This window comes from Euphorbia lathyris, chromosome 2, assembly GCF_963576675.1.
Source record: "Euphorbia lathyris chromosome 2, ddEupLath1.1, whole genome shotgun sequence".
In the NCBI taxonomy this organism is placed as follows: Eukaryota; Viridiplantae; Streptophyta; class Magnoliopsida; order Malpighiales; family Euphorbiaceae; genus Euphorbia; species Euphorbia lathyris.
The window spans coordinates 97996659-98068747 of record NC_088911.1 but is presented as its reverse complement, the minus strand read 5'-3'; the positions used below and the strand labels follow the sequence as shown (position 1 = coordinate 98068747).

The window sequence follows — 72089 nt, the reverse complement described above, 5'->3', positions numbered from 1 at the left end:
TGATTCTGGCAATGCTGCTGCTACTGCAGCCCGTGCATGGATGTCCATAGGTTCTGGGGGGTTTAAACCATCAACCGAAAACTCTGCTGCACCCAAAAATCAGATCTCTGCTGAGTCACTATACAACCCAACTAGGCAACTGCATCCACAATATCCTCGAATTCAGGGGCAGTTTAATCTTCCACCAGGGATGCAATTTCAGGCTGAGAAGAATGGCCAGTTTAATCTTCCACCAGGGATGCAATTTCAGGCTGAGAAGAATGGCCAGTTTAATCTTCCACCAGGGATGCAATTTCAGGCTGAGAAGAATGGACAATTTAATCTTCCACCAGGGATGCAATTTCAGGCTGAGAAGAATGGACAATTTAATCTTCTACCGGGGATGCAATTTCAGGCTGAGAAGAATGGTTTCCCGTTCCAAGCATTTGTGCGACCGCCTATCCACGCAGGAAATGATGGACATTTCCAAAACAGAGCTATGATGTTTCCTCAATTTGTACCTGCTGATTTGGCTAGGCTGCAGATGCAATCCCAATGGCGGGGGCTGACTCCGCATTCTCAATCAAAGCAAAAACAGGAGATGCTTCCTCCTGACTTGAATATTGGTTTCCAATCCCCAGGTTCTCCAGTGAAACAATCTTCAGGTGTCATGGTAGACTCGCAGCAGCCAGACCTAGCATTGCAACTCTGAGCATGGACGAGCTATTTCAGAAGAACTGGAGATACAACTAAGCGTATGGAGGTAATCCTGGTTTTGGTCTCGGGAATTTAAGTATTTTTTTTCCTTTATGTGCCAGGTAGATGTGATAATTCTGTAAGATAGAGGTCTGGCCTTGATAATTTTGTGGGAAAATTCTATAACAAGAATGAATCAGGAATTGGGAAGATGGAGATCGTGGATATAATTCCATTGCTGGGTGTTTGTGTATAAAGAAGGGATTTTTGCAGTGGCAATAGATGAAATGACTCCTGGAGATTTGCGGGAAAATGTTTAAATAGAGCTACATGTTGTCTTTTGTTAATGAAGGCTACTGACTTAGAAGGTATTTAGTTTGTTTCTGTTTAGAAGGTTTATGGAGAGAATTAATCTGGGAGATGATTAATTTCTAGGAGTATCATCTATTGATGACAATGATTAAAATGACACATAAAGGTTCTTCCAACTATATGCCTTGTACATTAGATAGTAGGGGCCGGGGGACGAGATATTACTTGCTTAGATTGTAGTCATCTCTTATTTTCTTTAATGTGAATGCATTCATATCTTACTTTTCTTTGCATATATGTCAGTGTCATGTACATTTGAATGGCTATTGAGATTATCCCCATATTTACATAGCTTATCAGAGTATTGAATGGCTATTGAGATTATCCCCAGATTTCAACAGTTCCACTTATTCTAGTTGTTATTAGGCTAGTAGGATTAACCAAATCAACTCGAACCTGGGGAAAGAACATTCTAACCATGGTTATTTTCTTTTTGAAGAATGATTTTTTCTTTCTTTATATTTTTTAATAATTAGAGAAAAGTTTCGAGTCTGCTAGTTCTCATTTGGTTTCTTTGTTATTATTATTGTTGTTGTAATAATTAAGTTATATTCAATTGGTTACTGATGAAGGATCCCTATTTAGCGCAACTGATTAAACTTATTGCTTCTTATCATTAGCTTATAGAGTCTCTCATTAGCCTTCTGAACTTATTTAAACTTACCTATCGGCTACCTAAGTCTGTTTAAAGTGACCTATTGGCCTTCCGAACTTGTTTACAATGATGTATTGGCCCCCGAAGTGATATAATTTCAATTTGTTCCAATCCTCTCTTGTTTTGCAATGTGGACTTAGGGGTTAATCTTGTCACTTTAAGCAAATTCACGAGGTTAAACACTTTGTAAGTTGAGGGACCAATCAGTTTTTTAGATCAAGTTCTGGGACTTATAATGTATTAGACTTATAAAAAAAATCCAATATAAATATTATTGTCATGATCTGTGATACAAATGTAATTTGATATCATATTATGAAATTGTTTAAATGATTTGAGGAAGTTTTGTCCAAATGCCATGGTATTCTTAAAAATTATTTTAACATCTACCCGTTCTTTATTTTCTTCTTTCATGTTATTCTTTTTTCTCATTCCTTTTTTTTTTTTTTGGACATTTTTTCCTTGAAAATTTGCGGGTTTTCATCTGGGCTCTCTGATATTGTTTTGACACGTTTGTTACTTTGCAGTTTTGTATCTATTTGAATTTTATTTTACATGTTAGTATTAATTATAAATACAAAGTATTTATTTATAAAGTTCCAATTTTTTTTTTTTTAAAAGTAAAAGCAGGAATACAAACTAGTATCAGAAAATAACGAACAGACAACTGGGTAGAGAAAAATTATCCCACCCGAAAGCACTCAGAGCAGCGCCAAATTTAGCAAGACTATCACCAACTGCATTTCTTTCTCTATAAATGTGAGTGATACGAACAACATTAAAGTTCAAAATCTGTAAACAAAACAGCCAATAGGCTTCCAAAGTAAAGTGACACAATGTTAGGCAGAGGTTTAGGCTTACTAGTTGATATCATACTAATCTCCACAAATACATACGGCCCAATGGAATACTTTCATCTCAAATGTAATTGTTAGAGCCACTTGACCTAGTCAAATGGGGTCTTACAGGTCACAAACATTCTAACCCACGTTTCATGCCATGATTAGTGGAATTATACGTACAATTATTGCAACCGTTGTTGACCTCCTCACTAAATCACATGGCCTTCTACTTACATTTATGGTAGGTAATCTAGATCTCCTATAGATACAAGGTACATAGTACTCAAAAAGTTTTCATTCATTCCTATTTTGCTCACGTAAGTGTACATACTACTCAGTATGCATTTCTATACTAAGGCATCAAAGCAGGATTGTCGGTTCTCGACTCCTCTTTGACAACTTTCCTGTCTTATCTTAGGCATTCAGTGGACAAACTTGTTTTAGATTTTCTCATATCAAATTGGTTCGGTGAGCATGGATTTGAACATATTTATGGCATGATTCAGCTAAACAGCTTCATAATCCTAGTAGCTTCTGACATTCCTTCTACATCAATTTAGGCAACTAGGAATCGAGGTCTAGTGAGTGAAAGTGATAATACTATAGAGCCTTTCATGATTACCCCAATGCCAAATCAGCAAATAGAGGTCCGTTTGGGCTCATTGGATCATGAACAATGAAGGTTCATGGATGGAATAACAAAGAAACTAATCTATAACATATGTTTAGTCCAAGAGTCAATATACATCCTCCGTGCCGAACATGCGACACAAATGGAGGTTGTCAGACTAGAGTTAAAAGAAGCAAAAGAAACGAACAAGCATAAGGACAAACATGACTCCATTGTCTCTTCTACTGGATATCACATTGTATGCACCTACTCATTAAAGAGAGAGATATCCATAGATTCCCACCATGATGCAACTCGATGGAAGCCGAAGGACCACGAATCTAGCTCTTATCACCGAAGGTATCTTCACTCCAAAACACCACCTCCTAGCCATCGTCATCATTCTGACGCGTTTAGATCTCCCAAACGAAAGAAGACCATCCGAATTTTTTTTGCCGAATCTTATTTAAGGAACCTTGAGGAAAATGGAATTATATCTTCTAAGACAAGATTTAACGATCGACAGATCCCCACACCTAACGAAAGAGTGAAAGATGGTGAAACCCCTCTTATGAAGGAAGAGATGTTTAACCTCATCCGAAGAGAGCTTCAAAATGCCATGTTGAGAACATGAATCAATTCTAGAATTCTCGAGGTAATGGATGTCAACACGCCACTCTGCGGACATACTATGGAGAAACCTATGCCCAGAAGTTTTAAATATCCCACATTACCCTCCACCTCATCAAGCACCATTCCAAGCACCCCCATTGAAGATGCTTTTACGGGTGCTCTCATATGTCCACCACCAGGCCTTGTACTTGTACTTTTACCATCTGCACCAATTCTAGTCACTAACAACCCTTCTCTATCCTCTACTAAACGCATTGTATCCTACCACAATGACACCGTTTTGCTTCCTACTTTCTCCCACTGCTCTTAATATTCCTTTATGGTTATCAAGGTTACAATCAATAAGCACGAAATCATCTTCCGAATAATGAGTTGGAAGAAGATTTTGAGGTTCACCAATAACAAATTCAAGGTGACAAGCATCAAAGCCAAGCACTTGTTTTGAGAATTCTAGTTCTTAGTGTTCCACGAGAATGTATATCATATGACCGCCTGTTTGATGAGTTCCTGCTAATGTTGGTATGAACTCGTTTGTGTCTGGTTCTTTTACATTTTGGCCATGTAAATATCATGTTTATGAGCAATATTGAGAATTTGATTGAGATTAATTAATCAAAATAAAAATTGAGATTTAGGTATATATATTGGGGATAAATTACAAAACTAGATCTTAGGAGAAATCCATTTATATTTGTAGACTCATTTAGACATATGCTACTAAACTAGACACTTCCATATATTTTTTTTCCAAAAACACCCTTATAAACTCCTCAGCTTCTTCCACCCATCTTCTTCATTCTCATCTTCTTTTTCAACATATCTTCTGAATGTTTAGAGTAAACTTCTAAAACCTAAAAACAACGAAGAAAATAGAAACTAAGAACAATAAACAACAAATATTATTTCAACCCAAGAACAATGAGAAAACAGAAACAGAAACTAAGCACAATGAAGAACAAATAGAAGTAAATTTTGAATGTTTAGAGTAAATTTCTAGAACCTCATCTCCTTCTTCAACCCATCTTCTACGTAATTTTAAATGTTTAAAGTAAATTTAATGGTTAGAATTTTATGCGATGGAGTTCACATTTCATAAAGTGCTAACCTATAAGATGAGGTTCTCATCTCATAAAATGCTAACCCCATGGGTTAGCATTTTATGAAATGTGAACCCTAATCATAAAATAAGAACCCCAAATGGGTTCTCATTTCATAAAATGCAAACCCATGTAATGAAATGCGAGCATAAAATATTGAAAAAAAGGATTCGGATCATCAACCAAAACTTTTTTTTTATTAAGAATGAGAACCCATAGGAAGTTGTAATGTTCACAATCAAAATTTACTTCTACTTGTTCTTCATTGTTCTTAGATTGAAACATGGTCTTTCAGAGTGTTGTTTTATATTCTTTAGTTTAAATTGCCTACTAGATTGGGAAGAAGATGGTTGAAGAAGAAGATGGTGTTGAAGAAGATGTGTTGAATAAGATAAGGTTGAAGAAGATGAAAGGTTTGTAAGGGTATTTTCAGAAAAATGTATTGGAAGAGTCTAGTTTGGTAGCATATGTCTAAATGAGTCTACAAATGTAAATGAATTTCTCCTAAGGTCTACCATTCTTAAGGTTATGAGGTATGCGTTAGTAACAAAAAATTTCAACTAATTCAAGAGGAAAATCTTATTGAAGTGATAATAATAGATTTGGTTAATTATGTAATTTAGTTAAATTCCAAATCATGCCTTGAGCTATAGAGAGAAAAAGGGAGAATTAGAGAGAGGGGAGATAGAGAGAGAAATGATGCTTGAAACAAAATGGAGGAGAGAGAAAATAAGGATGGAGATAGAAGGTTGAAGAAGATGGATGAGTCACACTTTTATTAAAAGATTGGTTAAAAATTAGTGATGTGACAAGTTGACTAGGATTAACATGTCATTTTTATTTGTTGTACAGTTCAGTGAGATGTGCCATAGGGTTGTGGACTTTTGTATGCAAAAATGAAAGTTGTATACCAAAGTGTGAAACAAAGTAAAGTTTGTATACCACATATGTAATTTACCCAAAAAAATATTTATATAATTAATTATGATTTAAAAATGGATTAAGGACTAAACTGAAAGCTTATTTAGGGACCAAATTGAAAGAAATGAGAGAAATTTAAATTAAGGATCAAAACAAATAAAAATTGTTCCACCCATATTTTAATTTGAGCCAATTCCATAATTAATTTTTCGGTCCAAATTATGTAAGTTGATGGGATTCGGGCCGATTGGGTGATTTTACCAATTATTCTCGCTTGGATTTATAATTATTTTATTAATTACTCTTTTCATTAAAATTTGTGTAACATTTGAAGTTTTGGACCGATTTGGTAATTTACTAAAAATTATGGCTGAAATATATAATTATCCAATTAAATCAAAGATGAAGCTTCAGCAAATTCGTGGAAGTTGGCATAAAAGATAATGAGGAGATAGTAGAGCTGAAACATGAGTTAGTGGAGGAGAGTAGTTAGGAGCAACCTTGCTTTACAATTACACAACTTCCTTGTTGAAATGTGGAACTTTCTTGATGGACAGTTTCTAACATATTTTTTACAACAAAAAAATATAATTCAGAAAAAAAAAATAATTAGTGGAAGAAAGCAGTTACAAAACTTATTGGAACTTCCTTTCTGAAAACATGGAACTTTCTTGCTGGATAGTTACCTACTGATTTTTTATAGCATAAATATAGATTTTAGCAGAAGAAAAAATCGCCTAACAATCTTCAACAAAAGTGAACAATCTCAGAAAAAAATCTCTACAACAATTAGACTCAATTTTGTCAATTTCTTTCAATTTTCAATTCTTAGTTCTACACTTTCTTTCAATTTTCAATTCCAAGTTCTTTCAATTCAATTCCTATATCTGTAATCCTTTCAATTTCAGAATCTCAATTTCGATTATTCAAACATTTTTATTCTCAATTTCAACATCGTTTCGTTCAATTAATCTCAATCCCGTAGATTTAGTTGCGAATCTTAAGCTTTTTAGTCCTTTAAGCTTTTACACAATTTTTTGATTTAGAAATCAGATTTTCTATTTTTGTAAGTTTTCTACAAACTTTTTGGCATGCTTACACAATTCCAGAAAAAGGCGAAACAAATTTTGGCACGCCCAGTGGGGACTAGAAACGATGCCAACACTCAATCATGAATTTAATGAAAAAAGAAAGTTTCTGTTGTGTCTAAGGATGCAGAAAAGGTGCCTATTAACACAGGACAAGTTGCTCCAGTTAAGGCCATGGCGCACAACGCCATGAATATGACCCAATAGAAACATGAGGAAGATGAGTTTAGAAGCAAGATATCAGATTGCATAAAACATTTGGATGATGTTGATGACATTAGCATATGCTTAAAACAATTCCAAATTGTTTTAGAAGAAAATGCACATCTGCTGGTGCTTAATCAACCTCAACAAAGGAAATGGGCTATTGAAATTCATACCAGTTCCTCATTGGAACGCTATCCCACTCCTTTGTCAAAGAAAGAGCTAGCCAATGCAAACACAAGCCGCGGAGCAGGCTTGCAATGTCGGTTCAAGTGCAAAAAAAGTGAACAAACATTTCCAACAAAAAATCTCCCAAGAAAAAAAAAGAAGGATCCCACTAAGAAGAAGTCTAAGTATTTAATTGACTCGGGGGGCATTTTTAAAAGTGAGGTACCATTTGACCAGAGGTGCATTTCTTTGGTTCTAAGGTATTGCATTTATGTTTTTTCTTATGATTCTGTATCCGTTTGGACTAGGCAAAGATCAATGGATATTTTATTGTTTGAGGAGATTACTTAGAAGCATGTTGGGGAAGAGAAAAATAAAGGGCTAATAGTAGCCCGCTGTTAGTTCTATATTTTTATTTCTACGTTTTTATTTCCCTAAACTTAAAAAAAGAAAATATAGAAAAAGAGAGGGAGAAATTAGAATGAACTTGCTAGAAATATAAACGAAGATGAAGATGAGGATTAATGAGATTTAATGGAGATTGCTTTGAGTGGAATAGAAGCAGAAGGTAAGAAAGAGAGAAGAGTGGCGTATGATTTTTTTGTGTGTTGAGACATTTATAAAAAATGCTAATCGGTCCCTTGAGTTTTTGATTTTTTAATTGATCATCATGTGTTTATTTATTTCATAAACTAAACATATAGGGGGCAATTGTTTCACCCATATTTTAATTTGGGCCAATTTCATAATTAATTTCTTAATTTGGCCCAAATTATGTAAGTTGATGAGATTCGGGCCGATTGAGTGATTTTACTAATTATTCTGGATTGTAATTATTGTACTAATTACTCTTTTCATCAAAATTTGTGTAACCTTTGAAGTTTTGGACCGATTTGATAATTTACCAAAACTTCTGTCTAAAATATATAATTGTCCAATTAAATCAAAGATGGAACTGCAGCAAATTCGTGGAAGTTGGCATAAGGGATAATGGGGGAGATAGTGGAGCTGAAACATGGGTTAGTGAGGGAGAGCAGTTAGGAGCAACATTGCTTTTACAGTTACAGAACTTCCTTGGTGAAACGTGGATCTTCCTTGCTGAAACGTGGAACTTTCTTACTGGGCAGTTTCCAACATATTTTTTCCAGCAGAAAAACACAATTCAGCAATAAAAATAGTTAGTGGAAGAGGGTAGTTACAGAACTTATTGGAACTTCCTTGCTGAAACGTGAAACTTTCTTGCTGGGTAGGTACCTACTTATTTTTTACAGCATAAATACAGATTTTGGCAGTAGAAAAAATCCCCCAACAATCTTTAACAAATCTGAATAATCGCAGAAAAAATCTCTACAACAATTATACTCAATTTTGTCAATTTGTTTCAATTTTCAATTCTTAGTTCTACACTTTCTTTCAATTTTCAATTCCAAGTGCTTTCAATTCAATTCCTATATCTGTAATCCTTTCGAATTCAGAATCTCAATTTCGATTATTCAAACATTTTTATTCTCAATTTCAGCATCTTTTCCTTCAATTAATCTCAATCCCGTAGATTTAGTTGTGAATCTTAAGTTTTTTAGTCCTTTAAGCTTTTATACAATCTTTTGATTTAGAAGTCAGATTTTTTTTTGTAAGTTTTCTACAAACTTTCTGACATGCTCACACAATTCCAAAAAAGGCGAAACAAAAATAAAGTTCCATTTATGGACTAAAATGACAGAAGGTTAATAAATTAGAGATTAAAATAGATAAAATAGAAAATTCTTAAATTGGAGATTAAAATAAATAAAATAGAAAGTTAATAAAAAGGATCAAAATGAATGAAAATAAAGTTATTAAATTAGGGACTAAAATGAATAAAATAGAAAGTAGTTAATTAGGGATTAAAATAAAAAAAAGAAGCTCTTAAATTAAGGATTAAAATGAATAATTTTTTTTTTATTAAATTAGAGATTAAAATGAATGAAAAAAAGTTATTAAAAAAAGTATAAATAAATACAAATAAAAAGAAAACTTATTGATATATGGAATACAAATAAAAATAAGAATAAAATCGAGACTCAATCGAATATCATCGTGTCAATTGTTGAGTAAAAATACATGATGGGTTCATACATGACCCTAATAAATATACCGTGTTTCATTAAAAAGGGGTTAATTTGGCTAATTAAATATATAAAATGAGGATTAAAAGGCTTTTTGTGCAGATCTTTAAATGACAAGACGAAACAGCTGTCATGCAGCCTGTTTTACAAGAGAAAAGTAGAAAAAGACCCGTCGGACTGATGGGTAAAGGCGAGAAGTGCCGAGGACGGCAGAACAGGGAGGCGGTAGCAGGGATGGACTAAGTAACATGATGAAAATTTCAGGATCTTGAGTGTTCAAGTGTCCAAAGTCAACACCAATTTATGAAGAACAATTTCACTTTTTCTGAACAATCTATTTTTGTAATAATCTTTTTCTATTTTGTGCCTTTCCTCCTTATTAATAGCGGACAAGTAGGAGGAGGAAGGGAGAGTACCTTTTTGGATAATTTTGGAGAGCCAAAGCTTCGTCTCTCGAAGGAGAACTCTCTGATATTTTAACCTAACTCCATTGATGAGGAGTTATTGCATATTTAGTGGCTGTTCACTCTGTACTATGAGTGAGTAGTCGATTGAATGAGCTAAGCCAGCCAAGGGCTGGAGCTGTAAGTTTTCTTAGCTTATTTATGAATGAATGTGGTTTATACCTTGGGTGTTTAATGATGCTTTTCATGTATGTTTCATTAACTGCTATCTAAGTGTTTATGAATGATGAGAGACTGCTTTCATACTCACGTATCTATCATTGGACATGTAAAATCAGAAATAGAAATATAATGGTTTTATATCAAGGGTCTTCTGAAAATGAAATGCTACTTATTGTTTAATGCAAGAAAGAACCACTTTTGGGGACGCTTGAATGTGTAGTAAATCTTAGAATCTCAAGAACACACGAAAGTTGACTTGAGTGAACCTAAAGCAGAGACATCGACCACATCATATTACATTCATGAATAAATAGGCAAAAGTTATACTGCAAGCTCCCTATTCATGCTAGGCTTAGCTTGTTCCACCTTTTCATTGTGATAAATCATTGTTTTCTGAACGAACTTTCTAAAGATATGTTACTTTTAGGTTATTCTAATCAAATCATATGAAACTCATTTCCGACTAAAAGAAATAAGTTACTGTTACTTCGAACACCCTGTTCTATAAGGTTTTTCTGTTAAAATTATTCATCAATCCCTGAGGAGAACGATACTCTACTTATCGAGATATTACTTGTACCTAGTGCACTTGTTAGAGTCTACTTTTAGGACAAACACTAATTAATTAAATTGAAAACAAATAAAAAGAGATTAAATGGAATGAAATTAAAGATTTCGATAACTATCGACACCCAAATGATTGTGAAATGAATTTTATCCCAAATTGGTTCGTTTATTCCAAATTGTTGTAATGAATTAACTAAATCGATTAAGTTAATAATATTAATTTGTAACCAAAAAATGGGTTAATTAATATAAATTAAAATAAACTAAAAAAATGATTTATCTAGTATATCATTGCTTTTAGGTTAATTTAAATCAATTTAGAGGAATTAAATATATTTGACAACATCTCTGATCAAAATTAAAAATAAAATAGGAGAAAAGATGAACTATATATATATATTATACGGTACAAACAATTAAATAGAAAAATGGATTATAGACATGATATGTTCTCTCAGAAATCATTACCTAGGCTATAGGATTCTTGGAAAATCATGAATAATTGATCGCATAATTTAGTTTTAGAAATTTGGATTTTACTCGGACCGTTTAGACAGAGTTTTGACAGTATTCAGTGTAATTTTCTTCCTCCCTCTAAGATGATAAAAGCTGATATTTATTGGCGAAATTAGGGTTTCAAGGTTAGATTTGAAAAAAGAAAGAAAAAAGTCAGGAACAAAAGAGATATTTTTACCTTTTTAATTCAAAGAGGTACCGTGAAAAGAGAGGAGATATAACTGCTGACACGCCTTCTATGTGTCAGGCGCATGGCCAACATGAACCATTCATGCGCAGACATGTATCCCCCCTCTTCAATTCACTCAGGTACATTTTAGCCCTCAAAAAAAGAAAGAGAGCTTTAAGGAAGGAGAGGTGGAGAAAGAACAAGTCAATTAATGCCTATTTTTCGGCATCATGTTCTTCTTAGAGGTCTGGGTTTTTACAGAGAACATTGAAAGACTCTGATTAGCTAAGTTTTAATCCTGATTCCATGGTTCATTACGAGTTCATGGACTATTCATGGAGCCAAACAGAACAGTATTGAGGGAGATATGAACATTTTTTTAGTAACTGTGCATAAAGTTGCAAAAAAAAGTGTCTGATTGAAAAATAAATTTTTAACAATCCAAATCGATTCCAATCCACGTTATATGGTGGAATCTCGCTCCCCAAGGGAAGGACATTCCATAGAAATTTCAGTTCTGAAGTAGTGGAAGACCAAGATTCCAACATATTTGTATCAACAGTAACTATAAAAAGCTTGAGTTTTCACAACACATTAACTTAAAATAAAAAAACCCATTTCAAGCCTTTCTCTTATTCCTCTACTATGTTCCTAGGTATGTAAACAGAAGGTTGGGGTGGGGAAGTCCCCGTCATCGTTAGGATCATGAAATCCTCGATTAGCATCCTAGAGGGCAGAGATGTGGAATGTTTTATCCCCCAGAAGGGGAGACGGAGCGAGACGAGAATAAGTACCCCCACCCCATGGGGATCCTGTACCCATCCCCGATATTGCCCCTACGAGGACCTCCACAGATTCCCCGATTAATTCCTGGTATATCATTTGTTTTTTTTTATTTTTGATTCTTTTTAGAGTTATTAGGTTGGATCAATTTTATTATTTCTTTTCAGCACTCAACTCAAATTTAATCTTATTATTCGTCATTATGCTATGCCAAATGTCAAGAATATGGAGAAAAAATAGAATAAAAGTTATATATATATATATATATTAAAAAAATAGAATGAAACAGTGATTATAGATTCTCGTTGGAATATGGATAAAATTATCCCCGTTTAGGTTTCGGGGACGAGGATTGAGAGCATGGGTGGATAATGTAATCCTCGCCGTATCTGCATCTCTATGTGTTCCATCATCTCGAATCCTCTTTTTTAGGGTCGTCTTAAACTTTTTTGGGGCCTGTGCTAGATGAAAAAATTGGACCATATTCATTAAAAAAAATTAATGCTTTTATATAATAATAATAATAAATATTTCTATAAAATAAAACACCAAAATACTTTAACTTGACTTTTAATATAATAAAAATAATTTAATTAGATATAGTATAATAATAATAAAATTTTGGTCCCTTAAGAATATTAGACCATTACACTTTAGATATTAACTCTAACATTCACTTAATTTTTAATTTTTGACATAATAAATAAAAAAAATTTAGTTAGATATCATATAATAAAAAAAAATTTGACCCCTTAAATTTAGAGACAAGGTGCGGGAGAGTTTTTTTTGTACTTCCTCCTTTTACACCTCTACTCTCTTTTTGCCTGTTTCTCAAGCTTTCTCACATTCCTGGCCAAAATTTCAGGTTTCTACTTAAATTTCAATCCAAGATTCCAAGAAATTTTATAAGAGTTTTTAAGTTTTTTTCATTGTTTCTTCAAGTTTTAAATTTGTTATTAATTCTCTATGAAATTGTTAATTTTTTTTTATAACTGTTAATTTTCTATTATTTTGATTATTGTAATCAAAACTTTTCAAAATAAAAAAAATAAAAAAAAAATTCAATTCCTTAATTGAATTCATCTTGTAGCTATGGTAAAACTAGTGAAACCTTATAAAATAAACTAAAAACCTTAAAATATTTATCAATCCTTGAACCTCTTTATAATCTGTTGGTTAGAAGTCAATAATTTATCTTAAAACCTGCTTCGCAAATCCATAAAAGCTAAAGTTAGTATTAACAGATATTTAAAAAAAAAAATTGTCACCAACAATAACAAAATTAAAATTAATATTTTAATTTACCTTGAGCTGGAGCTAGAATCTAAATATCGGGAACTAGACTGTGTAAAAAAAATTAAATACTATTTAAAGGATTAAATATGGGGTTTCCGACAGATCGAAGGGTCGGTCTACCCTCTCCATCCTCTCAGGCTCCGTCCTTGGCTTGTACTTTAGATGCTTTTTATAGGCAAGAAAAGTATCTTAAAGAAAAAAGACATTTCCTTTTCATTTTGAATTCATCTGTAAAATTTCATTAAAAAACACAAAAGTCTTACAAAAGAAAAGTTTCATACGTAAAATTCAAAGTAAAAGCCAATTTCTCAATATATATTGCAGTTTTATTTGACCAAATCTTTATTTTTCTTCCAGTCATATTTAATTAAATACATTAAAATTACAATTTAAATGATATTTTTTTTCGTTTTATATTACATGTCTTTTTAAAATTTATTTTGTTTCATAATATATATCATTTTAATATGATCAATACACATTAAATCATCGGGAGTAAGTTTTTTTTAATGTAATACATGGTGATAATAATATAATATGGATGTAAATTTCATCACATTACATAGAAATAACAACAGTAATTGATCATCATCTGGCAATTAATAAAATAAAAACATTGAAATTTAATTATCTCCTTGATATAAAACCCGGTTCTTACATGAAAAGAAATTAATTCTGGAAAAATAATAGAAATGAAAAATATATAAGAATCTAAAGAGAAAAAAAAGAAATCCGAGTTCTTCGATTTTTTCGGTTACCTTTATCAATTTTACAGAAAGATGTTGTTGTATCATCGGCGGCGGCGGAGGAGGTTTTGTCGGGAGGTTTCCCATCGGTTCTCATGTAACAAACATCTCCTTCGCATACGTAATTCTTTTCTGGAGACGTTGGAGAAGCTGAGGAAGAAGAAGGTTCTGCAAAGCAGCTCCAAAATTTTTGGAGATTTGCCATTGAAACCTAAACTGTCTTATGTTTGGCAAATGCTTATATTTATTATAATTTGCTATATTAATTTTATTACAACGGCTGTTTATTTATAGCATCAGTTTTTGTTTTTCAAGCAGGTCAAGATTGTTATGCTCTGACTTTTATTTTATTATTTGAATTCTTTTGTAATATATATATTTTGAGTCTAGTCTCATTATTTTCTTTAAAGTTGAATATGGTTAAAAACCTCATTTAAATTAGATTTTAAGTTTGAATTTGTATATGCAGAAAATTTTAATTAGGAAAAAATCCCTCTAAAAAATGCATCAGACAAACTGAAAAACAAAAACAAAATTTGTAGTCAATGTTACTGCCTTATTATTACTAGTGACGAATACAGGATTATTTGGTTGGAGGGGACGATTTCACACGTGCGTTTGGGAAATTTTTTTTTTTTGCTAAATCGAATTTGCTTAATTTTTTTTATATATATGAGTGTTATAATTTGAATTGTCAAGAACCACTTTTAAATATTAATGTACAATTTTTCAAAATTAAGCTAGATTTCGTTTATAGTCCTAATATGTAAAAAAAAATTAGAAATTTGGATTTAGAGATGCCTAAGAGGCCTAAAAAAATTAGAAATCTGGATTTAGAGAGTACCTAATAGGTCCAAAATATTAAAATTTTGAAGTTTGGATAAGTCTAACACGTAATGAGATATATTTTATTTTCTTTATTAGTTCAATACTAGTTTCTAAAAAAATTATAACATTTTTACATTTTTTTATGTTTAGTTTTAAAATTTTAAAATTTAATTTAGAAATTAAGTTGTTTGAGTCTCAAAAATAAGAAATTAATTTTTTTAATGGAAAAAACATAATAAAAATGAGTTCAAAAGTGTTATGAAAATAAACAAAGTAATTAATAATAGTAACATAGTTTTATAATTATTGAAAAATAAAATTTAAATAAACAAACATTTCCTAAAATAAATTGAGGTTGTGGGGAATTGAACCTATGACCTTTTAAAAAGAAAAAAGTGTTTTAACCATCTCATTTATCTTTAAACAATGACATATTACTATATAGTTTCTATATAGACTAATATTAGGGGGGCCGAAACTACTCGTGCCTATGGTATTTCCGGCGGCTGGAGGGGCCCGGCCCCCTGTATACGCCACTGATTATTACCAATGGAAATATCTATAAGTACACAATATTAATAATATATTATATGTTTAGTTTCAATTATATAAATAAAAATTAGAAAAGATTAAAAAAAATAGATCTCATGGACACATGTTTTTATATGGTGGAGAACATAGGATATAATATAGCATGGAGGTAAAAACATAGCATGGAGGTAATGGAATTTATAATAGCGTAGTCAGTTAATAATGATCTTGGTTATAGTTTTAAATGTAACTTCCAAAATATAGAGATATAACAGTACATATTAATAGTAAAATTACTCTGACAGCTGGAGAAGTTTAATTAAGGTATGTATTTCTTCTCCTGTGTTTCAAGTTATGGTCAAATGGGGATATGTCGGAGGAATTTTCCCCGGGCAGAGGAATCCGTCAGGGGGATCCTATGAGCCCTTTCCTTTTTGTTATTGCTATGGAGAGGCTCTCTCACCTGATTCAGGATGCGATTGATAATGGGAGTTTCCACCCTGTGGCGATCAACAGCTTCTGTCCCCAGGTGACTCACTTATTCTTTGCAGATGATGTCCTTATCTTTCTTGAGGGTAATGAGGAGCAGTTGAGAGTCATTATGGATATTCTGGATTGTTTTTGTTCGGCCTCTGGGCAGAAGCTTAATATCCAGAAATCTAGGATGATGTCCTCTAAGAATATGAATCAGAGAGTCTGTAAGAGATTAAGTGATCTCTCAGGTATTCCTCTTACTGATTCTCTTGGGAAGTATCTGGGCGTTCCCCTCCACAGTGAGCGTGTGTCTAAAGGCTCATTCAAAGAGACTTTGGATAAAGCTAATTCGAAGTGTGCCACTTGGAAAGCCAAGACTCTGTCTCTCGCTGGCCGCCTCACGTTAATTCAATCTGTTAATTGTGCTGCTCCCAATCACATCATACAGGCTTGTAAGCTTTCGGATCCTGTGCTTAATGATCTTGACAAGATTAACCATAGGTTCCTGTAGGGGGAAGCTGCGGAGGGCAGGAAGATCCATCTTGTGCCTTGGAGTGAGGTTTGCCAGCCTAAAGATTCTGGGGGTCTGGGTGTTAGGAAAGCAAAGGACAATAATAAAGTTTTATTAATGAAACTCCTTTGGCGTATGTGGCAAAACCCCTCCTCTCTTTGGGTTCGCCTCCTTTGTGGTAAGTATCGGAAAGACAAAATCTTCGGGGCCCGAAAGAGAGAGTTGCTAATTGTTCATTCCTCTGGAAAGGACTTAGTATTGTGTTTGATGAGTTCTGCTCGGGAGTTGGCCTGGAGGTGGGGAATGGTAAGTCCATTAGTTTCTGGTTTGATAACTGGATTGGGGATAAACCGTTAATTGAGGTGTGTTCTTCCCCCCCGCCTAGTGATATACGCAACTGGAGGATTGCCGATGTGGTTGACTCGGAAGGGGACTGGATCTGGTCAAAGTTTGATACTTTCTTTAGCCTTGAGACTCTCCTTAGAATGCGGGGAGTGAAGGTGAGTAATCAAGAGGAAGACTTGGATAGGCACTGCTGGGCGCTGACTAACAATGGAGTTTATTCTTGCAAATCGGCCTTTGAAGCTTTCTCTCTCTTTAGATCTGATCCTCCCTCGGATGTGTGGAATTTGGACCCTTAAAGTTTCTTTCCGTATTAGGAGTTTCCTGTGGCTGGGCGTTAAGGACAGGCTTCTTACTAATTCGGATAGGCACAGAAGGCACTTGGCTGATTCTGGAGCTTGCAGTAGATGCAGAGGCCATGTTGAGACTTTGTGCCATGCTCTTAGAGATTGCTCTAATAGTAAAGAGGTTTGGAGGAAAATTCTCCCACACCATATTTTCTCTTCCTTCATGGCACATTCTGAGGTCGACTGGTTCTCTGATGGTGTTAGAGGAAAGTTGCTTCCATACATGGAGCATGGTGACATTTTCTTTGCTATTATCTGTCACCAAGTTTGGAAATGGAGAAACGAGGAGATTTTTGGAGATAAAACTGTTTTTATGACAAACTTAGCTGATTTCTTCTCGAAAAAACTTTTCTCTATTATCGATAGTTTCAAAGGAGAGTCCCTTGCCAGAGCCTCTCAGTGTTGTGATGTCCATCTCGTGGGATGGAGCAGGCCAAGAGAGGGGATTGTGAAGCTGAATACTGATGGTTCCTGCCTCAGTAACGGTAAGATTGCGGCTGGAGGTGTGCTTAGAGATGCAGGGGGCGCCTGGCTTTCTAGGTTCTCCCAGAATTTAGGGTTGGGTTCTTCCTTTTCTGCGGAGCTCTGGGCTATTCTTACTGGAATCAATCTTGCTAAAAGGCTGGGTGTTAAGAGGCTCTCTGTGGAGTCTGATAATTTGGAAGCAATCAAAATGATTTCTGAGAATCATTCTATGGGTCTTAACAGTCGCAACCTCATCAAAGCTATTAAAAGGCTTTGCTCCTCCTTTGAGTTCGTAGAGTTCAGACACATTTTTAGAGAGCAGAATCGTGTTGCTGGTCGCTTGGCGGCGGCGGGCCATGAAGGGACGTTAGGCGTTACTACCCTTCCTGTTTCCCCTAGTTTCATCTCTCCTATTCTCTTAGAAGATAGAATTGGGGTTAGCTTCCCTAGGCTAATTCCTGGGTAGTTTGTTGTTGTTCGTTTTTCTTTTCCTTTTCTACCAAAAAAAAAAATAGTAAAATTACTCTAACATTAGGTGTATTTTTGTAATTTAACTCTATGATATTTTTTTAATATTAATTAATTAAATTTCAATTCATTTAAAAAATGTGTGATATTTTTTGATATTTATTGGATATTTTATTATATTAAATTGTTGATGGAAGGAATCTATACTTCTATACTAAGCAGAGAGAAATGAGAAGAAGTGTTTTAGAAGTCTTTTTTATGAGTTGTCAACGTAGTAAAAAATCAGATTAAAAATATTTAATTAATTAAAAATAACAAATTTATATCTATAATATATTAAATAATTACTAGCCTATTAATTAAAAATAACAAATTTATATTTATAATATATTAAATAATTACTAGCCTATTAATTAAAATAATAAAAGAAAGCAAGAGTTACAGGAAGATGAAAAAACACAAAGCAAAGGAAATCCAAAAGTCACAAATAAACTTCTATATAAAGCATGATAGATAGTATTCCACCATTATATTCATTGGTCACGATAGATAGTATTATATTTCTGAAGGTAAATATTCAATTCTTTTTCTTCATATGTTGTAGTTATTTTGTTCTCAATTATGTTGTTGTTTTATTTTTATTGAACAATAGTTGTTATAGTTTCATCTTTCAGATTCATTTCTGTTGTTACCCAGATTCTATACCTCTCGCTATCTTATCCATGTTTTCTTTTTTATTTATCTTTTTTTTTCCAAACTGATAGCTTCAATTGAAGAAATCCGACAGAAATAGAAGATGCATGAAAAACTAAAACCGGAAAACACAAAAGTGTCAAAAATTACAAGAAATTCTTATGTTTCTCAAGGTAATTATTCGATTTTTTTTCATATGTTGTAGTTATTTTTGTTCTCAATTGTGTTGTTGTTTTCTTTTTATTAAACAATAGTTGTTATAGTTTCATTTTTCAGAGATGAAATTCAATTTCTGTCGTTACCCAGGTTCCATACCTCTCGCTACCTTATCCACGTTTTCTTTTTTGTTTGTCTTTTTTTTCAAAATGACTAAAATAAAGATTTTGTAAATTTGTATTATTTTTTTAATATATGTTGCTAGGTGTTATCGTTTCGATTGCTAACTCTTAACTAAAATTTAGATTTTCGGCTTTATATGAACTCAATTTTTGGCTTTCTCAATTGTGCTGTTGTTTTATTTTTATTAAACAATTGTTGTTATAGTTTCATCTTTCAGAGATGAAATTCCATTTCTGTCGTTATCCAAATTCCATACATCTCTCTAGCTTATCTATGTTTTCTTATTTATTTATTTATTTTTCAAAATGACTAAAATAAAGATTTTATATATTTGCATTCCTTTTTAGTATATGTTCCCAGGTGTTATCGTTTTGATTGTTAACTCTAACTAAAATTTAGATTTTCGGCTTTTTATGAACTCAATTTTTAGTTTTAATTGAAGTTAGATTAATTTTTCTAATTCGGAACATGTTGAAATCCACTCATTTTTTTAGTTTGAGTTTAGCTAATTGATATGGATTGTATTTTTTATTTTTATGTATTTTGGTACAAATAGATATAAAGTTTCACACGATAGTTGTTCATTGAAGTTTGAGACATATTAAATAAAATATTAAAGAGATATTAGAATATTATACTTACAATGAAGTTTATTTCAATATAAATTATGTTATATTATTATCAAGAAGTTATTTTTTCCCAATTTTCTAGACAATGAGATTGTAAGCGTCTAATACGCTTGATAAGATGTTTATTCTTGAAGAATGTGGATTATGCTAGATACGAATTCAAAATCAACGTAAATAAAAATAAATTTTGATGCTCAAAATCCTAAAAATGTACATTAATTATGGATATTGAGATAATTGCTTTTGCAACATTGGCTTATATAATTTTTAACTATTATATTATGGTTCGTACAAAATTGTTAGTTTTTCAAGAGTTTTTAACAGATGAAAATGAAATATGATCATAGGACAAATTATTGAAAAATATTAATTAAGAAAATATTATTATTTGAATCTCTTCAAATTCTCAAATGTTGAGCATAATGATTCTAATTAATATAATTAATTTCATATATTAATTAAAAACTTTTTTTTGTACTGAGTGGTTACAATTGCGATTTAATTCTATTTAACTAAAATTAATTTATGGACTTAGTACTTCATTAAGAAAATTCCTACCAAAAAAAAAAAATACTTCATTAAGAAAAAATAAAATGTTTAATTAATGGGCAAAAAATATTTTCACTCTCCTCTTTATACGCTTATGTCTCGACATTCTCTTTTATTTAAAAAAAAAAACCCCCGAGAGGAAGATGGTTCTCTCCTAATTATCTTTTTCGTCCCTTCATTTTTTTTTCAATTCTTTTGTTTGTTTTTCTTACTTACAAAATTCAAGAATATATAATTATTAGAAAATATTAATGAAGTCAAATAAGTGATATCTGCGAGTATGGCTGATATTCTATATAGTGAAAGAATGAAGAACAAATTTATCGAATGTCTTGATGAGATATTACGAGATGAAAATAGGAGAAATCATAATCTTAAACTGATTCAATTAGATATATTGGGTTATTGTAGCAGAATGAATAATTGAATTCGAATACTTGGTGATCATGAAATTCCATCAACCAAAATAATTATCATCAAGATGAATTTGTAACTAATTCTTATAAATTTTATTTTTTTATATGCAACATATTGAATTGATAAAGTTTCTTCATATGCAACATTAGAAAAGTATTGATTGTAATAGTTTATAGAATAATATATTGATGTTGCTTCCATTTTAACATAGATTTGCTTCCATTTTAATATAGATTGTAATTCTTTTGTATCGTAGATATAATATTTAATTTTAATTGTAGTTTAATTCAATTTTTGTTTAACCTATATTGTAATTCTTTTGTATCGTAAATATAATATTTAATTTTAATTATAGTTTAATTCAATTTTTGGTTTTTTATTATATTCTAATATATTTCTTAATTAATCTGCTATTTTATTATTATTGTTTCACAGAATATTTTGAATATGAAAATGTATTAAAATTCCTAAAAGGTACAAATCATTGAATTTTGTAAAAATAAATAAATCATTCATCTTTAGTTAAAATTCTATAAAAAAAGTAGTCAATTATTTTTAAAATTAATTTAATTTGAATTATCATTAAAAAAATATATATTAATTTCAAATATACATAATATAAATTTTTTTCATAGCATGATATAAAATTATTTAAAAGTAAATATGTCAATTTATTTATTTATCTAAATTATATAAAAGTTTCATACCCCGTGCATCGCACGGGTTTTCGACTAGTAATATTTTAAGTTTAGATGCCTTTTCTTCCATCACATTAACAACGTGGTGAATCTCCGTACCATACCACACAACACATTACATAAAAGATTTGTTTTCTTTGAAAAGATTATATAAAAAGAATTAATATATAATATAATATTGATTTCTTTTATTTATGTAATGTGTGGAACAGAGAATATCCACCAATAAATAAATAAATAAATATATATGGTGTAGGCTATTCTCAGTGTTTGATAAACAAAGTATACTCAAGTTGTAGGCTATTCCCAAAATAAACAGATGAAAGCTTAATAAACCAAAAATTGAAATATCATGGATCTAACTATATTTTTTTACCTTTTATCAATTTCGTATTTACTTTATGTTAGCAAGACTGTTGGCTACCATAGCTGAACCCTAATAGTATGGGTTTAAATTTTAAATTTTCTCCATTTCGGTTCTCATTTTTTTTTCATATTCTTCAAATGTGTTTTTCTTGTTTTGTACAATCTATGCATTTTCCATCATTTCAAATGAATTTCATAAATTGGGTGTCACACCCGACCCTAAACGACCTCAATCGGCATCGGGCGTGAAATAGAAAAATCACAATCAATACTTAATAGTCTCCAAATATCATAAATACCACTTTTCTAGGTATTCCTCTTAAATGTATATTCTAAACAAATCCATATTCCTATTACATTAAAACCTCAACATATTCACCGACTTCATCATATTACAATTAAATACTAAAGTTCTAATAATAATTCTAACAATAAGCAATAACTTCCGATCCTCGCCTAATCGGTCGGTAACCTTCTCTCTATCATGTACTTTCTCACCTAAAAACATTAAAACATTTAAAAAGGTGAGACAAAAATCTCAGTAAGTAATTATCAACTACATAAATTAATTGTACTCAAAATAACTATATATATATATATATATATATATATATATATATATATATATATATATATTAATTTCCAAAATGCATCATATAAAATTCATATTCTTCAAAATGAACTTTTTATGGATTAAACCATAATAAAATATCCAAAATAGTACCTTTAACCAAATATGCAATTTAAAATATCAAGCTTGCTATCATTTCTCAAAATACCACACATAGTCAAAACGTAAATCACTATATTAAAACACTTAATATAAAACTCATATCCAAAATAGCTATATATATTTTATTTGTTTAAAATCTCAACTATACAAAATAAATAGGTTTGCAATTAACCATTTACTCAAATCAACTGTAACTCAATAAATACTTCATAAACCATATATCAATAAATACCTCATAAATCGTATATCATTAAATACTTTATAAACCGTATCCATCCGAAAGATAATCCCGTATGTATCAATCCCCACAATATAATATAATCGAGATATCTCATAATTTGCCTATCCCTCATGGTCTTACTCAACACTTCTTTGCCATACCCGATAGGTCTTTCAACTGTGTACACAGGCCGTATTTCTCACTAAATACGGACTTTAATAAAAACCACCTATCCGGATTACTCTTGATGGATACTAAAAATATTATATCATAAAATTATAACATGCTCAAATCTGTTTTCACAATCAAATTTCATAATTATTTCACAATCATAAACTGTAAACCATAAACCATTTGGCTTCCGCAAAAGAACCACAATTATTCAAATATTCATTAAAAATTGCTCAAAATACAAAATCATTTAAAATCAAATACTCCTTTAATATGACTAAAATCAGAAATATATATATATATATATATATATATATATATATATATATATATATATTTATATATATGTAAAAGGGATAATTACTAATCTAGCCCAATGAAGAACCCCACTTTACATATCTAACCCACCTTCCTTTCATTTTACCAAATTAGACAAATAAACCCATTTTGGACAAAACTACCCTTATTTTAGTTTGAAGGTTCATCTCCTACCTCCCGCTCCTTCCACTTCCACTTCCTCACCTGACCTTTCCCATTCAACTTCATTGTGGTTCATCTTCTTCATTTTCAGTTCGTTTCAACTGCATTTTACGTTTTGAACTCATCACTATATATAATCCGGGTTGTTCTTCTCTACATTTTCATTTTCATTTTCTCCTACCTCGACATTTTCATCTCCGGTTTCTTTCTTCCCTGCGAAGCGCGACTGTGATGGCAAGAAAACAGAAGGCGACGGCGGCGGCGGCAAGCGAAGAGGAAGGACGGACAAAGCATAAGGTAAGCATGCATCATCTTCTTCCCTGTTACCGCCATTAATGGATTAAATGTGCTCGAATGCGCTCGAATGCGCTCGTATGTTAACTGTATGTAGATATGGTCGCATTTGTTACCTAAATGCGCTCAAATGCGACAAGGTATAATAGGCAAACATAGTGTCGCATTTGTTACCTAAATGCGACACATGCGACGAGCCATTCCATTAAACTGTCGCATTTATTACCTAAATGCGCTCAAATGCGACATTATACACCATGAAATATTGTCGCATTTGAGCGCATTCACAGACGAATGCGACATGATTGTAAGCCTTATACATAGAATATGTCAGTTTTGTTAGAGAATTTAATGTGTGTATGTTTAAAATTGTTACAGCATGATCCCGGTGAATCTAAAAAGAGAAAACATAGTTCCATTTTCAAATATCCCAAGGCGGTTAATTCGGATGCTCAAGTAATAGCCAGGTTTAATATGGATTCTGGGGTCATGATAAAGAAGTATTTGAGTGAAAAGCAGCTAGAAATGTATAGGAAAACATGTTTTGGTCAATATTTGGATATGAAAGTTGCTAGTTTCTCTGCTGGAATAGTGCATCATGTCCTATCACGGGAGATTAAACATAAAGAAAGTAAACACAGGGAGATGTGGTTCAGGGTGAGGGGAGTTGATATGCGGTTTGGAGATTGGGAGTTTGGCCTGATAAGTGGTTTAAGGTTTGGGGTAAACATTGGGGAATTCATGGAAAGAATGTATGAATTAGAGATGCCGCATAGGTTGCGAAATAAGTACTTCAAGAAATACGAGACAATAACGACAATTCACTTCTTTGAAGTTTTGAAAAGTGTACAATGGAAGAAGAAGGATGCGACCGACCGATTTAACCAAGATGCTGTGATGATTGCCATGTTGTACTTTGTGCATGGCAATGTATTGGATAATGCTAACGAGAGGCATGCAAAGGATTGGGTTTTGGATCTTGCAGATTATCCAAGCCTGTTTAATGAGTTTCCATGGGGGACGTTGGCTTGGGAGGAGACGTATAGGTTCTTGGACTGGGCCATTAGCAAAAGACTGAAGCAATTAGAGGCAAATACAGCGGGAAATAGGAAACGTGTGCCATATCAACTTATTGGATTTGCACACGTATTCCAGGTATGATTTGTGTATAATTTGTGTATGATTTGTCTATATATGTTTAGTGTTTGAATGCGCCCAATTTCCATCTGTGTCGCATTTATAATGGAATGCGCTCAAATGCGACATGATTGAGTTATAACCGTGTCGCAGTCGAGCGCATTGAAAATGGAATGCGACATGATTAGGTTATAAACCGTGTCACATTCGAGCGCATTGAAATTGGAATGCGACATGATTAGGTTATAACCATGTCGCATTCGCGCATTCAAATGGAATGCGACAATGTTATAATTCTTATCAATGGATACCTCTTATTTGCAGACTTGGATTATTGAGTTGTGGAATGTGACTCATGCATATTACACAATGAGAAGTGGCAGCCCACTTCCACGCTTGTTTAGATGGTCCCAGAGAATAGTCCCCTCAAACAAAGCAATCAAAGAAACGTTTTCTGTAAGTGGAATGAGATTCGTGTGTTTCTCTTTACTTTGTATTTGTTTACCAATACATTGCTTTTTTTTTTCAATGTAAGGTTGCTGATCCTCCAGACGCGTGTCTTGTGGTTGAGGATAGAGAGAAAGAGTTCGATTGGTACACGTATTTGGTGGACCATGTTGAAGGACGGGAAGTTGATATAAATGCTATATTTGCCCCAATAATGAAAGGTAAGGAGAAGGTTGAAGCTGAGGAAGAGGAAGGTGATGGGGAGGAGGAAAGTGATGAGGAGGAAGGTGATGAGGAGGAAGGTGATGAAGAGGAGGGTGATGATGGAGGTGATGGAGGTGATGATGAAGAGGGTGGTGAGGAAGGGGATGAAGTTGATAGATATATCATTGCATCACGGTCACAAACGACCGAGATAAAACAACTTCAAAAAGTTCTAACGGATGTGCTTGAGAGGCATCATACGTGGTGCAAGGGACAATTTAGTAAGGTCGATAGTAGGTTAGACAACCTAGATGAACGGGTATCATTGATTGAGGGAGATATAAAAGAATTAAAGGCGATGGGTCGACCCAATGCTAATGTGGAGAATGAGGAGGCTGAGGCCAGTAAAATTCGGGAGGAGCCAGTGGTCGAAGAGGGGCGGATGAAAGATGGAAAGGAACAAGAGGCAGGTATGGTTCAAGAGGAGCCGATGAAAGATGGAAAGGAACAAGAGGCAGATATGGTTCAAGATGAGGAGGTTCAGAATGTTATTGTGGTACCAGACGATTCTGTGCAGGAGGAAGTTGCGCAATTAGATGAGATTGTCCATCTTGATGATTCTGTGCCTGAGGAAGTGACACCAAAGTTGCAGCAAGAGGTATAAGTTGGTTGAATTTATACATATCGTATCTCTGTGTCGCATTCTGTAGTGGAATGCGCTTGAATGCGACAAGATTTTGCACTATGGCTTGTCGTATTAGAGCGCATTCATCTCCAATGCGATAAGATGTTGCACTATGGCTTGTCGCATTAGAGCGCATTCATCTCCAATGCGACAAGATGTTGCACTATGGCTTGTCGCATTAGAGCGCATTCATCTCCAATGCGACAAGATGTTGCACTATGGCTTGTCGCATTAGAGCGCATTCATCTCCAATGCGACAAGATGTTGAATTACAGCTTTCACGTATGAATTATTCATTACCATGTTTTTGTAGGTGGTTGATCCAAAAGAAGATAAAGGTCGAGGGACCGAAAAAGATGAAGTTAAGGAAAATACTCGAGGAGGTATAGTTCCAACCCGAGGTGGAGGCACAGTTAGAGGTAAAGGAGAAGGACGTGGAAAAGGAGCAGGACGTGGAACAAAAGTAGTACGTGGAAAAGGTAAATGGGTTGCTAAGGTTAGCAAGTATTTGAATTCGCTGTGGACCGATCCATTAAAGTACACCGATCCAGTAGCATTATATGGTGGCCATATCAAGTCCGGATTTGAGGAAAGACCAGTCATTTGTAATGTTGATGATCAGCGCCGCCGAATAGATGCATGTTTGATAGAAGAGCTGGAATCGTGGATCAACGGGCCTGAATCAACTCAGGGAATACGTTTGAAAGGTTTAGAAATATACAGTTTGGATGCAAAATTTTTCAATACACTTCGGGATGTGGGGACGTATATCTGGAATGAGGTAACCTTAATCTTATATCATATTCATTTGTAAGTATGTGACTTTTACTGTATTAAATGTTTGCATAATCTTATTGTAGCATATCAATGGTTGGCTGTATTTACTTAGACGACAGTCAGTACAAACTGATGTGGCTGCAGAATGGACCACTGTTGATACTGACTTTGTTGGATGTATGTGCCAAGCCATGTTTGTGAAGGGGTTCAATGAACCGGGGTGGGATAGTGAAGACTATTTCGTACGAAGAGTAAAAGGTGATGCAGATAATTTTGTACGCCCTTGGCACACAGTGAAAAGAGTGTTTATTCCGATAAATTACAAGCAAGAGCACTGGATCCTAGGAGTGTTCGAGTTGGGGAATATGCACTTATATATATATGACAGTCTTGTATCAAACATGTCGGAGAAACCTTTGGATGCGGTTCTCCAAACACCCTTGCAAGTCATTGTTAGAGTAATGGAATTGAGTGGCTATTTCGTAGATGGACGGGAAAATGTGCGACGGATGATCACTTGGAGCAGAGTTACAGGGGTGCCACAACAAATGTCCGGCTCAAATGACTGTGGCGTTTGGACTTGCATAAACGCACAATTCTTAAGTGGATTACATGATCTCCCGCATGACGACTCTTATGTATATCTATACAATTCTACGGATGGCGCTTTCTTTCGTTTACGACTTACGGTTGAGTTGTTTCATGGACGTTTGTTAGACTTCAAATGATATTGTACTCTGATTCATGATGTTGTTATATATGTAATATTTATGCACAATTTGTTATAAACCCTGTCGCATTTGAAAGGAATGCGCTCAAATGCGACGTCAAGTATTCACAATGAATTTCATGAGTCGCATTTGAGCGCATTCAACGCACAAATGCGACTAGGATTCTTCTAAACCCTGTCGCATTTGAATGGAATGCGCTCAAATGCGACGTGAAGTATTCACAATGAATTTCCTGAGTCGCATTTGAGCGCATTCAACGCACAAATGCGACTAGGATTCTTATAAACCCTGTCGCATTTGAGTGGAATGCGCTCAAATGCGACGTGAAGTATTCACAATTTGTACAAGATAACAAGATAAAGTATTATACAATATAAATTTGTTTGTCCCCAATAGAATCATACAAGCACATGATAAAGACAAATGATCATAAATGCTTCGAGGTAGTAGTGTTAGAACAACTTGCTGAACTTGAGATTACACTAGGAAGCCGACTAGTGTTTGGAAGCATGGATGGACAATTCAAACGATTATGACCGATGCTTCCGCATCTGCTACACCTTGTGCGAATTACATCTTCACCCACAGATGGCCTTCTTTTTTGACCTTTTGGTCGACCAGCAGACCGTCCCTCCTTCTTAGGAGGAAGCACTTTCATAGGATTCTCGTTCACTTTCCATTCTGATTGATGACCAAGTGGATATATCGACTCACCCCATGCCAACTTAACTGACTCGTTGGTGTAGTAGCGATGTACCCACCTATAGGCGTTATCCATCCTATGTTTGGAAGCAATTTTGCATACGTGTTTACATGGAAATTATGCTAGTTGCCATTTCCTGCACGTACATGTTCCTGCATTTAAATCAACAAGTCCCCCCTTAACCCGATCACCGATTTGAAAGGTGTGATTATCCACAGGGAAATATGAACAACGTATCGCTGTCTCTACACGCTTTATCATCCTTTCTTCCGGCTTCCTTGCCAAATAGCCCACACGTTCTTCTGCAGAAACATATTAATCTCGTAAATAATTACGTAGGTCTAAATAAAATAAAATAAAATAGAATACACGTTTATAACCTGCTTCTGTACGTCTCTCGTAAAACCATTTTTGTAGTGTCATGCGTATGAACTCAACCAACATTGTGATTGGTTGACGTCTAGCCTCCACCATTAACGCGTTGAATGATTCTGCCACATTCGTCGTGATAATGTTATATCGACGACCACAGAAGAATGCACGGGACCATTTCTCTTTTCCAGCTTGCAGTAAATATTCGGCAGCACCGGAATGTAGTGAACGAAGTGTTGCAAAGGATTCCTCAAAATCAGATACCCGATAGGATTTTGCACATTTCCAAAATGCCTCATCTATCTTACGAATTCCACGAAATTTGGCCTTAACATTTTGTTGCAGATTACGTGCGCACGCCCCGTGAACAGCATTAGGAAAAACCAAACTAACTGCATGTATAATGCTTTGGTTCCGATCTGATATAATGGCTAGATCTTCAACATCATTCAGACACTCTTTCAATTTGTTGAAAAACCAGAGCCATGATTCATTACTTTCTTTCGGTCCAACTCCAAATGCAACAGGAAAGATCATTTTGTTCGCATCAACACCAACTGCAATGTATAATATGCCGGGATATTTACCTTTTAGAAACGTTCCATCAACGGCAATGACAGGTCGAATATGTAGTTTAAAACCTCTCAATGATGCACCCATAGCCATAAAGAAAAATCTAAATTGATCATCATCATCTGTCTCGATATGTGTCACGGTACCCGGATTTGTACTTTTCAACATCTCACAGTAGTCCGGCAACAACATGAACGATTCCTCCGGGGAACCACTTTGTGCTTCCAATGCCCAGTGTCTTGCTCTCCAAGCTTGCATATAAGAAAGATTGACGGAAAAATCTCGTTCAAAATAAAAAACAATATCCTTTGGTCGATGCACCCGATTTTCCAAATCAAACCTGCTTCGGAGTAGTATCCCTGCAACATGTTTCCCCGCTTGCCTATAGTGCGGACATATCTGATCTCTCCCACAAGCATGCATGTCCATACCATCTATTCTTGAAAGCCTGAACAAATTGGAACTTGGAATGACGATCCCTCTAGCCCTCCAATTGCATTTGCCCACATCCTTACATTTCACCTCAAACAAAGACTTGTTTGATTTGTAAACCTTCCATTCAAACTTATTTTCAATTGCATATTTTCCAAGTGAATCTTGCAATTCAACTTTGTTTGAAAATATATCATTGACCCTCAAAGCAGTACCTCTGTTTGATTGTTTAGGTGCAATCATATTCACGGGCGCATCGCATGGCTTTGGACACCATCGAAATAGATCAGTCATCCTTTTCATTCTATCTTCATCGCCATCCTCATATGGGATACGTTGGACGCATTTAGATTGCTTAACTGTTTCGTGAACACTTTTAACAGGAATTTCATTCTGAGTGGTATCTTCATTCTCCACATTATCACCATTATCGTAACAATAATCATTATCATAATGCTCATCATAATGATCGTGATTATCATTATTCATATAATCATCGATGCCATTTCCACACTCGTTGTCATCCTTACCATGTATAGGAGCATCCAGTTCGATGGTGGGATCATTACTTACTACTTCCGTTGGTTTGCTTTGACTAACATGTCCATCCTTGTTAGGTCGCAATGTTGAAGCTTGTATTGTTCGCATGTTTAGAGTAGCATACAATGGAATCAAATCGGTCGGATTCATTCGGCAGTACTCTATGAATCCCATGACATCTCCATCGTCATCAATATCTGCTATCCCACCACGCAGTTTATTTGGACCATATGTCACCTGCATTGACATTTGGAGATCATACGAGGTTGAGTCAACGCGGAGTGCACCATAAACTTTCTCTTTCAACTTTTACAAGTCAATATCTATTGGCAAAACCAACAACTTCGCTTTACCACCCACGTATGTCATCACTTTTCCTTCTGTAGTCCACTGTCCGTTCCAAGATAAAAAACATGTACACCTCTCTTTGGTTGACATACTTCTACATTTAGTAAAATGGACACGTGATCAAAACATAATAAAGCCAATTCATATGTAAATGAAGCTCAAATGCAACATGATACACCAAAATGCGACTCAAATGCGACAAGCTATACCAAAATGCGACTGCCGAATGCGACATGGTACATCAAATGCGACCGCCAATGCGACATGGATATGAATGCGACAAGCTATATATTAGTCTTTGTCGTATTTTATTATCTGTGTCGCATTTGACCACCGAATGCGACAGATCGGGAGACAATGACGGAATCGGAAAATGTCAAGATTCAAACAAATGTATTCGAAAACCAACTGTGTATTTCTAGTAATATGTATGAAAAATGAGGGAATGATACTTACATGAACTTGAATGGGGTATGGATATCTTTAGATCTTGGGTTGAGTTGATAAATTTTTCTGTGAGAATGTGAAAGTAAATGAAAGGGAAAGAGGAGATGGTTGTTATATGAGAATAAGGGTAGTTTTGTCCAAAATGGGTTTATTTGTCTAATTTGGTAAAATGAAAGGAAGGTGGGTTAGATATGTAAAGTGGGGTTCTTCATTGGGCTAGATTAGTAATTATCCCTATGTAAAAATACATATATAACTCATAATCAACATCATAGAGTTTTCCAAATCATTTTCTTCAAATCAATTCTTTAAAATATCAATTCGTACACAACTATTAATCAAATATACTAAGTTCATCAAAACCAAACTCAAACCATGTATACATAAATATATATTATAGGTGGAAATTGACATGCAAATACATATATAATTACTTGAACTTAACTTTAAACTCATGTTCAAAACTAAATCATAAAAACTCAAATTAATCAAATGCATGGCAAAAATCCCAACAAAAATTTGATTTTCTGGAAAATATAGAGTTGTATATACATATATATACATAAAAACTTGAAAGGGTAGTTGATAGTTACTTACTTTAGCACTGATTGAGAGAAAAACACATTAAAACCTCAAATCTTCCCCTCTAATCTGCTTAGGACGAATCCATGATAAACATCTCCAAATCAAAATCACACCTTCCACAATGTGTATTAGGATGTCTAGAAGATACTGTAAAAAAATGAGCTCGATCCGACGGTGCAAACTCCAGATATCACGAAATGATCAAAACTAGGTAAAATTGGGTGCATAAAGGAGAAGAAGATTTGAGATCAATTTTGTAAATATGGAGATTAATATTAATATGTACGAAATTCAGGTCTTGATTTGTGGAATTTAGCTTCCCAACAATGGCTAATATCCATTTTGGTCCTCCTAAGATATATCTTTTTTTAAAACTTATCATAAACTTTTAATTTTACACTTAAAGCATGAAATTAGCCTTCAACTATATCCATAATATCCAATTAATTCTCCAATCAATAATTAACTATAATATAACCTAATATTAGAGTATAATAATTAAAATTAGGGACACGGATGTGACATTGGGTATTTTTCTTGCTATTTTTGAAATGAAAGTAGGAATAATTTTGGATTGGGATTTTTTAAGAGGAGATACATGAACTTCTTTTGAATTTTGTTGAAGTTGGAGCTAATGTTTTGAGACTTAAAGGAGTCTCACCTGAGTCAGTCGTCCGGAAAAGATGTGCATCGTATCACGAGCGAGACACACATGATTAACAATGCTTGGTAAAACGTGACATGGACCAGTTTATAACTGAATTGTACATAGTCGCCATCCAATCCATCAGACTAGGAAAATTCGGTATACTAGATAGAGCGCTCGACTACTATACCCTTCAGAGATAGTGAAACACCTCTTTTAAGAAACCATAAATATATAGATAATAATAAATTTTTATTTTGTGTATCCTCAAATTGATGCACACAACCCGAATAATATCATTTATGAAATAAAAGCAAACACTTAAAGACTGACGACTCCACATACTGGCTGATCCATACGAGCATCGCTAAACAATTCATGACATTAACCTGACAAGAAAACTGATGGAGAGTGGGGTGAGCTTTGGAGGCCCAGTAAGATAGCCAATTAAATACATAGCACAGCCACACACGCATACACTTCAATTTACATGCATTTAATAATTATTAGTTATCAAGCAAAACATCCAATAAATAAATATTGTTATTAATTTATTCAAAGGGCCCTGCTTACTCTAGTTTAGTAATACCCAATGGTTGCTTGGCCAATAAAATCATATCTTGGGATACCATGTCGTAACAAGTACCCGGTATCCCATCTCATATCTCTAGGTACCCTGTCGTAACAAATAGCCGGTACCTTAACACCCTGTCGTAACAAATACCCGGTGTTTATATTTCACGTGATCACAATATTCTTTTTATTTATTTCAGTTGCAACCATTGAATATACTATCCTAGATAAACTCTTATTCTTATAATTTTTCAGTCTTTCAGATTATCCAAAGTTTATCAACTCTATCATAATCGATTTCCATTCTATCCTTAATAAGTCTCGGTCTAAAAATCCAATCATGTCCTCGCAACCATTAATATCAAAATTCAATTCATTCACGTCACTGTAGTCATAATAAATATATCCAGTATACATGTAAGCATATAAATCAATCAATACCAAATCAAATATAGCACCCAAACAAACAAGAACACATACTATATATTTAATTAACCACTTACTTGGAACTCGAGTAATCAAAACGAATCGCTAAAGTCTTCATTGCTAAATGTTTAAACTGCCTATCAAACAGTGCTTCGGAAGAGGAAGATAAACATTCAGCAATATATGGTTTTGATGTTATTCTGTTTTTCATATCTCCTTTTTTTCTTCTTTCGATTTTCTTTTTATATATATTTTTATTATTATTTTTATGTGTGCTTATATATAGATAACCATAAGAAGTAGAGTTTTAGTAAAATTGAAGAATTTATCATAGTTATCTTTCATTCATTATATATAAAATTGTTTTTTTTCGTTCCACTATCCTATTATTTATTATTTTTATAAACTTCCATTTAGTTATTTTCAAATACCAAAATTCTAAAAAAAAATAACATCAAATGGATTATTATTATTATTATCAAAGTAATTATTATTATTATTATCTTTAAAAATACATCAAAGTAATTATATTTATAAATATAATCAATATCTATATAATGTATTTTGGAGCGTTATAGTTCTCTCCCTAAAAAGAATTTCGTCCCAGAAATTTAAAAGTGATGGTTCTTAAAATTACAATGACTATAAATAAATAAAATACATTCTACCCAATAATAAAGTAACAGTTCTTAAAATCATACTGACTATATAATATTAATATTCGCTTTTATTAAAATTAATAAACCTTAATAATTAATTATTTTAAAAATCCTAATTTTTTAGGTATGAGTATAAATTTTTTTTTTACGGGCGTTACAGATAGGTTCGGGATACTCACAAATCTCTAATGTTAAATTAGTTTAAACTTTAGTACTTGATTTATTCCGAATATTACTACGATTGATTTTAATTAATGTGTATGTCCATACAAGGAAAAACGATAAATAAATAAATGAATTCATTATTAGCAATGTTCATCACATGGATTAATTATCAGTAATGTTCACATGGACCTTAATGACCATGTAGTATTTGGTCATTCACTGTTAGATCTAGGTTTATTAGATTCTTAAAGTGAATATTCAAAGCATGCTAAGACTTATATTTAATAAGTCTAGATCTAACGGTGAATGACTAAATTAATTTGACCATTAAGATCCATGTGAATATTGCCGATAATAAATCCATTTAGTTATTTATCGTTTTTCCTTACAGGGACATACATATTAATTAAAATCAATCGTAGTAATATTTAGAATAAATCAAATACTAAAGTTTAAACTAATTTAACATTAGAGATGAGTACGTGAATATCCCAAATCTAATTCTCTTTGTTAGTGTTTGTTTGCACAAAATTAATGAAACCTTTTAACCAAATTTAATTTTGAATAGATCCCAAAATCTCCTAAACTCATCACCCTCTCATCAATTTTATGTGTCCAACAAAGCTCACCCTTTGTCACAATCTAGTCTCCACCCTCTCATCAATTTTATGTGTCCAACAAAGCTCACCCTTTGTCACAATCTAGTCTCCACCCTCTCATCAATTTTATGTGTCCAACAAAGCTCACCCTTTGTCACAATCTAGTCTCCATCATCGCTCGTGTCCGTCCATCCTTCGACACCAATCAGTTTTTGTTCTCCGATGCCAGTTGTTTCTCACTCTATCGTTCTCTCTCTTCCTCCATTTCTTTTTTCTCCCTTCTTCTCCCTTTGCATTTCAGCAAAATCACGTGTTTTTATATTTTATTTTTACCTATGTTTATCGATCCTAACTGATGTCGAATTTTGGGTGTGATTTTCAATTATATAGGTTGAAAAAAACTAATTATGAAAACAACATTCCCTTTCTATAAACTTAGAGCCCGTTTGTTTTAGCTACTATTTGTTGTTGCTGTTACGGTTTACTGTTGGAAAAAGCTGATTTTCCAAAAAACAAGAATTCAAAAGCTACTTTTCAGTAACTCTCACTTTTGAAGTAAAAAGGCAAATAGAAACATGAAAATAAACTGCCAAACACGCCCTTAGTGAATCCCTTTCTATAAACTTAAATGATTTGAAAAGCTACTAGTTATGATAAAAGCTAAGCACTATTCACGATCATATAGAAAGAAAAATGGAAGGAATCACACGAGAAAAGATAGAAATTAGGGTTTTCTGACCTCTAACTAACCTTGCTTAGAGAGAAAAGCAAGACATGTTAAAATACATAAAACTTGGAGAGATTTAAGAATATTTTCAAAATTCCATCATATGTATAGAAAAAAAAAATGCACTATAAATCATCATTTAAAATAATATTAACAGATTTTTATCCAGTCCAAAGAAAACACATTGAATTTCTTGTAAGAAAGCATATTTATATACATATCATACCATATATGGCATTAACGATATAGTAGTCATAAATCCAGACATTTTACGAAGCAGTATTATAGAGTATAAACACAACAGAGAAGAAAGCCAAGAATTTACATATGCCCATTTATCCATCACAATAAACCTTCCCTTCTTTTACATGAATGAATTCAGCTTAACTGCACTTCCACTGATGATCCAAATGTGTTCTCCCCACTATATGTCATGTACAGGAAACCATCCTCGTCTTTGTTTTCCTCATATATTGCAGACATCATTGCAGCTGATCACACAATGTACTTAATTGAGTCATACCATATCAATGTAACATAATTATAATTACCAAACAAAATTAGGAGTTTGATCCTTCGTACCAGTGGGCGGCAAAATATTCTTCACGAAAATGAATATAGCCTTCTCAGCACTCAGCTTTATTCTCTTCCGAACAACATAAACAAACTGCCCAACAGTCAGATCAGCTGGAACAAGGTATCTGCATCCACAATCATTATCAGAACCCCAATCACTCCAACCAAAGTACTTTACTTGCTACATGTGTATTAAAGATCGCAGCAATTAACTCAAGTTTATAACAAAAATGTCAGCTTCAGTCAAAATCATATATGATATAAATGTAAGGAAAATGAAAATCATGTCAATTGTGTCATGTCAATCATTTGTCTATGTAAATCGTGTTATTGTGTCAGAAATTGCCATGCCTACTGGAAAGACAAAAAACGATTCTAAAACCAACGGGCAAAAATTATTTAAGCTTCGACCATTTCAATATATGCTCTAGATACAAAAAAACCTCTAACGACAATTATATCCTCTTATAGTCTAATTAAGAGAACTCCGACTGTACTCTATTTAATGCTTACTATCTCCAGTTTCACAGGATGCTTGAATCATCCTGAGTTTCACAAAATTAAATAACTAGAAATATTGTTCATCTGTTCATCTCAATAATTTTAAGGAGCTTTTTTTCAATTCCAAAATAGAGGCTTTAATTTGATGAACTGTAATAAAGATAGATTTTTCTCAGAGAAATAAAAGATACAAATAAACAAAACCAAAATGAGATAGGGGCCAAGATGATATACGAACAAATTTGGTGTACAGGATACATGTATTGTCCATTTTAGCAATGTACCTTCTACAATTTGGTCCTTTCAAGGTGCCATGTTATTGGTTCTTTCTATCAAATAGGTGGTGCATGTTATGTTATTATAGATTTCTAATTGTTATGTGTTTTATACCCTTTCTCTCTTTCAACAAGAGTAAAAATTTATTTCTATCTATAATATTAATAGCTCAGCTGAGCACATATTCATGTCTAACATGCTTGACGCAGTCTCAAAGGTGCCCTGGGAAAAAATTGAAGAGAGCGATATATAGCTTTCTGCAAATTCAACACATGAATTTCTGATGCACACCAAACATGCAAGAACTAGCATGATACCATATATTATAGTTGTATAACTGCACAAAACAGCAGACCAGACCTTAAGATGCAACAGAATGGAAGTAAGAATCATAAGATAAAGAACACAACATGGGTATAAAACTAGCATCTCTTACAATTATTACCAGTATCACGAATTAAAAGAAGCAGATGCAATGTATAGAAACTTTGTCCCAAATAGAAGTAGACATACAATGATTAATTAATGTTCTATCTATAACACATAAATGAAATTATAAGTAGAATAATAATAATAATAATAATAATAATAATAATAATAATAATAATAATAATAAAGAAGCAGAAAGAACTAACTTCTTTTTGTCGATGTCAGGTATGTCGGTTCTTTCAGCCCTTTCCACAATAACCTAGGTAATATAAAGAAAATGACAAAATAAAATCATAAAAAAAACATACTAGTATTAACAAAACTATATTAAATTGTTGATGAAGAAAATATGATTTTCATACTGGTATTCTGTCAGGATACTTCTCTCTAATACGAGCTGATTCTGCTTGCCTCCTTTCTGAAATGAATTAAAGAAAAAACCTAGTTAGCCAAAGCAAAAGTAGAGAGAAGGTACACTAAGTCACTGTAATCACAGTTGTTAAAGGCGCAAGGCGCAACGCAAGGCGCGCGCCTGAGGAACACAAGGCACAGAAAATTTAGAAAAAATAAAAATAAAACTCATTTACTAGTTAAAGCATAAACTAAAAAAATACACTTATGACCACAAACACACCTATGACCACACAAACAAAACAAAACAAAACCATATAAAAACATAATACTAAAACATAAATGTCAAAAACACCAAGTTAAGTTCATACTTCATAGAGACATTAACATGTACTTAACATCTTAACCTAAGTACCTAACTAATGCTACTAAACTAATAACCATTCATTGTCACTTGATATTCTTCTATGTGTCTGTCACATTTTCTGTTTGAGTGGAGAGGAGAGTCTTCTTTACGTGACTGCTCTTAATCCGCTCTACTCTTCATAGAGACATTACCATGTACTTAACGTCTTAACCTAAGTACCTAACTAATGCTACTAAACTAATAACCATTCATTGTCACTTGATATTCTTCTATGTGTCTGTCCCAGTTTCTACTTGAGTGGAGTGGAGGAGACTCTTCTTTACGTGACTGCTCTTAATCCCTCTCTAATCTTTTTGTATTTAGTTGTGCCTTGGTATTCTTATTTAAATCAAGAGTTAAGACTAATCTTATTTCAATTAGATTAATGGTTGAGATTAGTCAAACATTTGTTTTACACAAAACAGTAAAAAAGAAAAACACCCTAGTGAAAACACAGAGGCGTGCCTTGATTGAGGCTCCGAGGCCCAGGCGAGACGCACAAGGCGAGAGCCTTTTAAACAGGGCCTCGCTTTCTGCAATCAAGGTTCGCTACCTTGAGCCTTGAGTGAGGCGCACCTTTAACAACTATGACTGTAATCACACACAAGATGAAGGATGGGCCCCTACTATGTGATTTTCAACATAAGGTGAGCCCATAGTTATTAAAGGCGCGCCTATGGCGCATGGCGCACCAGGCGCAGGCCTTGGCGCCATGGCAGCCCCATGGCGAGGCGCAATCGCCATGGCGCGCGCCTGGTGCGCCATTTTGCGCCAAATGCAGTTGCCAAAGGCGCACCAAGGCGCGCCTTGGCAGTTAGAGGCAGTTAGAGGCAGTTATGGGCAGTTTTTTGGTAGTTACTTTATATATCTGGAATGGAACACATGTTATATTAACAAAAAGTATTAAAAAGGAGAGAGATTATAGGTTTTAAACTAAGTAGAAGACAAAGAGACTCTTTGAAGAGGAAGAGACAGAGTCATTTGAAGAGTAAGAGACAGAGTCATTAAAAGAGGAAGAAGTTTACTAGAAAGAAAACACATTAAACGGATTCAAACAACAGAAACAAAGAAGCCAAAGGGAATTCAACTTTGATGATCAATAGTTTGATGATGCCTTAGATGAGGAGTGTGATAGTGATGATGAGGAGTGATGGATTTGTAGAGTTTTGATTAGGAGTAGAACTTAGGAATTAGTATTCAACTTTAAAGTTTTCTAATATGGGGTTTATTTTGCATTTTAAAATTTATTTATGCTTAAGATATTTTCATGATTTAGTTTTATGTTAGTTTTATATTTTTATAATTTTTATTTTTTTAAGTGCGCCTTGTCTCACTATGGCGCGCGCCATCGCCATGCGCCATGGCTCCAGGACCCCTTGCGCCTTAGTGCGCCATGCGCCTTTAATAACTATGGGTGAGCCAGATTCATGTCTGAGCATAAAGCAATGATTGATGGAAGATACTTGCAATATGTAATTATTACCAACAATTGCAGCAAAACATTACTTTTGACTCGATGTTTCTTCCACAAATAAATTGTTTTAACCTCATCAAAGATAATTTGGCATAGGAATCTTTATCCTAAGCGAAATAGTTACTTAACTGTGACGCATAAAGCAGGATAAACGGGAACACCGACATACTAGGGTGCGCTTCCTTGCACAAAAGTCCACTATAAAGCAATAAAATTTTGAAAACCATGCAAACTGTAATTTCTAGGGAATGAATAAGTATGCCATTTTCTACTGTCATATCTATGTTCATTAGTTGTTATGTAGAGAAACACAAATATAGTGACCTAAAAAATAATTCTCTCAAGACAAATTTTAAGATGTTAATTCAACTAGGGTATTGATCCAGAGAACTTCTTACAATTTCACAGGCCCATTTTAGCCAGACAAAATTTGTATGCATTTCTTAGCATTATACTCTCTATCTTGATTAATTTGAAATATGCCATCTTCACCAAACATCTAAATTTCGGGTTAGTTCAATCATCAAGCAAAATCTATCTTCCTCCTAAAGCCTTTTTGAGTAAGCATTGTACATTATACAATAAAACCAAAAGTTAGCTGACAAGATTCTAAGACCAAGGAGAAAAAAATCAAGCAATTGGAAACCCTTCCCAAAACGTCATCTATCAAATTACAGCCTAAATAAGTCTTAACCTAGATCAACCATAAAACATGACGATTTAACCCAATTAAAAGATCAAAACAAACCCTACGTCTAAAAAGACGTAAATTGGAGAGAAAAACAAATTATATTCAATACATGCTTATTAAATCATCCAAAAGACCAAAACTCATACATAACATGATACGATCGTCAGAAAAATCTGCTAAACCAACAAAAACCCAAATCATACAATCGAAGAAAGCACCCGAAAACAAAAGAAAGAAGAGAGTTAAAAATACAAAGCGCAAAACAAAACAAAAATAAATAGACATAAAGTGAAAGAGGAAGATAGGAAAAGAACCGAGGGGATGTTCCAACTTGAAGGAGCTCTTGGCCATGGCTGTTTCTTGTGCTGTTTGTATGTTATTTGGCAATAAGATTGAATTTGGAGTGTGTTTGATGGATTAAAGCAACAAATACAGCGCAAAGAGGACGGGTCTTTTAATTGATTACGCCTTTATTAATAATTGTAGACTGCTGTTATACGACGTCGTTTTGTTCATTTTCCATTGATTTTTTATTTTATTTTTATTCTATACCATTATTGAGAACTTGGCGAAGGTTCACACTTTCAGTACCATATTTTCTTGTTTTTCTTTTTAAATTACAAAATAAATCTCAAATAAATTTTTTTTGGATGAAAATAACTTTTAATTTTAATTTTAAAGAATTTTTTTTGAACCCGAAATAGAACTTTCATATAAAAATAGGATTGACATCATCAACAATAACGTTTGACAGCCATTCCGGCATAACAGTCGATAAAAAATCGTTAGCATTGGAACAGGCCTGCCTAGCTGCCAAGTGTGCAGCCCTATTCGCTAAACGAGAAACAAAAACTAAAGTAAAAGCAGAATTGGATCTAAGAATAACTCGACAATCATAAAATTTTAAAGAATTCTTTTGATATCTTCTCAAAATAAAATAGGTAAAGTATTAATATAGATTTTGGGATCGATTCCAAGTATAAAATTTTATTGATAATCTAAAGGCTTAAAGCATTATTTGGCCCATGATCTATCTAAAATTGTGTCATTTGGCCCCTGACCTATTATTTGGTCATATTTGGCCCTTGACCTATCCCATTTGGTGAAATTTCACCCAATTGTATGAATACTTAACGGAATCGTTATCTCATTGATAAATAACGATATTTTGACACTTGAACTTGAAACGTGTTATTTCTTAAAGTTTTTTTTCCACATTATGTAGAAATAATTAATTAGATTAAAAAAAGAAAAAAAAAAAAGAAAAAACAAATCCTAAACTAAAATCTATTAAGTTTAAGTGTCAAAATATCGTTACTTATCAATGAGATAATGATTCGATTAAGTTTGAATCCAAATTGAGTGAAATTTCACCAATTTGGGATAGATCAGGGGCTAAATATGACCAAATAATCGGTTAATGGCTAAATAATAAATTTTGAATAGATCAGGACCCAAATAATGCTTTAAGCCTAATCGAAATCATTTGATTAAATCCGTCGCTACGGATTAATTATATTCGTCATATAAAACCGGTCGGAAATTCATATTTACACCTATCAACTTCGAAAGTAAAATTGACCCTAAATTTGAATATGAAATATAATAATAATATAATATATAATCACTTCACAAATCAATAATTTTAATCTCATATCTATAGATGGGAAAAAAAAGAAGCACATCGATTAGAGAGGTGCATTATACTTTGTTTTCAGGATACGATATTGTTATGTCTTTATTTTAGTATCACGACGTTTACATTTTTCACTTATATAATGAAATGAATGTTCAATTTACTTTTTATTATTATTATTATTATTTTCAGAATTAAATGTTTTGATATCTATTTTTTATTTATTTATTATATATTTCATTTATAGTATTAAAAATATATTTTTTTAATTTATTTTCCTGCATATTGAGCTTTGGAAATCATCTTTTAGAGACACATATAAAAAACTATTATACCATAATAAAAATGATAAAAAATAATATCTATCTATTATCTAGGTGCTTTCTATGCTTACTTTGTTTTTGACAAAGTAAGCTGAGAACTCCTACAGTGGATCGGGTGCAATGGACCCAACCAATGAAAAAAGAGAATCATGCTACCTCATTGGGAGATGATTGGTGTAAGGAAAGAAAGTGCATAATTGTCACCTTTCTATTGGTAAAGTCTAATGGACCGGGACCATATTAGAATTTCTCAAAGTACGCTTTACTTTGTTTTTTCTACCATTGGATGAACTTACTTTGTCAATGTTCATCACCATCCAATAGTGAAAAAAACAAAGTAAGACTTACTTTGTCAAAAACAAAGTAAGCATAGCTTAACCCTATTATTATCATCTTACTCTATACTAAAGGAGAAGCAAATGCTAATGTGTCATCTATTGTCTAAGGCTGACGTGTCATCTCCTTGCATTTTTATTCCACGTTACTTCATTTCCACAAAATCCCCTCAACTGTTCCTCCCCCACTCCCTCAATATTCGCCCTCCATCCCTATCAACTCATCTACATTTCCGGATTCACTCTCTCTGTACCCATATGGATCACCTGTTTCACTTCCCCCACCCCCTCTCTCTAACCATTTGCAACAAATGTTACACACATTCATACTCGGCATTTCCATTCCCAATTTCATCTCTTTTACACTGTTTACTGGAGTAGTTTTTTTTTCTTTCTTGCAGGTGACTCCTTTTGCAAACACAAGGTTCCACCAATTTGGGATACAAACACTTTTAGTATGCCAAATATTTCATTTTCTTTAGTCTTTTTTATGGTCTATTCTTTTATTTTTGGTAAACAATAATGAGATATTACAGAGAAATGATTTCTTAATCTCTTCTTATACGGTGATAACCACTTTCAACTGATGGGCATCTTCAATGGTTAGATAATTTATTTATTTTTCTAAATTTAGATTGCAGATTTGTTGAAGCACTACAAGTGATTCACGACAGGTACACGTTCATAGAACTACCTGTAGGTTGTTGTTAAACTAAGTCAGTTTTTTTTTAATATAATTATCACTAACTATTTCTTTGTATCATGTTTAAATTTTAACTGCTCCCACTCCACCGTCTGTTGAGATATATCCTGACGTTTATTTCTTTCTAATCTATTATTCCAATGGTTTTAGGTTTCTGATTTCTCTAATTATGGTTTCTTATTATCTCAATTAAATTCAGGTAAGTACTCTGTTATTCTATATCTAACCATAGCCTTTACTCTCATTTTCTTTCATTGAATTCATTATTTGTCCAAGCATTCTTTGTCCAATTACTCTGGTTTGTTTGATTTCTCTTTGTGACTTTAAGTAAGGGTTTCAAATTATCCATTTTCATTTGGCTAACAATTTTTTATTCAACTAAAGTTAAATTTGATTTACAATCAATTTTTTGAACTATAACCTTAGCCATTCGCAACCATTATGAAGATTAGCCATTTCCATGCCTCTCAATTTTCGACCCATCTCCCTAAACTATTTCAGCCTGACTAAAATCTTATGTATCTTGCTATTACATTACAGTTGATTTTCATTCACTATATTCTGGCAAATTTCCATACCTCTCAAGACAGGACATCAGTTTAATGCAGATAAAAAAATTTGGAAATATTTTTTAAGACCATAGGCTTCCAAGGATATTATTCATTTCCTACCAAATGAATGCAGGTAAAAATAATCAAACTGCATAAAGTGATGTCGGTACAAGTTATCGATTTTGTGCAAATACAATATTTCTAAAATTAAGAATAGCTGATTCTACAGGTTTTCTCTTGCAACTTTCAGTTATTTAGCATAATACTCACTCTATCATTCATTAAGTGATAACTGATGGACCTTTTTTCAGGTCATAGACACAGCAACAGATGTAGCCAGCGAAATGGTTCAGGAGCTGTTAAATCGAGTTTGTTACTATATTTCTAACGTTCAAGTAGGAATTTCATTTTATTTAACTTGAACTTCATTTTATTTAACATGTTAATTTGGTGATATTTTTTCAAATGCTTCCCATTTGCCATTGTATGATATAGAATTGTAAATTGGTGAAGGTTCACCGTGTCTTCCCATATTCTATAAGTTTCTATTTCAATTCAATTTGAGACTCTAGCATTTTCAAGTTGAAAATTTGTAAATGCCATTCACTTGACGCCCTTGATGGTTATCAGCTATATTGGATACTCCTTTCTAGAATGACATTGATCTTTCAAGTGCAGTATGTGAAGAGGTAGACACACTGAACCTTCACCATTTACTTTTGCAACATTGTCTTTTCATTTTAACCTGTTTCCATCTTATTCTTAAGTTTTTTTTCTAGCTTTTGCATGAGAAGCTGGCCTTCTATCTGTTCATTAGGTGACTGAGAATCAATTTGTTTTGAACTTTGAATCTAAAATTGGTAAAATGAAAGTTTTAGATAATGGACCTTACACTTCAACGATTCTATAGCCATTTGCACAGTGAAATTGGTAAAATGGAAGTCTTATATGATGGACCTAACACTCAGATTTAGGAAACATTTATATGCTTGATATGTATAAGTATTTAATCAGGTGTATTAAAATTGGAAATATAATCAGGTATTAGATAAGCATTCTCATTTCAGACGCTTGATACTAAATGAAGACCAATGCACCTGAATAATCAATGAAGACCGAGTATTTAATCAGGTGCATTAATATGGGCATCGGTCTTCATTTTACAAATATAATGCTGCATGTTTTTTTAGTCTTCTTTTTTTCTCCTTTTCATTGAGATATTTAATTTTTAGTTAATTATGTTTTGACACTCGGTTTCATTAGTAATGGTGAACTCAAAATGCTTATTTTCTACTGATATGGAGCTTTTATTTGGTTTCTTTAATCCTGAAATTTTGATAATCTTGCTTGAGTTTACAATGAATTTTTATATTTTCTGATGTCAAATGGATTGAAGATCTCAATTCTGCTAGCTATTTTTTTTTATGTATTTTATTGATGAATTTGAGAAGTTGTTTGCAAAGAAAGTGTTTGTAGAAAAGCCTCACAAGTTCTTATTTATGAATTGCATATGATATCCCCAAGTAAACTTAACCTGTGTTTGTAATACTACAGGTTGAGTAAGCACTCAACTTTTAGAGGCATCAAATGGATCTAGAGCTGCAGCTTCTCTGAAGGAGAATTCACAGGAATGCATGTGGTGGATGTGTTAATTTCACCAATTTTGTGGTCTCTGATTTTTTTTAGCATGAAATACAAAACTCATTGTGTTGTAATTACCTGGTATTTCTATTTCTATTTAAAGAAAAGGATTGTGATGAGTTTAATTAAAAAAAAAATTAGGATCCCTTCTATATTATTTATAATTTTAAGATTAAAATTTTAATTATTATCTCATATTTGAGAGCCGAGAGTTGAGAGTGTTACACCCACTATATATTTTGTTCAATAAATAAATATTATCTTACCTTTTAAATTTTTAATAAATTATTATCTTACATCTTATATATTCTATGTGATCTACATTTGTTCCATATCCTCCACGAGTAAATTTTTGTATCTATATATATCTTATATTTCTTTATACAGGGTGCGGGTATCGAGTATCTTGCGGATAGAGTATCCATTACCATCCTTAAGTTTAATGGTAAATTGTAATTATAGTACTAATATTAACTATTAAATTTTGAGTCCAAAAATTATGAATTGTTGTTTTATAAATTATATTTTAAGTTTTTGCACAACTATGAATTCATACTTTTTTAACTTTTCAAATTAAGCATGGCGATGATTATATTGAGATCGTTGAATTAAAAAAAAAAAGTAAATTTATATAGATTAAAGATTTTTTTTTTTGTTTCAAAAAAAAAAAAAAAAAAGAAAGATATTTTTTTTGTTACAAATTTTTTCATCTTAAGACGTATCATTTTATCTAAATAATGTAGAAGTTTGGTTTCGGATGATCATGATTCAACCCATGTAAGGTGGTGTTTGATAAAAATTAAAATTAAGTGCTGAATAAATTAACACTGAATTTAAAGTGCTGAATATTATAAATGCTTAAAATATTAAACGATATAACTGCTTGATAAATTCCGAATTTAAAAACATAATGTTAATAATGTTCAACTTGAAAGTTTAAGTTAATTTTTTTACTTATGAGATGACTTAACTGAAATATTTACGTTGTCTTATCAAATAAGGTTAAAACTAATAAGCACTTAATGTATTAATTTTAAGTGTTGAAAGTTATTACCAAACATGGTCTAAGCCTCAATTTCTCTTAGCAATCAAAGTAAATGAAAAACGATGTAACTGTATATAAAAGGTAGTTTTCGAAGCAGTATTTGATGATAAACAGACTGAATTATTTACTATTTATTAATACTTTACTGCGTAATAAATTTTCAAATGATTATAATAATATTTATATATTCATTAAATTTTAATTTATGAATTTCTGATAAATTTTGTATGATGTCCACAAAAACAAATAAAAATCCCGTGCACTAGTACCATAATAAAAATTATAAAAAAATAATTATTTTCGATTTATTAAAAAAAATCAATTTACCTTTGCATTTAAATCAACACCTTCAATTATAAGCACTTTTTTTTAGAAAAAATAAATCATTTTTTTTATTAAAAAATAGAGGCAGAAGGTGGAGAATCCCACTATCTCGCGCAATAAAAAATAAAAAATAAAATCGCTCATACAATATCTAAAACCATGTAAAAAAACTAACGAAATCGTAATTGAATGACATTATTACAATCATTAGAAATTTCATGCTTTCAAAATAGGGGTGTTCAAAGGTCGGTTCGGTTTTCAAACCGAACCGAAATAACCAAAAACCGAATAGCCTCAAAAATAATAACCGAACCTAACCAAATAATAATAAATAACCGAACCGAACCGACCGACTGAATTATTTCGGTTGGTTAGGTTCGGTTTTCTTATATTAAAAAATTTCATTAACAATTATTTTAATGCAAGGTTAATATTACACCGTTAATGATGTTGTTGGGTATTTACTTATATATACAACAATTTTTATTTTTATTTTTCTTTTTGGACAGAAAAAAAAGAATAGAAAGAAAAAACATAGAAATTTTATATAGAAATGAAACCAATCTTAATTCGAAATATGAATTAGTGTATAATTATACTAAATTGGTAGACAAACATTAAATAGACCAATAATATAATCAGTTACAGACAATCCAAAAACTATCATGCTTAACAAAGATTCTAATAATATAATAATTTTAAATTAAATATAACTTTGAACAATAAATGACATACACTAATTATATAATTAATCTAATTTCTAATTATATTTAATTTATTTCGGTCTTTTCAGTTAATTCGGTAATTTTGATTTAAAAATCAAACCGATCGAAATATTATAAAAATAAAACCGAAACCGAACCTAATAGACCAAAAACTGAACCGAAAAACCGAAATTTATCGGTTCGGTCGGTTATTTCAGTCTCGTTCGGTTTTTGAACACCCCTATTTCAAAATGACGGAGCCGAGTCCCACAATTACAGAGTAGTAGTAGTGACACCATAATGAGGAAAACAAACATCGACTTTATTACCTTCGCGAAAAATATGAGTTACCACCACTAACTGCATACCAGAGCAGAGTGATCTACATTTCTTCCATCTAGGTCTTAAATGCTAAGGAACCAGAATGTTATTGTATCTAAAGAGTACAAACCAGGAGTATATCAGAAGAGATTGAATATGTATCTTCAGTATCATAGATCATGATAGAACAATTGTAGACAATATTTGAAACTGTTTTTTGGGACAACGACGAGAAACAATCTCCACACAAAATCGATTTCATTGTTTTTTTTTCAGAAATGACTTCATAATCTTTCAATGAACTAGATCTATGTGATAGTAGACAAAACTATTCTGTTTTTCCACAAAGGAAAACATGATAATAATACTATGTAGGAAGACAACCTACAACCGCTTATATAAAGATAAATACAAGAAAAAAAATGTTAAATAAAAGATAACTATCAAATCTATCATAATAGTAGATTGATTAAAAAAAATTATTCATTAAAAAGGACCAAAGCAAAGTATAGAATGAGTTTATCATCTGACTAAAAGTTGGAAGAAAATCCAAAATCTCGATGAATAACTTGAGAATTTTCTTGACTGCAATAACTTTTTTTTTAATCCATAACCGTGACATCTTCAATTATAAGCATTAAACAACATTTTTTTTTTGTAACAAGGCTCAAGGCAAAAAAATAAATGAAAACTACCAGTGAACAACTCTGCTTAGAACCGATCCTTTACTATCATCTGAGAGAATCTCCTGGAGACCTGCACGAGGCACATCAAACTTATGGTGGTCCAAGAGGCAAGAACCTACGAAGCAATTTTATCAAAACCGGACAGGACATTAAACCGGATTGATAGCTGGGCCACGAGTCACTTGGTCGGATCAGATGGCTCAGATTTATCCACCATATGACGTAATAAATAAATAATTTATATATTAAATATATATAATTAATTTAAAATTATTTTGATAAATTATATATATCCAAAATAAATTATAAATACTACTAATATACGAGTTTGGCCTGGCCGGGTCCAAGCCTGATAACATTGCTGCGAAGTAACCAGTGAACAGCGTAATTACCTTCTCTATATGTCCGAACAAAAATAGTAGTCAAATCTTTGCACCTGATTTCTCTTCATCGAATAATGATCAACCGAGAGAAGGGATGATGAATTTCCACAACACTTGTCAAGAACGGAAGCAAAATTTTGGAGTTGATCTCCACAATGATCTTTCCGAATCCCTTATCCCAAGCTAGACAGAGACCAAAACAGAGATCCTAGAACTCATCGATTGAAGTAGTGCAATAGCCAATATTAGCCACAAAACCTCCTTGCTAGACTCCATTCTCATCCCGAAACCCCCTAGCAAAAGCAAGACCCAGGTTCCGTTGCAAAAACTCCATTTGTGTTGATATTCACCCATCTAGATTTCAGCCAAGACAAATACAACAAAGGATTGGAATATGGTTAGCAGAAAGTTGATTTTGAGCTTGAAAAAACTATCATATTTGTATTTTTATAGTTTTTATTTGTTAATAAACAGATTGTTATATAAATTCAATTAAAATATTTATTATACTATCTAAAAGTAATAATATAAAATTATTTAATATAGAAAAACACGTATATTTATAGTATATATTTCAAAAATAATTTCTTCAAAAAATATATTCAATAATAATATCATTGAACAAATCAAACAAATAAAAAAATGTTCACAAATAACATCAAAAGCTATGAAACAAATTCTTTAAAGTCTTAAACCATACCATGACACACAAATAAAGAACACAATTGAACCAAAGTATCCGAATAATAAACACAATTTACGTATAATCATGTGATAATGTTCAGAAGTAAATTATAATATAGCAAAAGAATAATAATAATAAATAACTTTGTTCATCATCGCCTACGTAGTCTAGACGGCATCCTTATGGCCTAGACGGAGCACATACAACTAAAAATCGTATAGGGATAAAAAAATGCCCAAAACAACTGATTGAAGAAAATTGAAATGGATTTTCAATTTCATGCGTCTAAACGAGATCTAAACGGTCGGGATGATCTTATTTTTTAAAACTGAATACGATATAAAAGAGGTCATTACTAAATTCATCCAGAAAAGGCTTTCTTTTTCTAGGGTATCTTCTCTATTAACGGTGTACAAAGGGAGGTTATTCATATCTGAAGGTTCCTATACACGATTAGTTAGATGATGGCCACTTGGAACATGATCATGAGAAAAGAAAAGAAAAGAAAAGGTTATTAAATCCAATAGACCAAGTCAATGAATCAAAAACACTTGTTGTCATCCATATCAGGACAATACTAAGTTTATGAATTCTTCAACACTGTGGACGGCTGCCTCTTCAAATTTAACTCATCTCATTCTATAAAAGGAGACAAGAACATACACATCCATCACACCCTCTTCTTCTTCTCTAATATTACTTCAAATAACTTCAATTTCAAATGGCATTTAACATTGTTTTCTTAGGGCTTGTTGCACTCACTTTCACTCTTGCATTATCCGATCATGCTCCTCTCCAGGACTTCTGCGTAGCTGACCCAACCAAGCCAGTTTTCGTAAACGGAATGACATGCAAGGACCCAAAGCAAGTTTCAGCAAATGATTTCTTCTGGAGCGGACTTCATATGGCAGGCAACACATCAAACCCAGTAGGTTCAAAAGTGACACCAGTTACAGTAACCCAATTGCCAGGACTCAACACACTAGGCATATCCATGGCTCGCATTGATTTTGCACCTTTGGGTATAAACCCACCCCACACTCACCCTAGGGCTACTGAGATTGTTACTGTTTTGGAAGGATGTATTGAAGTTGGATTTGTCACTTCTAATCCTGAGAATAGGCTTATTACTAAAGTTCTTAACAAAGGAGATGTTTTTGTGTTTCCTGTGGGTTTGGTTCATTACCAGAGAAATACTGCTCACTGGAACGCTGTTGCTATTGTTGCTCTCAGTAGCCAAAACCCTGGTGTTGTTTCCATTGCTAATTCTGTTTTTGGGTCTAATCCTGATATTCCTGCTGATATTCTTGGAAAAGCTTTCCAGCTTGATAGCTCTGTAATTGCTGGACTCCAGGCTAAGTTCTAGCCAATATATTTCTTTTTGTTTTAGTTTTTTATATGCTCAATTGTAATTTTTTTGATCTATCAATGACATTTCCATTTTAGCCTGTTTTATTATGTCTTGAGCAAGCCACTATTAATATACCAATATTTTGGTATCACTTGTACCGCTCTAGGTTCCCTTATGAACAAGATCACCAAACAACTCTTCTGTACCATGGGTATGATGCAACAGGTTACCAACGAAGAAGTCGCACTAGTAGAAGAATTAAATGAAAATTTGGTCGTGGTAGAGGAAGCTATCTGGTTGGCCAAGGATCAAAGCTCCACCGTTAGCTCTACCAGGCCAAACTCAGTTTCGGATCACCCAGTCAACAGAAACGTATCTCAGGAATATGTGAGGGATGGTATGGGAGGAAAATCTCGCAATAAAAAAATACTCACGCTTAAAAGAATAGTAGAAAGTGATCTCTCTCTATCTCATCTTCATATATCGAGAGTAGTTGGAAGGAGTCCTTCGGGGATGACCACTCCTCCCATCGCTTACGTGAGAAAGAAGACGAACAAGCAAAGTCACTCGTCCAAAGAAATAAGCACGAGGAGCGGCCCTCCTCCCTTGTGGCTCCGATTTGTAAGCATCAGATTCAAAAAACCTCAAGGGACTTCAAATCTCCTCCCCGGCATAAAAGAAAATCAACTAAAAGGTTTAGTTCTGCAAAATGGCCTATCCGTGAAAAGAAAATTCTAGATATGGATCTTATAAAGATTCACATGATTTACCTAAAACTTCAGGTCTGCTCCTATAGTGGTGTGAGAATCATCCAACAACACTTTCTAATCATCGTTCACAGTTGTATATGCCTTAAACATATTTCTATCACAACGGACATAGCGAGAGACACCATTGTCTACCCACCACCCATCTGATCCACCAGCAAGGTTGATCTCAGTAACCATTGCTACCAGAGGTAGTTCTTCAATCAGGTTGACACTAAGACCATCGTTTGGTTTGTTCATGCACTTACGTGCCATATGATCTCGTTTCCCGCAGTTAAAGCAGAAAAATGCAGTATCATTCGTAAGTGGCTGCTAATGAGGTCTACTTTGGTTACTTTGAGAGTTCCAATGCTTACGGTTCTGGTTCTGTTTGATGTTCTGGTCCTTAAAAAAATTCTAATTAGTTCCCAGAACATCAGTAGTTCTCTTTGTGTTAGAGATAACAAACATACATCTTCTTTTTATCATGTTTTCAAGCTTCCTCCTCAATATGGAGACGAGTGATCAGACTTTTTAGAGAAAATTTCTTAGTTTTATGCCTAAGAACATTTTTAAAATCCTTCCAAGAAGGAGGCAACTTATTAATTATAACACCAACTTGAAACTGTTAATTAAAAGGCATACCTTCCGAGATAATCTCGTGAGCAATTTTCTAGAGTTCATGTGATTGAACCCCCACAGATTTGTCATCAGTCATCTGGAACTTGAGGTAATGACTGATAATGGAAGAGCCATGACGCAATGTTCGGAGTGTTATTTTGGAATCCCTTGCCTTTTATTGATTTGGAATGAGATATTTATACATGAGATTACAATGTGAATGCTATAAAATCTAGCTAATTTACAGCTAATATAATTCCTTAATCTGTGGTTGATTTACATTACTAATATTAACATAATTGTCTAACACACCCCCGTAGTCGAAACGGGAGGAGGATGAACGTTGAGACTAGACCGAAAGTCTTCAAAAAGAATCTGAGGAAGACCTTTGGTGAAGATGTCAGCGATTTGGTGCCGAGAAGGTACGTGAAGAACTCTGACCTCCCCTCTCGAAACCTTTTCACGGACGAAGTGTATGTCCATCTCAATGTGTTTTGTCCTCTGATGTTGGACCGGGTTACCGGACAAATAAACAGCACTGACATTGTCACAATAAACCAAGGTGGATTTCCGAATCGGCAGGTGGAGCTCTAGAAGGAGATTCCGAATCCAACAGGTTTCTGAGACAACATTAGCGACCCCGCGGTATTCCGCTTCAGCACTCGAGCGAGAAAGAGTTGGCTGACGCTTGGCAGACCAGGATATGAGGTTGTCCCCAAGGAATACACAGTACCCGGAAGTAGATCAGCGAGTATCAGGACATCCGCCCCAATCAGCATCAGTATAAGAGACTAACGAATCAAGGGAAGAAGCTGTGAGATGAAGCCCATAATCAAGAGTTCCTTTAACATAACGGAGAATACGTTTGATGCCTGCCGTGTGCTGAGTCCGAGGAGCATGCATGAACAAACAAACCTGCTGTACTGCGTACGAAATATCTGGCCGAGTCAGAGTTAAATACTGTAATGCACCGGCGAGACTACGATACTCGGATGGATCATGATAAGGTGAACCAGAGGAGAGACTGAGCTTCTGCTTGGTGTCAACAGGTGTAGTGCAAGAGTTAGAGGAAGAGAGCCCGACTTTTGTAAGAATCTCATTTGCATACTTCTTCTGAGATAAGAAAAGTGATCCCGGGGTGCGAGTGATGGAGATACCCAAAAAATAACTTAATGGACCTAAATCCTTCATAGCAAACTCAGAGCTCAAGTGTCTGATGATAGTCTCTCGTAAAGCAGGAGAAGAAGCTGTAAGGACTATGTCGTCAACATATAGGAGCAAATAGGCGGTCTCGGTCCCACGATGAAAGACAAAGAGCGAGTGATCAGACTTGCTATGTGAGAAACCCAAAGTTGCAAGAAAAGAGGCAAACCGTTGGTACCACGCCCGAGGAGCCTGTTTCAAACCATACAGTGACTTTTGGAGGAGACAAACATGTTTCGGATAGTTGTGATCTCTGAACCCCATTGGCTGATGCATATAAACTGTCTCAGAGAGATTGCCGTGAAGGAAAGCATTCTTAACATCGAGTTGGTGGAGACCCTAGTTTTTGGATAGAGCAATGTTGAGAACGGCACGGATCGTTGCAGGTTTAACAACTGGACTGAAAGTCTCGCCACAATCTACACCAACTAGTTGATTAGCACCATTGCCAACAAGGCGAGCCTTATAGCGCGCAAAGGAACCATCTGCATTAAATTTGTGCCTGAAAATCCACCAACTACGCAAAATGTTAGCATTAGGAGGACGGGGTACAAGGACCCACGTCTTATTTTCAATAAGAGCTCTATATTCATCGGCCATGGCACTTTTCCAATTTGGGTCTCGTAATGCGAGGGAAGGGTTCAAGGGTAATGGAGAAAGAGTGGAAGTGTTGAGGTTTAATTTACGGATGGGCCTAAAAATTCCTGCTTGGCTTCGGGTGACCATGGGATGGGTGGATATTATTGGGGGGGAAGTAGGCTCAGGGGAGAGGGTGTCATTAGTGGAAGGAGAAGGATAGGGGCTAGGCTGTTGGGCCTGTTGTGGAGGCCCAGGCGGACTGAGTGAGTGGGCGGGGCTGGGCTGGTCAATTGGTCCGGGTGGGCTGGGAGGTGGACTGGCAGGCGTGATAGGGTGGTGGCATTGGGGAGATGGCGGGTTGGGCTGTGGAGACGCTGATTGGTGTTGGGCCGGATCTGTAGTAGGCTGAGGTGGGATTAGATATGGGCCAGCTTGGGTTGAAGATAACGGGCCTGGATTAGGGGTAGGGAGAGTGGACGAAATGGCAGTAGGGAAAGGTGAGGATTTAGCAAATGGGAAATGGCTTTCGTCGAATACAACGTGTCGGGAAATAACAATTTTGCGTGTAGAGACGTCATAGCACTTGTAACCGCGGTGGTTGGGTGGAAATCCTAAGAAGACACAAGGAAAAGAACGTGCTTGGAGTTTATTACGAGAAGTGGAAGGAATAAGGGGAAAACATAAACAACCGAAGGTGCGGATATGAGTATAACTAGGATCACGATGATAAAGAATTTTGGTGGGAGAAAGGTTGCTGAGGTTGCGATGAGGTAAGACATTGAGAAGATAGGTAGCATGACCAAGAGCATGTGGCCAAAAATTAGAAGGGACGGAGGCGTGGTGAAGTAAAGTCCGAACAATATCGTTAATGGTTCGAATGGTTCGTTCGGATTTTCCATTTTGAGGAGATGTGTGAGGACAAGAAAAACGAAATTGCATACCATTTAATTTGCAAAAATCATGAAATTGAACATTATTATATTCACCACCATTATCAGATTGAAAGGTCTTTATATCGCGTTCAAATTGTGTACGAATGAGAGATCGAAAAGTAAGAAAAGTGGAGAAAACTTGAGATTTAGCAGTAAGTGGAAAAGTCCAAAGGAAATTTGTAAAGTCATCAAGAAATAAAACATAATAACGATAACCGCCAGAACTCACTGTAGGAGACGTCCAAACATCACTATGAACAATATCAAAAGGCATGGTTGAAAAATTAGAGGAATCATAGAAAGGCAATTTAATTTGCTTTCCAAACACACATGAAGAACAAACTGAATTATCCAAAGATTTATTGCAAGAAATTAAATTGTTTGTTCTAAGATTATTCAAAATATGAGACCCAGGGTGTCCCAAACGATTGTGCCAAATAGTAGGAGTCAAAGCAGTAAAAGAAAAAGATAATCCAGATGAAGAATCGGCGGTAACTGGGTAAAGATCACCGGTGCTATTACATCTCATAATAAGCATCCCCGTACGCAAATCCTTCACAGAGAAACCAAAAGGATCAAATTCCACAGACACGTTATTATCGACAGTAAATTTTCTAACGGATATAAGGTTTTTAACTAGTTTGGGGGCATGCAAAATATTGTTCAAGTGCAGGGATTTATTGTTGCTAGCTAAGGACGAATTACCAAGACCGACTATAGGAATACAATTGCCATTTCCAACTACAATAGTATGATTTGAGCTCTTATTTAAATAAGAAGTGAGCATACCTCCATCCGCCGTCATATGAGCGGTGGCGCCGGTGTCCATGTGCCACGGGTCCGGTGGCGGAGTGATCGCCAGTGTGTGCATCGCTGCAGCAATGTTGGTGGGAGAGGAGTCCTGGGCCAGATGGGCCTGCTGAGTGGGCCGTGCTCCAAGAATACCCTGCTGAGTTGGGTGGGCTGGTGGAGTCATAAATGGACGGGTCTGTCCATGTGAGGGTAAAGTGGGATATGGGCATGGGGCTGAAGCCCATGGAAATGGAGAAGCCCATGGTGCTCCAAATCCCCACGACCCATATTGTTGCTGGTATGGTCGAGGAAACCAGCGACCTCCACCACCACGTCCCTGCCTTCCACGTCGGCCTCTAGTTCTGCCGCCACGATGAAAACCGCCGCCGCTGCTCCGATTGAAAGAACCGCCGCCGCCACGAGAATGTTGGGGCCGGAAATTTGCTGCCGGTGGGGGAAAGAGAGGCTGGGAGGTGTCGGAGTTCGCGGTGGCCAAGGAAACAGCCGCTGAATTGACGGTGGTCTCTATTTTCTTAGCACGAGCTGATTCCTCAAGTACAATCATTGATCTCGCCTTGTAGAATTGAGGAAGAGTTTCTCCCTGCCGGATTTGGCTTCCAACAGATTCAAATGCCTCAGTAAGTCCGGAAATCAATTGTAGAACAAGTCTGTCGTTATCAACCGGAGCGCCAACATTATCCAATTGATCCGATAAATTTTTCAGATGTTGACAATAGGATGATGCATCGGGAAAGTTTTCCATGCGAACATTCGAAAATTCCTGCTGCAAATACAGTGCGCGGGAATGCTTGTTATCAACGGACAATTCTTCCAAGCGTTCCCAAGCCTTGGCCGCCGTCAATTCTTTCCCAATAATGGTATTAACTAAGTCCAGTGTTATAGTCGCATATAGCCATTGTAAAACAATTGCATCTATCCGTTTCCAGAGACTAGGATTCTTAGTTTTCGTAACGGAGGAGGAAAATTCCGAGCCGTCATCGGTGGACGGGATGATATAATCAAGAACGAGGTAGGCCTTGGCATGATTTTTAAACAGCTCTGCCCAGGTGTTATATTGGCATGTTTTCTGATCTAATGGTTCTTTAATGATTGAAGAAATATTGGTGAGAGTTAGAGCATGATGCGTAGGAATTTGGGCAGCCATGATGATTGGCAACTGAAAAACTAGAGGTAGAGAAGAAAGAATATGAAAACGAAGAAGAAGAAGAAGGTGGCAGGGAAAAAATCGGCTGGGGTTGAAGAGGAAAAGTCCTAAGCTACTGATACCATGTTATTTTGGAATCCCTTGCCTTGTATTGATTTGGAATGAGATATTTATACATGAGATTACAATGTGAATGCTATAAAATCTAGCTAATTTACAGCTAATATAATTCCTTAATCTGTGGCTGATTTACATTACTAATATTAACATAATTGTCTAACACGGAGGAGCTCCACTGCACGAAGAATTTTTTTTTTTAAATAAGAACTCGAGACTTTGATTTCTATTGAAATGTGTTTATATATGAAAAATTGTTCTTAATTTTTTTCCCAATATGTTTTCACTAGTAATGACTTGGCTAAAATGTATGAAAACTCAAAGCAATTTGAATAACTAATTTAATATCTAAATTAATTTTCAATAAATAGAAAGCAAAATTAAATACCCAAAACAAAAAAAAAACCTCAAAAATAAAATTAAATACTTTAAACATAATAAGGGTCAAATCTATATTTTTTTCAAAATATTGGGGTACAATTTGGCCCTAATCTAAATATAAATAAAAAAAAGTATATGAAGTAAAGTAGAATAGAAAATACTTAAAAAGAATGAAAAAAAAATAACTCAGCTATAATACAAAGGAGAATAGAAAATTCATTAAAAAAAATTAATAATAACTCAGCTACAATACTAAGAATACAAACAACCAATTTAAACAAGCCCTCCATCCTTATAAACCCTTACCTTAAAAGAATACAAATAAAAGAATATAATACAAAAGAAATTGGAAAATAAAACACAATCAGTAATTGCTGAGTTTCGATTTATAAAGGAAGCAGAAAGAATTTTTTCAATATACAAAAAAACGAAAAAAACAGAGCTATATATATAAAAGAAAAAGGAGTTGTTGAGTTTAATGGTTTAGTGGAGCAAAAGGTGGAGACAAAACAGACTGATTATGGCGGATCGGTGGCGACACGAGTGTATATGTGGTGGTCAAACATCATGTAGGTACCCACCTTTTTACAAAAGTGGAGTACTCCTTAGAACACATTCAAGTATATGAGACCTTCTTTATAAATAGCACTTCAAAGTGTTATTTAAGCAATGTGAGATGTTTTACACTTCATTTAAATATTTGAAAACTTTTTTCATAAATTCATTTGGGCCAAGTAACATAGCCTTCAGTTTATTAATAAGAGGCACAAAAAAAAAAATCATTAGGCTCCTGATCTTTTATTTTTTGATTCATTAAGCCTTTGATCTTTTATTTAAATACATTAAACCTCTGATCATTTATTTTTGGTCTTATTAAACCCTTTATGACAAAAAAAAGAAGTAATTTTGAACATAAAATTCGATTAACATACTGTTATTCATTGCACTTGCATTCGAAATTTGTATTTTTTGACTGGTTGAATGCAGTTTTGGATGTGTAATTTGACTGTAGGAAAACTGTAAAAACCTTAATTCAAACTATAAAAAATATATTTTTTAATAATTTCAAATACAGGTGAAATTAATAACGTATTTGTAACAGAATTAAATGTTCAAAATTACTTCTTTTTTTTGTCATAAAAGGCTTAATGAGACAAAAAAAAAAATAAATCATCAGAGACTTAATGTATACAAATAAATTACCATGAACTTAATGAACAAAAAAATGAAGGATCACGAGCTTAATGTACTCCATTTTTGTGAAAAGGTGGGTACCTACATGATGCTTGACCACCAAATATACATGCGTGCCGTCACCGTCCGTCTGACCGATCTGCCATAATTGGTCTAACCTGTTCAAACCTACCATGTTTTGTCTCCACCTTTCGCTCCACTAAGGATCCGTTTGTTTCAACTGTTTCTGTTTGTTGTTTGATGTTACTGTTAGCTGTTTGATGTATGCTATTACGGATAGGGAGTAGATATTAGTTGATTTTTGTCTAAAAAGCAGTTGTTTCGAATTACCAAACGCTTTTGGTCTCCTGTTTAGACTTGAAAGGTAAAAAGCAGTTTCGAAAAATGGAAATAAATGGACACTAAACTATTAAACTCAACAACTCCTTTGTCTTTTATATATATAGATGTGTTATTTTCGTTTTTTGTATACTGAAAAAATCCTTTCGGCTTCCTTTATAAATCGAAACTGAGCAATTATTGAATGTGTTTTCTGACAGAGTTCATAGTGTGTGAAATAAAACACACTCAATTATTAGTTACCCAACTAATATAAGCTATTATTTCAATATTTAATTCATTGTAAAACATATATGTAATCCGTTACAGAAATGTGCAGTAAACTTTTTTGTTTCTTTTTGAGGAATAATATGATAAGAATTTTTTTTTAGTTGAACATCTAAGACATTAAAATGCAATAAAATCAAGGTTAGTAAAAAAATATTAGATGACAATAGGATAGATCAACTTTCATAATTAATTGAGGATTAATCAGATTTGTATTATTTATATTTTTTATTTATTAATAAACGAATTGTTAAATAAATTTAATTAAAATATGTATTATATTATCTAAAATTAACAATATAAAATTATTTAATATAGAAAAAACGTATATTTTTAAAAATATACAAACATCACCATTTTAAAAACAATTTCTTCGAAAAAAAATATTTCAAAAACAATATTATTGAAATAGCTCAAACAAATAGAAAATAATTTTCACATGTAATATAATTCATCCAAAGCTATAAAACAATGTCCTTAAAGTTTTAAACCATATCATGACACACAAGTAAAGAATACAATTAAATCAAAATATCTGAAAATAATAAACACAATTAATGAATACTATGCGAGAATTTTTAAAATTGAATTATAAGAAGCAAAAAAAGAAAAAGCAATAATAAACGATTTTGTTTATCGTTGTCGAGGCATTTTAGGCGGATCCAGACAGCTAAAAATCATCTAAACTAATTGGAAAAAATCATAATATATATTCTTGATTTCAAACGTCTAAACTGGACCTATAAATTTTCTATACGGCCTTATTCTTTACGTGACTAATTAGATGATCGACGCGTGGAACATGATCATGAGAAGAGAAGAGAAAAGAAAAGGTTATTAAATCCAATAGACCAAGTCAATGAATCATATATAAGTCCATATGGAGATTACATCTTCTGCATATTGTTATAAAAACACTTGTTGTCATCCATATCAGGACACTACAATTTATGAATTCTTCAACACTCCGGACGGCTGCCTCTTCAAATTTAACTCATCTCCTTCCTTCTATAAAACGAGACAATCTATTGACACAACATCACACCTCTTCTTCTTCTCTAAACATTACTTCAAACAACTTCAAATCCAAATGGCTTTCAACATTGTTTTCTTAGGGCTTATTGCACTCACTTTCACTCTTGCGTTATCCGATCATGCTCCTCTCCAGGACTTCTGCGTAGCTGACCCAACCAAGCCAGTTTTCGTAAACGGAATGACATGCAAAGACCCAAAGCAAGTTTCAGCAAATGATTTCTTCTGGAGCGGACTTCATATGGCAGGCAACACATCAAACCCAGTAGGTTCAAAAGTGACACCAGTTACAGTAACCCAATTGCCAGGACTAAACACACTAGGCATAGCCATGGCTCGCATTGATTTTGCACCTTTGGGTATAAACCCACCCCACACTCACCCTAGGGCTACTGAGATTGTTACTGTTTTGGAAGGCTCTATTGAAGTTGGATTTGTGACTTCTAATCCTGAGAATAGGCTTATTACTAAAGTTCTTAACAAAGGAGATGTTTTTGTGTTTCCTGTGGGTTTGGTTCATTACCAGAGAAATACTGCTCATTGGAATGCTGTTGCTATTGTTGCTCTCAGTAGCCAAAACCCTGGTGTTGTTTCCATTGCTAATTCTGTTTTTGGGTCTAATCCTGATATTCCTGCTGATATTCTTGGAAAAGCTTTCCAGCTTGATAGCTCTGTAATTGCTGGACTCCAGGCTAAGTTCTAGCCAATCTAAGATTCATCTGGTTTTGGTTTTTGTTTTAGCTTTTTATATTCTCCATTGTAATTGTTATGATCTATCAATGATATTTCCATTTTGGCCACTTTTACTATATGTCTTGAGTTGGCAGTATTAATATACCAATATTTTTATTCTTGGGTGCCTGTAGAGCAAACACCGTATAGTTCAAATTGACTCAGGTAGGGTAGGGTGGGTGGGTTCCAGTATTTTAAGGTTTAAGTGCTTAGTTTTTATATTCTATTTTTTTTATAAATTAAAATTTAATTAATTTTTTTACAGAACAAAAAGTAAAATAAAGATCAAACCTTTAGATAAACATCTAGTAGTTGTATGATTGTCGGGTAAAAAAAAAAATGCAACCTGACTTTTTTTTTTTTTTTTAATACAGTCTCATGATTTAAAAACTTGCTAAAAGAGATTTATGGTTTGTAAAGTTTATAAACTAATATTCCATCAAAGTTTGTTATTATGACTATTTATTTAAAAGACAAACGATTTAAAAAAATTTTAAAAATCTGATTTTATAAATTATTCCATACATATAAAGCTCAATTTTGTAAATTAACTATACCAAAAATATTTTTGTTTTTTTTACCAAGAAGGAAGAGGAGGAGAAAGAAAAAAAAAATATAATAAATTGAATAAAGTTTCTCATTCTAGTTTTTCAAAGTTTCATAAAATAGAAGATGAGTGATGGACTTGTCCTTTAGGAATTATTTGGGTAGACATATTCCAAAAAATTTATGCGCTGGACTAGTCATATATTGTATCTCTCCTCATAACATTCTTATTACTATCAATTCAATCCCATAAGGTCATGAAAGTTGTGTGATCTCACTAAAGAGGATACCTCTTTTCCTCTCACACGTGGACCAACGGAAAACTTCTATTCAAATTACATCCTATTAGATTTGCCCGAACTCTAGAACATTCACCACGAGTAGAATATGACTTGCGTAATATGTGTCTAGGTGTCATCCAAGGAGTTGAAGGACAACGACATCCTATAAAATACATCTATGATTCTCACAACATTCTTGATAATTATATATAAATAGTTCAGTATTCACCTCAATATTTGTCTAACTTTACCATGAGAGTGAGATTACCTTCAATGACCTCCCTCTGACCTTTTCTCTATCTTATCTCAAGCGTTAGAAGGTCTACATTGGTCATTAGAATATTCATAAATAGAATCGACAATATCAAATTGGTGCAGTGAACGTGGACCAAAAAAATAACCATAACTCAACAAAATGACAATTACATCTACTTCCTCTCAAAAGTTTGGCCCTAATGGTAATGCCAACAACGAGCTAGTCCTTTTCATCCAAATCACCCAGAGATTAATCAACGTATCAGTCGCACTCTAGGTTCCCTCGTACTTACTGATAGAGAGTTTATAGATTAGATCACCAAACAACTCTTCTATGCCATGGATACGATGCAACCGGTTATCAACGAGCAAGTCACGGTAGTAGACGAATTAAATGAAAAGTTGGTTGTGGTGGAGGAAGTTATTCGGTTGGCCAAAGATCAAAGCTCCATCGCTTGCTCTACTAGACTCAATCCCAGTCCCAGTCCCAGATCACTCAGTCATTAGAAACATGTCTCAGGAATATGTGAGGGATGGAATGAGAGGAAGATCTCGCAATAAAAACCCTATCGCTTAAAAAAATAGCATAAAGCGGTCTCTCTATCTCATCTTCATATAGCTAGAGCAGCTAGAAGAAGTCCTTCGTGGACGACCACTTCCCCCAATCGCTTATGTGAGAAAGAACGCAAACAAGCTAAGTCGCTCGTCTAAAGAAAAAAGCACGGGGAGTGGTTCACCTCCCTTGTGGCTCCAAGTCGTAAGTGTTAGATCCAAAAGACCTTAAGGGACTCCAAATCTCCTCTCCGACATAAAAAAAAATCAACTAAAAGGTCTAATTTTGCAGAATGACCTATTTGGGAAAAGAAAACTTCAGGTCATGGATTCTATAAAGATCGACGTGATTTACCCAAAACTTCCTATAATGGTGTGATAATCACCCAACGACACTTTTTTTTAATGCTCGAGCATAGTTGTATATGTCTTAAACATATTTTTATCATGACGAGAGGTACCCGTGTCTATCCACCACCCATCTAATCCACTAAAAAGGTTGATCTAATTAACAAGTGCTACTACAGGTAGTTCTTCCGCCAGGTTGACAATAGGAGCAGTGTTTGACATGTTCTTACACTTACATGCCATATAACCTGACAATTAAAGTAGAAAAATGCAATGTCATTCTTAGGTGGCTGATGATGAGGTCTACTTTGATTCCTTTGAGGGTTTTAATTCTTATTGTTGTTGCGGTTTTGGTTCTATTTGTTGTTCTGATTCTTAAATTTTTTTATGATTGGTTCTCATGACATCAGTAATTCTCTTGGTGTTGTTAGAGACAACAAACACCTCTTCTTTTTATCATCTTTTCGAGCTTCCTTCTCAATACGGAGACGAGTGATCACAATTGCCAGAGAAAATTTATTAGTTTTATGCATGAGAGCATTTTTAAAATCCTTCCAAGAAGAAGGCAACTTGTCAATTATAACAACTTGTCATCAAGAGACATTCCTTTCAAGATAATCTCGTGAGCAATTTTTCGAAGTTCATGTGATTGAACCTCCACAAATTTGTCACTAATCATTTGAAACTTGAGATAGTAGCAGATCATCTATATGACTATTATAATACTGAACAAAAAATTCACTAAAAAATAAAGTGTACATACTACACTCGGCTCGGTGTAGTGGTTTAGTATTATGTAGCTCCTGGTTGAAAAAATCACATGTAGCCCAACGGAATGCTCTAAAAATTGACAGTAAGAACGTAAAATTATGATTGTATTCTGGTCACTTGCTACCATATCGCGACACCTCCAAAACTACCGAAAATCTCCAATGTTGCACGTTTTTTACTATCCGCTGAAAATATGTTCAATTGTCTCCACATCTTAATAATAATTGTCCCTCTTCCTCGTGTTAATTGTTCCTCCAGTCCAACAAAATCCCTCATCCTCTTTTAATTGTTCCTATACGTCCAACAAAATCTACTTTCCACAGAATCTAACTTCTTCAATTCCACCGTGTGCCAAATCCCAATTAACTAATTAAATCAATTTAACTAATTATACCAGAAAAATATTTTAATCATACACTCAATCTTAATTGATTATGAATTTTATTAGGAGTACCACTTCCTGACTTGGCAATGAAATTTAAGAACTAAATTGAGAGATGCAAATAAAAGTGAGGACCGTAGGATGATTTACCCAGTCAACATCTATACTATATATAATTTTAGAAGCAAAGAGAAAATGTAAGATTAGTTTTTAAAGGGTTTTTGATGATGTGTCATTTTAAGAAAAAGAGTAATTTTATTACCAATTTAAAACTCAATAAAAAAATTAAGTAAAAATCCGATAAAAAAAATGGTTTGATATTCTTTAATGCATGTTAATTACTACCTATATGTTTGGGCTTTTCAAATTCTAACTCTCTCACTTCCTCCCTTTATTTGTCTACTGTTACATATTTAATTTGATTATGAATTTTTTTTACATATATTTTATTCTTCTTTTATTATATATTACCTGGTACTCAATCAAGTCCGATGAAGATTTGCTTTTTCTTTTATGATATTAATGAAGTTCTTCTTTTATTATATGTTACCTGGTACTCAAGTTAAGTTCAAATCCGATGAAGATTTGTTTTTTTACGAGGCTAGAGGCTAATTCATTCTAAAAAAAATTCATCTTTTTCATGCATTTTTACTTAAAGTTGATACCCAGATTTTAAATTTTTTCCATCTTCATTACGTTGGGATATTCTATGGAAGCAATATTTTAAGTTTTTCATTTATTTCAATTATCTATATTATTTTGGTTTTAATTTTTCTAAAGTATTTGTTCCTAATTACTTTTTATTTTGCATTCTAATTAGGGTAATTAATATATAATTTTCAATTATAACATTTTTTTCTTTAGTTTTCTTATTGTGCCTACAATTTGCTTCAATTACATTTTTAAGGCTTATGAGAGTATCTCCAATGCAAGGTGTTTGAAGGGGTGCTTGATGAGGTGGAGCAAGCTTGAAAGAGTGTCTGGCATTGGAGTGATAAATAAATGTTGCCTAAATCATTATGACAATGTTGGGGTAATTAGCGTCAGTGGTCACAAAAATTTGGACAATGTCCCTAAAATGTCATAAAAGTTTAATTTGTCTTAATAAAATCACGTAAGTTTGTTTTTGTCCCAATAAAATCATTTTGGATGTTTTTCGATCATTTTTCATCAGAGTTGATTACGTGACATCTAATCACACGTCTCAACACCATGTGAAATAATAAAGAAATTTAACCACAAATTAACTCAAGTAAATAAGGATTGTCAATTAAAATTTTGATCATAAATTAACCTACGTGACATATCGATTATCAATTAAAAATATGTAGTTACATTTTTTTTAATATTTAAGTGGCACTGACGTGATGTTGAGATGCCACATGAGCAATTTCGGTGAAAGAATGAAAGAAAAAAGTCCAAAGTAACTTTATTGGGACAAAAACAAACTTAAATGATTTTATTGACACAAATTAAACTTTTGTGATCTTTTAGAAACATTATTCAAGCTTTTATGACCATCTAATTACCCGGCAATGTTGCTAATTTTTTGCACCCCTTTGGCACCTTTATTTTTTTTTAATATAAAAAATGATTAGTTGCCTATTTTTTTTTTTTTTGTAGAAAAGGAAAAGAAAAACGAACAACAACAAACTACCCAGGAATTAGCCTAGGGAAGCTAACCCAGATCCTATCTTCTAAGAGAAGAGGAGAGATGAAACTAGGGGAAACAGGAAGGGTAGTAACGCCTAACGTCCCTTCATGGCCCGCCGCCGCCAAGCGATCAGCAACACGATTCTGCTCTCTAAAAATGTGTCTGAACTCTACGAACTCAAAGGAGGAGCAAAGCCTTTTAATAGCTTTGATGAGGTTGCGACTGTTAAGACCCATAGAATGATTCTCAGAAATCATTTTAATTGCTTCCAAATTATCATTAGTTGCCTATTATTGGTAGAACTTTATGGCAATATTTATAACTAAAATAAATTATATATAAAATAATAAATTGTGAGACCATAGTGACATTTTTAGAACTGATTAGTATTAGAGCATTTTCTAAAAAACACTGCCAAAAGTGATGTGGATAAGAAAGAAAATAACATTAAAACTAATATAGCTGAAAAAATTATATTTGTATTTAATGGATATAATAAAAAAACTTACAAAATATCCCAACAAAAATAAATTATATAATGATAAAAATATGTAAGGATCCATTCATATTCCATTCATTTAACTTTAATAAATAGCATTAAAACCAATACAAATATAATAAATAACACAATATTTAAACATCTAAACTACTACATAATTAAATAAAATTTTAAAAGAAAATACATACTTATTTCAAATTAATGGATTTATCAAAGATTTTAGAAAACACGAAAAAAAAAATTTTGAGGAGAACTAGAATTTGATTGAAAAAAACATCACCACAAAGTGTAAATATTTTAAATTGAAAGATTATATAGAAAAAAAAAATATTATACAAAAATGAATGACCATTGCAAACATGTCAACATGGAATAGATTATGACTTCAATAACTTCTAAATATTATCAAGCAATTATAAAGATATGTTTGTTAATTTATTTATAATTTCTAAATTTAAATTATTTTTAAACAAAATATTAATATCACTATACGTAAATGATATAAAATTTAAAAAATATTAAAATGTTAAATTTTTATAAAAAAAAATTTATCCACCCACGCAACACGCGGGCACAATACTAGTTGGAATTGAAAGACTACGATTTTCCACATAATTTCATTGAAGTCTGGATAAATCAAATTTTAAGAAAAAAAGGCATACAAAGAAGAGTAGCTTTATATTAGCTCTGCGCCATCTTAATGAAACTAGCTTAAAAATTAAATTCATTACAACCAAAATTCTAAAAAATTAGTAGAAACGCACAAAGCCATAATGGAGGAAACCCCATCAAATAATATGCATTCACTAGTGGAGAAGATGGAAACACGTAAAAGAATCTTTATTTGAGATCATTTATTGCGTTAATGTTTCAAATAAGTAAAATAAATGCATATGGTACCACATACAAATCAGCAAGGGGAAGAGAATACTTATGCTTTTAGATCCATCTCTCACAATAAACATGAAATCTAGCCCCAATTTGAAGTGTTGAGATTTTGAACAAAATTACCCTTCCAGGTACAACTCCATGTCACTAAATCTTACTTTATTATCACTCTCAAACCTCCCTCCCAAACAAAGTGTTAAGGGGTTTTCATACAATAGCATCAATCATGCCAGTAACCATATAAAACAAAACATAAATATATATTACTACTTCAAACAGGCCGAGTACTTGAAATTAAAGAAAGACCAAGGATTTACATTTTGAGCACGGTCTTCTTAAACTCATAATAATTATTAAATACAAGACTTCAGCTATAACTTAAAGTGGACTTAGAGTAACTCTCCGAATGTGTTCTCACCACTGTACGTCATGTACAGGAATCCATCCTCATCTTTGTTTTCCTCATAAATTGCAGACATCATGGCAGCTGTAACAACAGAAACCATCGACAAATCAACGGACTGTATGAAGAAAATAACATAACAAGAAAAGGTGATTAATGGATAACACACCAGTTGGTGGCAAAATGTTCTTGACAAAGATGAATATTGCCTTCTCAGCACTGAGCTTTATTCTCTTCCGGACCACATAGACGAACTGGCCGACAGTCAAGTCAGCAGGAACAAGATATCTACATTAGATAATTATGCCAGAAGCAATTAGAATACTGCAATATGCACTTGCCAAAAGTAAAAGAAGTCACCCAGAAACATGAAAGCAAAATGCAGACAGTAATGATGTAAATGGCAAGCTAAGCCTTATTCAGTAGCATCAACCCTCAAAAAGACATGCATCTTCTTGACAGCTTCACTTTGCAACTGCCTAAACATACAAATAACCTATATAGAAATCTGTTTTACAGTATGTCGAGAATCAAAGATAACCAATCCCACAAAAGAAATGCAGCATCATTCTCTTTGTTAAGACAATGCTTTTCATTACAGTATCCAAACAGGACTGTCATATGCCATTAAATAATGGAAGACGCCATTATATTCCATCCCTATATGCCATTACATACTATTCAATTTTTTTCCAATCTTACATTGAGTACAAAAATTGATTTCAAGTTGAATGACTGTGCGCCTTTAATAACTACCCCATAACGACAGATTCACAGAAAGCTATTAGATTCTGCTAATAAATAACAAGCTAAATATCCTCATTTCAAAGGATATCTAGATGCTTTTTTTTTGTTTGTTTCTGTAAATCCACAATCTTATTTTCATTACCAAATAAAGGCTTCTACAATTACTACCTGCTCACAATACACACAGATCTTGGAAAGATATATGCAAGAGTATAGGAATGATGACTAATCCGAAATATGATACTAGGCATTGTAAATGTGTGGTAAGGTGTCTAAAGGCTACTGGCTCGCATGAAAAATCACCTTCTTACATGGTGGCTTAACTATCATTGGATTCTCCAAATTTTATTTTATTTTTTGCATGTTCAGTTTACAACATATCTTGGTACAAATTCATTGCACAATTTCAAATATAACTGATAGTTCAGCTTTCAAATAGGCAACCAGCAATCCCAAAGAATACTCATGTAATGAGAACGAGACAATAAAACACAATCAGACAGTATCGTGCAAGGAAAACCCCAAGTTCCTCTGACTGAGGAAGTGCATTGGTTGATTACTTCTTCCATTGAAAAATGTCAACAAAATTACAAAATCAAAAGTAAGGAATGATAATATCACTAACTTCTTTTTGTCGATGTCAGGTATGTCACTTCTGTCAGCCCTCTCAACAATAACCTACAAAGCATAGAAAAATGCTTACAAAAAATTGAAGGAAAACATGACACATAAGATACCTAGCAAACATAATAGGTTTTAGGCTGTGTTATTGATAAGTGAGGTACGAATTCCATACTGGTATTCTATCAGGATATTTCTCCCTGATGCGAGCTGATTCTGCCTGCCTCCTTTCTGCAGGTACAAGGAGATCAACAAAAACCATCATCAGAGAGTAAAATTTAAGCTGAGTAATAATAAGTTTCAGATAATTATGTATATTTAAAGCAGCAAAGTGAAAGGATAGTACAAGGGCATCTTAAAATATCAAAATAGTTTTGCATTCTTCATAAAAGGAAAGGGTTCTATCAACTCAATTAATTACATGACACACAAAAATTAGTTGTGCAGGTGTAACAATTGTCATGGCAAGTGAATAATAACAAACAAGACCAGGACTCAGATGAAACAATTATCTTCTACCATACACAAAAAATTTACAAGTAAAACTGTTACAACATGTATCAAGCAGCAATAAGTTTTGTGATGAAGAGGTCAGACAGAAATTTACTACTTCTAATCGTAATCATATTTGAATTGATCATTAGTCAACAACTCAATGTTAAAAATTAGGCATCAACGGGAACTCTCACAAGCACAATTCAGCTTGATAGAACACTAACTTCAACAAGATAAAGTGCGTTTTTGTTCTAGTCAAGATTTATGCTCGGCCATGAAAGGCCAAGAAAAGATTAAAATTTCCCATTCCACATGTCTTGCTTAATACGAACGCTTTAAGAACTCTTGAACTGATTAAATGCCTTCTCCCGCATTGAAGAATGCTTAACCTTTACCAGTATTCCCCTCTCTATATGTACTCTAAAGAAGTACCAATTCCTAGCTAACCACCTTAAATTTCAGAAACTCCACTCACCAATTGATGATTATTCTCTGACGAATAATCAATTCACCCCCAAAAATAAAAACCACAATTACCCGGACCGGATCAGACGTCAGTAATCAACCGGTAAAGAAAATAATAGTATGATCAAACAAAAGAACATAAATAATTGATAGCAAAATTATAAATCATCAAAACACTATTTTCCCAAAGAACCAAGACCTCATTATAGAATCCATAATATAACACATAAAACACCCAATTTCGGGGGAAAGAATCGACGATTAACAATTGACAGAAAAGTAAAGACAGACAGAGAGGGAAGGGTGAAGAGAGCGAACCAAGGGGGTGCTCCAACTTGAAAGAGCTCTTGGCCATGGCTTTGGAATTAGAAGTACCTTCCTTGCTGCGATTAAACGGAATAAAAGAGAGAGAAGAAAGCAGATATAAATAGGGTTTGTTCCTTGAAGAGATTGATTCGAATCAAAAGAAGGAATTGTGAATTTAAAAGGAAAGAAAATAAAGGACCAAAACTTTCTTTTTACTGTGGATTCTTTGTACAGTGCCGGTATTAGGTATAGTATTTGTATTGTATTTCTTTTACCGACGCCAACATCAACCATAACGTTTGCTACTTCCGTTATTATTAGTATTATTAGTATTGTATATAAACCATAACGTTTGCTACTTCGTTTATTATTATTTAAAAATTAGTTATTGAATTTTGTACGAGGTTCAAATTTTCCTCATTGTTTTTAAGGAGATGTATATTTGATCCAAATGTATATCAATTTTCCTATTACATTACTAGTATCTCACTCAATTTCTGATACGTATCATACTCTTATTAAAGTTAACCACAATTAATAATAGTTAATAGAATTAAAGTAGGATAATTATGTTATGTGTCGTAAATTAAGTAGGAAATATGTACATTGATAGGAAAATAGAGACAATAAATTTTCTTTCTAATCATACGAAATTATATAATTTTACTCCTAACATTGCAAAATAAGATTAATTTTACCTTTATCTAACACTGCAAAAGAGGTTTTATTATGTAGTTTAAGTAAAATCGAACTACCTCATTGTGAATCATTCTCTAGGGGAAATGTTTAGAAAACCATTTGAAAAACGACTAGAACTTAATATCCTTTGCAATTAATTCATTCAGATATTGGTGATCTGAAAAGTGAGGGCTAGACATGAGGGCTACTATTTCATCACTTTCATTGATGCCTATATTAGGTATGTCCATGTCTATTTGATATCTCATAAGCCTATAACCTTAAACATATTTAGAAAGTTTATGAATCTAGTTGAGAATCAATTAGATAGAAAGGCTAAAGCTTTCAGAAATGGACATGTTCAGAAATATTTTTTAAATGAATTAAAGCTTTATATGATGAAAAAGAATTAAACATCTGTTGTCAATTTCGCGCACGCTGCAACAAAATGGTGTTACTCAGAGGATAAATAAAACTTTTCTCGATATGATTAGGCACTGATGGGTGAATAAAACTAACCCATTTCCCATTAGGAAGATTCCTCGCACACAACACAATATATCCTTAACCAAGTTCTCTCTAATTTTGTCACCTCCACTCATATGAGTTATGGACTAGGCATAAACCCAATTTAAGTCATCTTAAACCATGGGGTGCATCGTTTTTCTCATGATACCTTGAGTAAGTTTGGGAAACTAGGTTTGAGAGGTAAAAGACTATATTTAGCAGATACCAATACGCATCAAAACGGTATGTCCTAGAGGGAGACAACAATGAAGGGCAAGTGTTAGAATTTGAATCACAGGAAGTTATCTTTTTATATAACGAGTTCTCTAAATTAGGGGAAGTTGACCGAGATCTCACTCTATATAAAGAATTAGATTCAAAAGGATCTCTCAATTCGAGTGGGAGAAACATTAAGGAATAAGAATATAATTTAGTGCCTCAAAACATTATGAATGATCTAGTTCTCACCTTAAGTGGTAGTATAATCCCTGACTCCAGTGAGAATATAGAACTTGGTTCAAGCGGGAGCATTCTGAACTATGATGAACATATGAAACATGTTTCCACATCACACTAAAATACAAAAATTCGAACATCGACGGTTCGTTATCAAAGGTACTCTCTTTTAGTTACTCCTCGGGATTGCATGAAGCCTAGTAACATCAAATAGGCTCTTTTTATTGGGTTTTTCTTTGAATGTTAAAAGGAGGTGGAATAAAAATTATTTTAACAAAAACCTAATCCTAAGGATCACATGCATCAAGTAATGGCAAAAATAATTTCCCTTTCACTGAA

At 33.5% G+C, this 72089-nt stretch overlaps 5 protein-coding genes across 5 annotated transcripts in view; 3 read left to right on the top strand and 2 right to left on the bottom strand.

Annotated features, from left to right (window-relative positions):
- The window catches only part of LOC136219093 (uncharacterized), a 17460-nt gene extending 16192 nt beyond the window's left edge, over positions 1-1268 (top strand). The window contains exon 9 of the mRNA XM_066006323.1: positions 1-1268. This exon is cut by the window's left edge and continues 980 nt beyond it. Within this exon, the coding sequence (XP_065862395.1) occupies positions 1-691 (691 nt within the window). The 3' untranslated portion in view covers positions 692-1268.
- A 34266-nt stretch (positions 1269-35534) lies between these two features.
- On the bottom strand, positions 35535-40558 carry LOC136219091 (autophagy-related protein 8C-like). Its single transcript, XM_066006322.1, has 5 exons — positions 40423-40558; positions 37549-37604; positions 37393-37445; positions 35987-36105; positions 35535-35895 (listed from the first exon to the last, which is right to left on the bottom strand). Exons 1-5 carry the CDS (start codon positions 40457-40459, stop codon positions 35783-35785), a joined length of 378 nt encoding a protein of 125 aa, XP_065862394.1. The 5' UTR covers positions 40460-40558; the 3' UTR covers positions 35535-35782.
- Positions 40559-50166: 9608 nt separating this feature from the next.
- Positions 50167-50811, top strand: LOC136220757 (putative germin-like protein 2-1). The gene has a single exon (XM_066008543.1). It carries the CDS (start codon positions 50167-50169, stop codon positions 50809-50811), a length of 645 nt encoding a protein of 214 aa, XP_065864615.1.
- Positions 50812-60222: 9411 nt separating this feature from the next.
- On the top strand, positions 60223-60867 carry LOC136220756 (putative germin-like protein 2-1). The gene has a single exon (XM_066008542.1). It carries the CDS (start codon positions 60223-60225, stop codon positions 60865-60867), a length of 645 nt encoding a protein of 214 aa, XP_065864614.1.
- Positions 60868-67216: 6349 nt separating this feature from the next.
- LOC136219090 (autophagy-related protein 8C-like) lies at positions 67217-70281 on the bottom strand. Its single transcript, XM_066006321.1, has 5 exons — positions 70122-70281; positions 69019-69074; positions 68848-68900; positions 67645-67763; positions 67217-67559 (listed from the first exon to the last, which is right to left on the bottom strand). Exons 1-5 carry the CDS (start codon positions 70156-70158, stop codon positions 67462-67464), a joined length of 363 nt encoding a protein of 120 aa, XP_065862393.1. The 5' UTR covers positions 70159-70281; the 3' UTR covers positions 67217-67461.
- Positions 70282-72089: the final 1808 nt, after the last annotated feature.

What these genes read in the sequence shown, in the direction of transcription:
- LOC136219091 (XM_066006322.1), bottom strand. Translation starts at nt 40,459, where the DNA reads ATGGCCAAGAGCTCCTTCAAGTTGGAACATCCCCTCG. An exon ending in CAAGTTGGAACATCCCCTCG is followed by an intron (nt 37,605 to 40,422) that starts GTTCTTTTCCTA and finishes AATTCATTTCAG; the next exon opens with AAAGGAGGCAAGCAGAATCA. An exon ending in GAATATTTTGCCGCCCACTG is followed by an intron (nt 35,896 to 35,986) that starts GTACGAAGGATC and finishes TTGTGTGATCAG; the next exon opens with CTGCAATGATGTCTGCAATA.
- LOC136219090 (XM_066006321.1), bottom strand. Translation starts at nt 70,158, where the DNA reads ATGGCCAAGAGCTCTTTCAAGTTGGAGCACCCCCTTG. An exon ending in CCTGACATCGACAAAAAGAA is followed by an intron (nt 67,764 to 68,847) that starts GTTAGTGATATT and finishes TATCTAATGTAG; the next exon opens with ATATCTTGTTCCTGCTGACT. An exon ending in GAACATTTTGCCACCAACTG is followed by an intron (nt 67,560 to 67,644) that starts GTGTGTTATCCA and finishes CTGTTGTTACAG; the next exon opens with CTGCCATGATGTCTGCAATT.
- LOC136220757 (XM_066008543.1), top strand. Translation starts at nt 50,167, where the DNA reads ATGGCATTTAACATTGTTTTCTTAGGGCTTGTTGCACTCACTTTCACT.
- LOC136220756 (XM_066008542.1), top strand. Translation starts at nt 60,223, where the DNA reads ATGGCTTTCAACATTGTTTTCTTAGGGCTTATTGCACTCACTTTCACT.